Source organism: Suricata suricatta, chromosome 3, assembly GCF_006229205.1.
Source record: "Suricata suricatta isolate VVHF042 chromosome 3, meerkat_22Aug2017_6uvM2_HiC, whole genome shotgun sequence".
NCBI lineage: Eukaryota > Metazoa > Chordata > Mammalia > Carnivora > Herpestidae > Suricata > Suricata suricatta.
Window position 1 is genome coordinate 151290272 of NC_043702.1, and position 70643 is coordinate 151360914.

At 48.7% G+C, this 70643-nt stretch overlaps 2 protein-coding genes across 3 annotated transcripts; both read right to left on the reverse strand.

Annotated features, from left to right (window-relative positions):
- Positions 1-10242: 10242 nt before the first annotated feature.
- Positions 10243-36899, reverse strand: RAB7B (RAB7B, member RAS oncogene family). Of its 2 annotated transcripts, XM_029935594.1 has the most exons (7): positions 36772-36899; positions 33725-33794; positions 25645-25713; positions 24518-24644; positions 23592-23807; positions 17933-18058; positions 10243-12341 (listed from the first exon to the last, which is right to left on the reverse strand). In XM_029935594.1, the coding sequence occupies exons 3-7, from the start codon at positions 25695-25697 to the stop codon at positions 12261-12263; spliced, it is 603 nt and encodes a 200-aa protein (XP_029791454.1). In that variant the 5' UTR covers positions 25698-25713; positions 33725-33794; positions 36772-36899; the 3' UTR covers positions 10243-12260. The 2 variants fall into 2 exon arrangements, with proteins under 2 accessions (XP_029791454.1, XP_029791456.1); XM_029935596.1 differs by lacking the exon at positions 33725-33794.
- Positions 36900-42325: 5426 nt separating this feature from the next.
- On the reverse strand, positions 42326-55561 carry CTSE (cathepsin E). The gene is made up of 9 exons (XM_029935593.1): positions 55402-55561; positions 54643-54799; positions 53927-54044; positions 52837-52955; positions 50199-50398; positions 48090-48212; positions 46706-46847; positions 46514-46612; positions 42326-43111 (listed from the first exon to the last, which is right to left on the reverse strand). The coding sequence occupies exons 1-9, from the start codon at positions 55467-55469 to the stop codon at positions 42947-42949; spliced, it is 1191 nt and encodes a 396-aa protein (XP_029791453.1). The 5' UTR covers positions 55470-55561; the 3' UTR covers positions 42326-42946.
- Positions 55562-70643: the final 15082 nt, after the last annotated feature.

Consider the following 70643-nt stretch of genomic DNA (forward strand, 5'->3'; position numbering starts at 1 on the left):
CCAGGCATCTTCACAACTCAGGATGACTTTGGTCATAATTCTGAGGACTCCAGGTCCAGGCATGGCCCACACCTGCTGAGTTCATTCAACCATTCATTTATTCACCCATGTTTATCAGCCACACTCTAGGAGTTGTGCCACATGTGGGCACTGCGGTGACCTGTCCCGGGAGCTCAGAGGCTGGGGTGCCAGTGGCACGGGGAAGTAGACTCTGAGCAGGCAGTTTTATCACCGGGTTCAAGCACTGAGGAGAGGCTCTGAAATTTGGCAAGCAAAGATGGCTTCCTGGAGGAGGTGATGAGACAGAGTTTAAGCTGAGACCGGAGGAATAAATAAAACTAGCCTCAGGGGCACCTGGGTGGCTCAGTTGGTTAAGCATCCGACTTCGGCTCAGGTCATGATCTCACAGTTCGTGGGTTCGAGCCCCACGTCAGGTTCTGTGCTGACAGCTCAGAGCCTGGAGCCTGCTTCAGATTCTGTCTCCCTCTCTAGCTGACCTTCCCCTGCTCGTGCTGTCTCTCTCTGTCTCTGAAAAATATAAAAAAAGTTAAAAAAAAAAACTAGCCCCAGAAAACTAGGCTGGTGAATGGAAAGGGGGAAGATTCCAGGCACAGGTAACAGCATTTGGGAAGGCCGGAGGGCAAAGGAACACGTGATGCACCTGCTGCTGTGTCTTCCTCTCCACCTGAGGCTCCCTCACCCCAGATCCTTCCATCTCCCAACCGCCTATGACCCACCCTGACCCTTGGTGCCCAGCCCCTACTTCCTCTCTGATGGGCAAGTGGGTGTGGGCACCATCACATCTGCCTGCTCAATGCCTCGGCATAGAGATGTCCGGTGTGAATGTGGATTATTTCCCTCCGGGGGGTAACTGGAGAAGAAGCGGCAGGTGAGGCAGCAGGTACAGTAGCCAGGGACATCCTGGTGCTGGCTCTGTCCTGGGGACCCATGGAAAGCTTTTGTCCCCAAGGCCTGTAATGGGTTTCAGGAGAGAGCTTTAATATTTGCAGCAAACAGAGGCACAATGGATGTGGAGGGCTATTGTGGGCTCTCCAAAGAGGAGCTAATCCTCAGGCAAGCCGCCTTGGCCAGAAAGGGTTCAAGTGCTGGGCGGGCCTCTGGGGGGTGTTGTCATTTATGAGCAATTGTAGGAGATAATAGCACAGAGGGGGACAAGCTCTACACAGGTGGAGGGAGGTAGTGAGACGTAGTAGTCGCCACAGAAGGTGGGGGTGGAGGGAGACAGCACCTGTCCTGCAAGCTCAGAACACAGGGGACACTCCCCCCACCCCTACTCATCCCTGCTCCAGGCCTGGAACTGCAGCTCCCTCCAGGCGGCCAGGACTGCCTTGTGGGCTGTCCTTTGCCCACGGGTCAGTTGAGTCTGGGGGTAGGGTGTCCGCCAGGGCTCTCAGCCTCTCTTTCTTCCCTTTCCCTCTCTCTAGTTTTCTCTCTGGGCCTCTTTTCGGTCCACTGCACAGAGACAAGTCATTTCTTGGCTCCAGGGGACCAAAGAAAGAAAATCAGCTGTATTTGCATATCATTAGCATAAAGAAACTCTATTAGCATGAGCACATTTTCAGCTCCTCCCTCCTCCAAACCTGCCCCAACATCTCTAAGTACTTAAATATCCTGTCCCATCATTAGGACAAAGGAAATTCTTGGGGGGTGGGGTGGGGGAGTGAGGGTCCTGGGGGTGGCAGGGTTTGGGAAAGGGGCCTGTGGCCGGTGAGGAGGGAAATAGCCCAAGTAAGAAATGTGCCATCCTGGGAGTAAGAGGTTGGAAAATTAAACTCTGCAAGCTTTGCATTCTTAGCACAGGAGGCTCTCCCAGAATCCCCTCACCCCCAAACAACGTCAGGGGGATGAAAAGCTGGGGTTGGAAATAATGAGGAGGAAAAGTGACAGTGCACTGATTGACATTACCATTTGCATAATTCTTTGTAATTTGCATGGGTGGGAGTATTCAATTTTCTAGAAAGTTTGAAATACAATCCTTTTGCTTCTTTAAAGTTTCTCTTTCTTGGAGTTTTCTTTCCTTTGCTTCTTGTGAGCTCCCTAAGATGTGGATCGGCTTCCCGTCTAGGAGGGAGAAGACTGGGTAGGAGCCTGGTGAAGGGGATGGGGAGGAGAAACCAGGCAGTTAGACCTCTGAATTGGAGAAGAGAGGCGGTGCAGACATCCTAGGGCTCTGCCAGGACCCAGACACCCAGGGTTCGTGTGTGGGATGCCCTCTCAAAGTCCTCGCTTTGCCATTGTTCTAGATCTTGTTTCTGCTCATAAATTTGTGGATGGTGGAGCTGAGCTGGGGCCGGGTTTGTCTGTACGCTTCCCACAAGCCAGCCAAGGCTACACAATAAGAACTCAGAGAAGGCCTGACTCCCCGGCCACATTCTGGCAGAGACTGAACTGATCTAGAAATCAGGAGCCTTGCTCCTGGGAGGAGGGTCTGATCTTAAAGAAGCATCCTCCAAACTGCTCAATACATACCTCCTTCCAGACAGCAGGCGGTGAGTCCCCTCTCCCCTTAGGTTATAAGTCATCTCTTTCCTTGGGGTGGAAAGAGAAGGCAGAAGAAATCTGATCTCTCTCGTAATGGAACCCTGGACATTGATTTAGTTATTTCCATCTGCAGCCCATTATTATCACGTGTGAGATGAATGAGGCTTAATTCAGCTAAAGCTGAGGCAAAGGGAAACACCTGCAAAAGCCATTTGTTGGTTAAACGACTTTCTCCCAACCTCCCTCCACCTTTCCTGCCCTCTCTTGTTCACTCTCTCTCCTAAGCGCATTAAAAATGTATTGTTATAATTACTATCACCAAGCTCCAATGCTATTTATTTATTTTTTATTTTTATTTTTTTAAGTTTATTTATTTAAGAAATCTCTACACTCAGTGTGGGGCTCGAACTTAACAACCCGGAGACCAGGAGCTGTGCGCTCTTCTGACTGAGCCAGCCAGGTGCCCCTGCAATGCTATTTAAACTGTTAATGATAATATCTCTTCTAAAACACAAACCAGATCACAACACTCTTCTGTCTGAAAACCTTGCATGCTTATTCATTCCGCATGGAAGACAGAAAGAATAAGAGAATAATAAGAAGAGACCGTATCTGCCTCGTCCATTTCCATGTAAAACACCTGGAACGTGGCAATGCTCATGGGCTATTTGTTGCATGAACAAACACGTGTGGATGCCAATACCCAACGACAACCTGGGGCTGGTGACTGGTTGTGGACTTTGGAGTTAGAGAGATGCAAGTTCCTATCATGGTTTTGTCGCTCATGGGTGGATGGCCAGGGCAAGTTACTCGCCTCTCTGAGCCTCTGTTCCTTCTCTGGGGACAGGGATTTTCGTCACTTCTTTGCTGAAGGTTGAATTCAGCATTATTATGAGTGTTTGCCACTAGTATGGGCTCATGAAGTAGTGATTACTAATGTGAGTAATTATACCTCCATTTCATACTTATTCTGTACCAGGATCGGTTCCTGCCTTCAAAAGTTCGGTTTACTGAGAGACATGGAAAGCTGAATGGCCAGCTATGAAACGATGGTGAGCACACTAACTACAGGTACGAACCAAGTGCTATAGGAGCAAAGAGGCAAAGAACAACATACGCTCCAATACCTGCATTGGATTAGCTTCGTGCACCGTGTAGACCTCCTGAGGCAAAGCAGACCTCAGCATCTCCATTTTACAGTAAGAGAACCGCAGTCCAAAGAGATGACAACATTGGCCCCTGGGCACCATCCCCTTGCCCTGCTGTTTGTACCTACCCCCAAATTCATATGTTGATTCTAATTCCGAAGGTGATGATATTAGGATGGTGGGGTGTTTGGAAAGTCATAAGTCGTGACGGTGGAGCCCTCATAAAGCATTAGTGCCCTTATAAACGAGATTCTGGAGAGCTAGCTGGCTTCTTCCACCCTGTGAAGACATGGTAAGAAATTGGCAGGAGAGAGTTCTTACCAGAGCCGGATCATGCTGGCACCCTGATCTTGGACTTCCAGCCTCCAGAGCTGTGACAGTGAAATTTCTGTGGTTTATTATTATTTATACCCAGTCTGTGGTATGTTGTTATAGCAACTTGAAGAGACTAAGAGACCTGCTTTGTTTTTCTTCCACTGCACTTACCCCTCTGGACACCTTATGAGATTCTTTGTGTGTGGCCCATCTCCCACACCGGAATGCAAGCCCCATATCAGTCTGTTTTATTTCTTAGGGCAGCACCGGACACATAGTAAGCATTTACTAACTACATGTGGAATGAATGAATGGAGGATAGAAGAATTAGTAACGGGCAGAGGAGGGCTTCAAAACTCTCAAGCACGAGGTAGAATAACTGGTTATTGGTCCCGCTTCTGGAGCCTGATGGCCTGGGTTTGGATCTCAGCTTTGCAACATACTAGTGTGCAACTTTGGTGAGTTACTTAACATCTCTGTGCCCCAGTTACCCCAGCTGTCTGATGGGGATGGTAATACAACTCCTAATTCATAAGATTGTTGTGGGAACTACAAGAGTTAAATATTCATAAAGTGCTCAGAACAGTGCCTGGTATATAATAAGCCTCAACCAACAACCAACCAGCCAGTCAAAGTATCTTAACCCCAAATGCAGTATTCTTTCTGTTCACCATATTGTATAGAGCTGTATAGTTTCCAAATCACCAATATAGTCATGATTTTCTTTTATCTTCCAATCATCCTTATGAAATAGGCAAGAAATAATTATTGCCCCCATTTTACTGAGGAGAAACTAAGACGATACAAGAAACGATACTGGGTCAAGATGGCACAGAAGGTTAAGACAATCTGACTTCAAGCAAGTAGCTCTGCCCATGATTCCACGGCTAACTCCCTGCCCCAGATGTATAGCCTTAAACGGGGGAAAAAAATCAAATCAGAGACTGGCAGGGATTCTCGGAAGGCCTAAAAATATCAGTCTCTCCTATTTTCGGTTTTGGAAATCCACTTAAATTTCCTCTAATCACGGGCTGTCATTGCATATATGACAAATGTAGCTGAGACTGTAAGTAAGGTCAGGGAAACTCTACAGATTCAAGAGCGATGGCCCAAGGCTGTGAAGGTCTGGGCAGCTCCCTGCAGACCAAAGGCCTCTTTTCCCCCAAACCAGCTTTCTTGGCGAGCGGCTATGTGGGCCCAGAACTGTTACAGGTGCCGCGGGGGCAAGGAGGACGCGGTGGGTCCCTCCTGCAGGGATCTTTGCTTCAGTTTGGGGTGTGGAGGCAGAGACCTTTTGGGGCTAGCTTGCCAGCTGTCTGCTTCTAGAGACTGTGGATGGGCGTGAGAATTGTATTAGAGTGACCACAATGGTAACCAGGCCATTTGGGTCCCAGAGGTTACTCAGGGAGAAGATGTAGAGATAGGGAAGAAGAAATGAGCTCAGTTGTTTGCTCATTCATTCAGTCAGTCAGTCCTCATTTATTTGGCCCTTAGTCTACAATAGGGATGTCAGAGTACTATGCCTTCATTCACAAATAGATTTCAAACAAACACCCTGCAACTCTTCCTGACGCAACACACCGCTGTTTATTGAGTGTTGAGTGCAGTAGTCTCCCCTTATCTAAGGTTTCAGTTACCCGCCATCAAACGGCAGAGCGGAAGCAGAGGATCTTCCTGACAAATCTCAGAAGGTCAATAGCAGACTAACGCTAAGTCAAAGTCCTGCATCTTCCCTGCACTTTGTCTCATCAAGTAGACATTTTTATCATCTCACATCATCACAAGAAGGGTAAGTACAGTACCATAAGAGATTTTGGCAAAGAGAGACCACATTCACATAACCTTTATTACAGTATATTATAGTACAGTGTATTTTATTATTAGTTATATCTGTTAATCTCACTGTACCTAATTTATAAATATGTACATTAAACTTTATCATTGGTAGATATGTCTAGAAAAAAGCATAGCATAATATATAGGGTTCAGCATGATCTGTGGGTTCAGACATCCACTAGGGGTCTTGGAATGTATCCCTTGTGAATAAGGGGGGATGGCTGTATATAACTAGTATCCTTCGAGATAAGCATTATTATGCCCGCTGTACAGGTAAGACAATGGAAGCTCTGAGAAGTCAGGCAATATGGCCAAGGTCACATAGAGTGAGACACATAGAATGTCACATGGAGAAGACCGTCAGGGTTCTAACTCAAGTGTGTTTGACCCCAAAGCTCAGGCTATGGTTGCAATTTTAAAATTTGGATATTTGAGTCATGAAAAGGATAGGTGTGACATACATCTGAGATGCAAAGTATAATAATAAAATTACTGCCCATGGCCCCATGACTCAACTGGAGGGCTGGACTTTCCCAACTCTGTCTAGTTGCCTTGTGTGTCTGGTCCCTACTGCATTTCCCTGCTTCTCCCCAGACCCGATCCCCATCCGAGGTAACTGCTCTCTACATTTTGGGCTCATCATTCCCTTGTTTGTGTGTTTTTTGTTGCTCTATGTTGTTTTACCAGACGCGTTTGTGATAAATATGTGTGAAGATAAACCATCTAGTTTTGCTTGCTTTTGAACTTTACAGAAATGGTAACCATATGTCTCCTTCAGTGGCTTGTTATGTTCCATATGCTTTTGAGATTCTCCCGATTGATGTATGTGGGCTTAGTTTATTCATTTCCACTGCTGTGAAATTCCAATGTTTTAATATCCCATTTTATTTATCCAATTTTCTGTAGAAGGACATCTGGGTCATTTCCAGTTTTGTTTTGTTTTCTTTCTTTCCCTTTATTTTTCCTCCCTATTACAAACAATGCTACCAAGAAAATTCTTAATCGTGTCCATGGTCCCTGGTGCCCAGTAAGGGTTGTCTAAGTGTGGGGCCGGAACTGCAGAGTCAGAGAGCCTGCATCTGGGGCCTTTTATTCAATACATCCCCAACGTGGTTGTGCCGGTTCATTTTGGAGCCCATCCTTGGAGGGGCATCTCTTCTGGGGTCAGCGTTGGGCTTAGGAAAGCGGGCTCCAGAGTGCTGAGGAACTGGTAAGTCTTGATACTAACCCTGGGAATAGCTACGCTTAAGTGTAGTCATTCACATAGTAATTCACAGAGCAGTGCACAGACTTGATAGTTTATCTCCAGTGCTGAGCCTCTGGGGTTGGAAACACCTGTTCAGTTACTGACCAACATCCCAGGCCCCAGGATCCTCCTCTAGGGCACAGAGAACCAAAAGGCCCAGGTGATCTTGTCGCCCCGGGAGCCTCGTGTCTTGGCCAGAGAGCGTGGACTTGGGGATTTCTTAGACACCCATCCAAGCAGGATCCAAGCACGTCAGCCTTGGATTCAAGGCTGTATGTTGTGGCTGACCAAAGGCAGCTGGGTCCTGGTTGGAGTTCCAACCCTCTCCCTGCTTGTTTTTCTGCCCCTCTGCCTTCCACCAATATTCATTATCCTTTAAAAAAATTTCTTGATTATGTAATACATTCAATGAGTTCAAAATTCAAAGTAAGAGATTATATAAGCAGAGTCTTACTCCTACATCTGACTCCCACTTGCCCAGTCCTCTCTCTGAAAGGTAATCACTTTTGTTAATTTCTTATGCATCTTTCTAGAGTTTTCTTTATGTACAAGCAAAAATGAATATAAGATATTCTTTAAGCCTCTTCTTACCAAAAGATTGCATCTTATACATGTGATTCCATCATTGCCTTTTCATGTGACAGTGATTCTTAGATGCTCTATTACAGGCCATCACACAGAACATTCCATCGTTCTTTTATTCATACCGTTGATTTATTTTTGAGAGAAAGAGAGAGAGAGCACGCGTGTGAGTGGGGGAGGGGCAGAGAGAGAGGGAGACACAGAATCTGAAGCAGGCTCCAGGCTCTGAGCTGACAGCACAGAGCCCGATATGGGGCTTGAACTCACGACCCATGAGATCATGACCTGAGCCAAAGTCGGACACTTAACCAACTGAGCCACCCAGGCGCCCCTCCATCATTCTTTTTAATAGCTGGGTGGTATACTGTTGTGCTCCACAATATTTATTGACCATCTCCTATGCAGCAATCTCTGTGCTGAGTGCTGGGGTTGACTTGACCTGTGGGGAGCCCACAGTCTAAGGGCAGACAAGCAATTATAATACAGTATTGCAGGAGCTGATTTTCCAAAACCATTTATTGAATGCCAAACACTTGCCAGGCGCTGCTCTGGGTGCAGGGTAGACGGTAGGGAATGAACCTGAGGACACTCCCCGCCTTGGCACCCCCTTCAGAGTTGATGTTCTGGCATTGAGAGTGGGGAGCTGTGGGGGCCCTTGGAGGGTCCGGGAAACCTTACTAGAGGAAGCGATGTGTTAACATTTCAGGAGGAATGGCCAGGGGAAGGGCCGGAGAGAGGCATCTCTGGGGAACCGAGAGAAGTTGCTGTGTGCGCAGCTGAGGGCGGCTGTGGCCAGAGCTGAGGCCTGAGCAGACAGTGGCCGGCGGTGAGGGCCTTGAGGGCCACAGGAGGATTCTGTCTGCGTGGATGCCGGGGGACGGCTGGCGGTGGAGTGGTAGGTAAGGAAGAAGGGGGCCGGTGGGAGCCCCGTGGGGAGGTGGAGGGTGCCCTGGGCCAGACGCCTGGACCAGGTGATGCAGTGGGGGAGGGGGAAGGGAATGGCTTCCAAGGGGGTGAGGACGGGGTTTGGCCAGGACCCAGTGGGCTGGGAGGGCAGCAGGGAGGGAACCACAGCCGTCCCCTCCGAGAATGAGGCTTACGCTCCTCCGCTCTGGGGCCTCACTGCCACTAGGAAGCCTCTGCATAGTTACTGTTCCACCGGAGCCCAGAGCCCCGTCCCCCAATACTACTTTCCTCCAATCTTATGAACTCGTGCATCATTTTTCTGTATTTCAACAAGGGAACTCTGGGGTCTGACTTTCTATGTATCTACTCCCCTCCCGACGTCCTACATAAACACACACACACACACACACACCCCACATACACACATTGCCCCATGCACACACATACACCATATCCCCACACAGACGTGCACACACACCTGCACCCCCACCTTCCACACCACACAGATGTGCACACACACCTGCACCCCCCACCTACCACACCACACAGACGTGCACACGCGCTGCTCCGTGCACACAGCAGACACACTCCACACACGCCATGCAGTACATCTGCCCACACTCCCCCCACCAGCATGCGTCCTAGAGGGAGGCTCTGTGCACACACAGCAGGCAGGCCCTCGCGTCCTCAGCCCGCTGTCACCACTGGGCCGGCCGCGCACAGTGGTTAGTTAGTGTGGCTGCTGGCGTGGCCATTCTGGGGCCACCGCCGGACTACGTGCTCCTGGGAAGAGGACCACACCGTGGGTGCTGGCCACACGTCTGTCCCTGCTGGGAGGTGCCTGTGGCAGGTGAGAGGACAGCAAGGGAGCCTCTGCTGAGTGTGAGCAAACAGTGGAGAAAAGTCACCTGTTTCACCGAATCCCCTTAGCAGGATAGCCCTCAGCTGGGCCCACCCCTGGCTTATTTGGTGATAAGATTTGGTTTCGTGTATGTTTTCCCAGGTCTGCCTGTGTGCCACCCAGCAGCTGTGGCCTGGTTCCTATTATTCATTAGCAGCCTGGGGCTGCCCCTTGGAGTAGGGATCAGAGTGGCCTGGCTCAGAGCAGGCTTGTTAATTGGGGCCCTCTTTTCCCTGAAGGGATGGAGATGAAGGGGTCCCTGCAGGTGCTGGCCATCCTCCACTCTGGGCTCCGGTGGCTTCTTCACTTAGCCCCGCGTCACCACCCCCGCACCTGCCCCTACTGGGTTAGCACCAAGGGCCAGTCTCAGAATCACGAGCGGGGCACTCTGCCCTCCCACGTGGAAGGTTCTGTCCTACTCCTGACTCTGGAGAAAACTCAAAATGCTCGATGTAGGCCTGTGGCGGGGTTGCCGTGCCGTCCTTGCAAAGACAGCACCTTGTATCTTCTCGCTGGTCGTGTGTGCAGGCCCCCGGGGCTCCATCTTTCCGGACGGCACTGGAAACACAGCTGCTTCCCTGGGGACAGGCTTCGCCGCGTGGCGTACCCGGCTCCCCTGAGGACCCTGGGCCTCTGTCACCGTCTTGAGTTCTCAATCAGTGTTGAACAAGGGCGGGGCATTTCATTTTGCACTGCTATGTAAGCTGCCCTGTTTCACTTTTTGTTGCCTTCCCTTGAATTTGCTCTATGGAAACATGTTGCTGCTTTTATTTTTTTAAAACTAAATAACAAAACACTAAAAAGGATAAAAAGAAAGAAGGACACATTTATTGTTTGTTGCACACATCTTGAAACAGCTCTCGTGTCCCTCGGTGCGGCAGACACAGGACACAAGTGCCCAAATGCCACACATCCCATCCAGGGTCCACGGACTCCCAGGAGAGCCTGTGAGGTGTAGGGTGCCGCTCCCAGGAAGGGCACAGAGACGGCGGCATGCTCCTAGCCCCTGCTCTGTGTCTGATCCACGCTGCTGCCCAGGACGAGCCCGTCCTTTCCCCACAGCTGGGTGGGGAGACGAGGCTCCCCAGACTTTCCTTCTGACCCCTCCCCCCATCTCCCAGGATTCCCTACCTCTGGGGGTATCTTCAGAGTCAGATGACATCAGAGGTCCTAGGCTTACATCCCTGCTTTGCTCAGAACTCAGGGCTGGATACTTCTGTGTAGACAGGAGACCTCCATGGGGGCCATGGATAGGACTTGGGAGCCTCTGAGTGGTCATCCTGTCCATCCCCTTCAGGCTGGGTCCTGCCTATTGAGGTTTCCAGGCCCCTCAATTCTAGTATTTGTCACTTATGTGGATTTCTTGCCTGAATCATTGATGTTACAGTTTTTGCCTATTTCCTACTAGGTGTAAGGAATGAGGATTCTCCTGCCCCATAAATCTCACGGGGCCGAACACGCCCCCAGCCTGAGAACAAGCTTTGAGGATCAGCACAGAGAGAAAAGCCCCTCTTCACCATCATGGAGAAGCCACGGGCCACTCAGTGTAGAAGGGAAGGAGCTCTGCTGCCCTCTGGTGGCCAGTCAGCAAAGCATCAAGGAGCCACTCGGGGCAGGGTCCCCTTTGCGTGCCTCAGGGACAGCAGCTTTGAGTCTTCAGGTGAATAAATGTCTCTTCACTGTTACTAGAACACAGCAAATTTGTCCTCACCTCAGGGCCTTGGCTCCCTATCTGTAGAATGCTCTTTGTCCTGATCTCTAGTGAAAGTCATCTTGGGCCAAATGACACCTCCTCAGGGAAGCCTCCCTGGACCACTTTGTCTGAAACAGCAGCAACCCCAGTCTCTGTCCCTTTCTGTCCCATTACCTTGGTTGTTTTGTCCAAACACTTATCTGCTATTTGAAAATATCTGTTTAAATTCTCCGCCTATCACTTCCCTCCCTTATCAGAATGCCGCGTCCAGGAGAGCAGGGTCCTTGTTTGTTTCATTTGTCACTGGACCTCAGTGCATTGTCTGTTGCAGATATTCAACAGTACTTGTTGAAGAAATAAATAGATGCATATCAACAAGAGCAACTGAAATTTAAGCAGAGCTTCTGGTCCTCACAACCATATACTCTGATGTCAGCAGGACACATAACACCCCCATTTGACAGATGAGCAAGCCGAGGCTCAGAGAGATTTAAAGGAGTTGTCCGAGCATCCAGCAGAGAGGACTGAGCCAGTCATTGGTGCCTTTTCCTGGGCTCCCTCAGTCCCGTACCCTGCAGGGGTGGGGTGCTGTTCCAGGCTTGACGGTGGCCATCGGGGGTTGAGGCAGGCCCTCGCTTTCCAGCGCTGGTAGCTGGGGTGACCCAAGCCACGCTCTGGTCCAAAACTGTGCTGCAGCTTTGCGGGTGCGTGGCGGTGGGGGTGAGGAAGGCCAGGCCACAGGAGGACACAGCAGGACTCCAGACACGGTGGCCCGTCTGTCTGCAGAGGTGTGCATTCTGGACAGGGCGTGTGTTTGGGGGGACAGGTGGCAGGAAGGCCAGAGCCAGCCCAGGAGCTGTGCCTCCTGCAGGCCCAGGATTGGGCTGTGATGTTCTAGGTTCCATCGGGGCCTCCGAGGGCCCCCGAGGGCCCAGCCCTGTCCTCACTGCACTCAGCCCGAGGCAGGGGCTGCACTCTGAGCTGGGCCCAGCACGGATGTGAGGGCATCAAGGGCTCTGGCCACAGAGCCTAGGCTGCCTGGCTGGGCTTGGGCAGAAGGCGGGGGAGGGGAGGAGGATGCCCAGGCCCTGGGCAGGCTTTGTCTGGGCATCAGAGTGGGAGTCTGGAAGGTCAGCAGCATCTGCTCCTGGACTGGTCTTCCGGGGAGAGCTTGATGGAGTCAGTGAGGTAATTCTCTAAGATGCTTCGATACTGGGGAAGGAAGAGAAGGCAGAGTTCACATCCAGAGAGGCAAAGAGACCCACCTGCCTTCTGCTTCTTACTGGTCGATGGTGGTGGGGCTTTTTTTGCCCCTCCCTCCCATCTCCCGCCACTGCATTGTTAGGAAACTAACGGTGGAGGTGGGGGTGGGGCCCTGGCCTTCTCCACCCTCTTCTTTCCTCACCTCCTCCAGCTTCTTCCCAGGAGCCCAGAGCAGTTGGGTGGTCCAACTCTCCTGACCTCCAACAAGGTCCCATAACTTTCCATTCTCCAGAGGAACAACTCAGGTGACATCTGACCTCAGGCAGAGATGATGATGATCTCCTCCTTATTTCTGCTGGAAACCTCTCTGCACCAACACCCCCACACCCAACCCTCTTTTGCCATGTCCACCTCCCAGCCTCCCCCCACGGCCACCCCTGGCTCCTGAGAAGCCCGGTCAATTCTCTGTCCTTCCCACGGCCTCCGTACCCCCCAAACTAGACCCAGGCTTTCCACTGGGCCTATTTGTCTCTATGCTACCTTTCCAAACGCTTGTGTCCCAACGAAGCAGGCCACTTCTCTCCCAGGACCCATACCTCTTGGCTCAGGTGAGGGCAGGGGGCCCATCCTGCAGGAGGTGACTGCTAGGGCTCAAGGGTCTCTTCTTAAAGGGACCCCATCTCTTTATTCTGCCCGGCTCTCACCAATCACTGGGCTGGGCATCCGTGCTCCCCCGTAGCTGGTATTGTGTGCGTGAGTGGCTCTTACCCAGCAGCGCCCATCACCACTGGGGAGTGTCACATCCCTGTCCCAGGAGATGGTATCAGGCCTCAGCCGCTGCACCCTGATGATGGTGGCTCCCGAGGCACAGGGGATGGTCCCCTGATGCCCCACGACTGAGGGATCATCTAGCCTCACGCGCAGAGCTCACGGGGCTGGGCCTGGGACCGAGCCCTTTTCCGTGTAGCTTGTTTCCTGAAAGCCCCTGTTTCTCGGCCCTCCCAGGTCAGGTCTCAGGGCCTTAGTCGGCTGGGTGATGAGCCTTGAGCATCCCTCAGCAAATTATTATTATTATTTTTAATGCTTATTTATTTTTGAGAGAGACAGAGCATAAGCAGGGGAGGGGCAGAGAGAGAGGTGAGACACAGAGTCCTATGCAGGCTCCGGGCTCTGAGCTGTCAGCACAGAGCCCGACTCAGGGCTTGAAATCACAAACCGTGAGATCATGACCTGAGCCGAAGTCGGCCGCTTAACTGACTGAGCCACCCAGGCGCACCCCGTCTGCAGATCGTTTAGAGTTATTGGAATTTATCTATATTTATTTTAACAGGAAGGATTAGTGTGGGGGTTGGGGGGGCCATGTATGCTTTCCAAATGAAGGTGTATCTCTCTGGAGATGTCCGCACACCCCAGATTGATCTCCCCCTCTGCTGGGGGGGGGATCCTAGCCCACTGCTCACAGACCTGACCCAGGGTGCCCCGGGGCTTCCCCGGCTCTCACCCTGACAGAGCGGAGTCCACCCAGGGTGCCTGAGAAGAGAGAATGGGGCCAAGGGGCTCCCTGTCCCCAGCACCTCCCCGGCCTGGTGTGTGGGCTCCAGCCTCTGCAGCCCTGGGCACGTCCCGTCCTCCGCCTGGACCCCGCCGCGGTGTCGGGGCCCTCTCACTCCCCGGAGCTGATGCGGTGAAAATCCCGATATTTCTGCATCTCCCAGGAAGGGACCAGGGAGGGCAGAACATCATGGCCTAAGCCCCTTTTACCCTGGTCCATCTCCCCTCGCAAGGCAGATTTGGGAAGCATTCTCTCACTGTTGGTACTTTGCGGGTCCCTCCGTCACCGTTCAAGCCAGAGGCCATGACCGGGATCAGCAACTGCCTTGCTGCATCTTTGGAACCTGGGGGCAGGGCCCGTTGGTTCATCACCCCTGAGTGTGCCCCTACCCACGTCTACCCGAGTCCCGGGGGCGGGGGGCCGGGAGCCCCTTGTGAATAGAAGCCTGTGCCGTTGTCCACACTGCCAGCTTTAAAGAGAGAGGGTGTGAGCAGGGGAGGAGCAGAGAGAGAGGGCAAGAGAGCATTGGAAGCAGGCTCCCTGCTGTCAGCACAGAGCCCACCGTGGGGCTCTAACCCAGCAACCCTGAAACCGTGACCTGAGCTGAAACCAAGAGTCCTATGCTCTTAACCATCTGAGCCACCGAGGCGACCCCAGCAACCTTTTATCGAACGCTCTCTCTGTCCTGGGAGTTGTTTCACTTGGTCTCTGCAACAACCCCATTAGGAAGAGATTATTCATCCTTTAGAGAGAGGGAAGTTGGTGGTTTAGGGAGGCCGCATGACTTGCTTTAGGACACACAGTGAGTCACAGGGGGAGCTAGGAATTACAGTCAGATCTACCGGGCTTCAGACCCCCAGGTGTCTCACCCCAGCCTGGGGCTTCCCACCCCTGCCACCTCTCACGTCTGCCTCAAACACCCCAGTACCCATGAGTCCGCCACCCCCTGGGGAGGAGGGGAGAGGCCCTTGTCGGAAATGTCTTTGAAAACTCATTTGACCTTACAATACAGGTGTGAAAACCCCAGTTTCACTTTAAAAATGCACCCGAGTTTTACATTCTATGCTCTAGTCATAATGTTTGTTTTGTCTTGACGTGAAACTATTTCTCCTCCAAATTTCCAAGGAAAAGACACACCATGTGAGGCTTCAAGGTGCCAGGTGAGCCCCTGTGTGCCTCGGGCCCAGCAGCTTGGTCTGGACACTACGGGCCTGCTGCCTGAAGGCCAAGCACTTGGTTGGGGGGGCGTCTCTAGACCTTTGTGATCATTTGCAGCTACGTGGATGGAGCTAGAGGGTTGACCTCATGGGCTTCATCGCTCCCCCCCCCCCCTGCCCCGCACACTTGAGTCCCTGAATGACACGTTTCCCCCTCTGACAGATGGACCGCGGTTGAGTCCTCACATGAGCCCTGTGGATTGGCGCCTGGGCCTCTGGCCATGCTCTCCTCTCTGTCCTTCTCCTGTGCTGCCCCTCCCCCATCCTCCCATGGCCACCTGCAAACTGTGCGTTGTCTTTCAATACCCTAGTAACAGGCCACTTCTCTGGGGAGCATCCTTGCCCACCCTCACCACCAGCCACCCCTTAGTCATCTCTATGCCCTGACTTTGCCCCCTCTGTGGCACTTACCTCTACGACAACCTGTTCACGAATGTCTTACTCCTCTACCTGACCTTGGAGCCACTGAGGTCTCTATCCCCAGCCCTAGCCTGACAACTCAGGAAATGTTTACAGGACTGTATTATTTCCATCTTACAGATGAGGAAACGGAGGCTCAAGAGGAGTCATATGTCATGCTCAGGGATCCACTCAAAAACACCAGGGCAGGATTCAAATGCAGGTCAGTTTGAATGTGGATACCATGTTGTGACTCCTAGACTCCTCATCAGTGAATTCCCCCCATCAACACAACGGGCTGACCTAGGGCTGCTCAGCCGTTCTTTTTCCAAGTAGGATATTAAACAACAACAGGGGTGCCTGGGGGGCTCAGTCTGTTGAGCATCTGACACTTGGTTTCAGCTCAGGTCATGATCTCATGGTTCACGAGTTCAAGCCCCGCATTGGGCTCTGCACTGGCGGCCGGCACAGTGCCTGCTCTGTCTCCCTCTCTCTGCCCTTTCCCTGTGCTCTCAAACACTCTCTAAAAATAAATGAATAAATACTAAAAAAAATAAAACAACAACAACAACCAACCAAACAAGTTTCATAAAGTAGATATAGCACAAAAGATGTAACTTTAAGAATAAAGGACAAGCCAATCGGCAGACGAATGGATAAAGAAGATGTGGTACGTATATACGATGGAGTAGTGCTCGGCAATCAAAATGAATAAAATCTTGCCATTGGCAGCTACGTGGATGGAGCTAGAGGGTATCATGCTAAGCAAAATTAGTTGGAGAAAGACAAATATCATATGACTTCACTCATACGAGGACCTTAAGATACAAAACAGATGAACATAAGGGAAGGGAAGCAAAAATATTATAAAAACAAAGAGGGAGACAAAGCATGGAGATTCTTAAATACAGAGAACAAACTGAGGGTTGCTGGAGGGGGGCAGGGGGAGGGGCTAAGTGGGTGATGGGCGTTAAGAAGGACCCTTGTTGGATGGGCACTGGGGGTTACATGTAGGGGAGGAACCACTGAGTTCTACTCCTGAAGTCATTATTCCACTACATGCAAACTAACTTGGATGTAAATTTAAAAAGAACAAATATATTTAAAAAAAAAGAACCAAGGGCACTCCTTCAGAAAGGACAGATGCTGACACACAGACACTGGCTGTGGGCTGATGGAGTCTCCCTGTGACTAAGCATTTGGCAATCACTGTACTGGGTTTGTGGAGGATCCTTTATCGTATTTCAACATACAAGGTCAAACGGCATTCTTCAGCTTTCCAGGGGAATGGCAAGGGCAGGCGCATCTGTGGTTTAAGGGCCGACGTTACAGACTGTATCATAAAGCCATACTTCTTGGTCGTGTGCTACAGACAGACACCCTCTGCTTCCTCTTAACACGAGGCAGGGAGGGCTGGGGGGCTGGGAGGGGAAGCATAAGAGTATAGCTTGTGTCGGGCCCAAGCCTGAGGTCAAGGCTTCTCCCTGGGCAGCCGCTTGGGGAGGCGGGCGACCACAGATGGGGCCACAGAGCACTTCTGTCCAGGGCAGCTGGCAGCACAGGTCCAGGCCGCCCATCACCGGCAATGACAGCAGGCCCGCCCACATAGGGAAAACCCCCGTCCATCCTCCTTTCTTCAATTCAAAATCATTGCTGTGATGAGCTTTCCCCCTCTGCTAAGAAGCCTACCGTGATTAAATATGGCAGAAAGATGAGACAAACTGAATCTTCCCTGTGCTAATCCCTCGGACTCCATATTGGAAGGGGACGAAAACCCTGTTACTGCTTCCAGGCTGTCTTCCCTGATCTTCCCCCACGTCCCCCTCTCCCATCCCTCATAGTTGGGCTGCATGCCCCCCCTTCTGGGGCCCCCTCACCAAATCCTTTGAACCATGCACCTGTACTGTAACCACACGTAGGCCTACCAGACTCCCCTCCAGAGAGCCAGGGGCCCTTAGCCGTGCACACTGCCGGGCACAGAGGACACGCTCCACATGGGCCACAGTGGTCCATCTGTGTGATCGCAGGATGTTGGCAACTCCTGCAGCTGTGATCTTCCATCTGGACAAATGCTTGGCACTGTGGGGCTGTTATCTCGCCAGTTGGGATTGATCTAGACCATCAGTTCCCAGCACCCCCCCCTGCATTATTATGTCTAGGGAGGAGGTACAGAACCGTATATTTTAGAGGCTCCACAGTGATCACCAGCCAGACTGAGGAACCACTAAGTATATAATCTAAGGTAGGTTTTTCCCAGAATTCTGTGTTTCCAGAAGCAGAGGGCTGCGGAATCCTTTTGGCAACTAATCGAGATGACACACCGTCCCGTCCTATCTTCGTCCCTACCTGTGCCCAGTGTTCTTCTCTGGAAGCCCCCGAGTTTCCCATCCTCAGGGGGCAGCCTGGCACATGATGCCACCAGAGCCACTCACCCTGCACAGAGCCCGGCTGGCCAGCATCTCGAAGGCTTGAACCACGTTGATGTCATTCTTGGCACTGACTTCAAAGTAGGGAATATCTTTCTCTTTACACCAGCCCTGGGCTACCTCCTGGGACACCTGGATGAGGGGAAGAAAGGATCGCGGTATCACCATGGCCACCGTGGTCGTGCTGCCCACACTCATTACCCCGTCGTATCTCACCATCCCCACTGCTGCTCCCATTTGTTGAGAATCATCCATGTCTCTGAAATTTCACATGAGTTATTTCTTTTTTTAACTGATTTTTTTACATTTGTTTATTTTTGAGACAGAGAGAAATGGAGCTCAAGTTGGGGAGGGGCAGAGAGACAAAGAGACACAGAATCCGAAGCAGGCTCCAGGCTCTGAGCTGTGAGCACAGAGCTGGATGTGGGGCTCAAACCCACAAACGTGAGATCATGACCTGAGATGAAGTCGGACGTTTAATCGACCCAGGTGCCCGTCACATGCGTTACTTCTTAACATAAATCTATGAGGTGGCTATTTTGAGCTCTGTTTTCCAAATGAGGAAACTGAGGACTGGAGAACATAAATGTGCTCAGCATGGGTGGGGGTGAGCAGGATTTGAACACAGGCTTGGCAGAACTAGTGCCCACTGAACTATATACTGAGTTCCTAAGGCTCCTTCTTCAGTCCCTTTAAAAGACAAACATGACGGACACTAGCTCGGGTGGAGGGCCTCCTTTGCCTGAGCTGGCTGACCCAGGCCCGCACCCAGGAGGTCTGCTGCTGAGCAGACGCAGGTCCTTGCTAACCCTCCTTCCCCAGGGTAGAGTCCTGGGAACAGTTAATAAGCCACGACTATGAGGCAGATACTGTGTTAGATGCATTGTCATACTAACTCATTCAATCCTCCCAGTGACCCTGTGAGATGGGTCTTATTAGCTCATTTTCTAGATCAGAATACAGAGGCTCAGGGAGGTTCAGAGATGTGCCTCGGATCGCACAGCTGGGAAAGACAGAGCTGGAATGCAGTCCAGCTCAGAGGTCCCGTGGCATTGGAACTGCCCTCTGCAGGGCACTGCATGAGAACAGTGCCCTTCCTGCCTCTCCCGCCAGACCATTGGTTCCCGGAGCTCAGGCTCACAGTCACCTCCACTCCTGGCCTGGCAGTGGGGGCCACTCAGTACAGGTAGAACGGGCACATCTCTGCTCGAATGCAGATGGCTGATCAGAGTTTGAGCGTGTTGGTTTGGAAAATGCCGGAGAGCCCTGGGAGTTACTTCCAAAGACAATTGGAACCGTTGAGTTTAATGCCTAATGAAATATTTCAGGGAGGAGGAAAGGGCCGTGTATCGAACATTGGCTGTGCTTGGTGCTTTATAGCCATGATTTCATTTTGCTTAAGGGAGCCAGGGTTTTTACCATGAAGATGAACATTCTGCCCTTCTCCCAGAAGCCAGCACAGCCCGGGGAAATCAGAGAATGCCTCCTTCCGGCAGGCTCTAGAGATGACTATCTCATTGGGATTAAAGGAAGCTTCACTGTCCCCCATTTCCTGGCCTCAGGAGTGGCGGCAGCACCAGGGACTCACGGTGGCCTCCCATTGAACCTCTGCTGACACCAGCATTGCCTGGCATTGGGAGGCTTGCCATGTGAGACCCGAGGGTACAGCCAGAGGTCAACTAAGCAGTCTGCCCTTTGGGGGACTAGCTGACCCCCGTGCCCAGATTCTGGGGAAACCCCAGGCCTTTTGATCTTGGCCTCTGATCTCCAAGACCTTCCTGTCTTTAGGAGGAGGGGCCCAGAATTGGCCAGGACTGCTCCCTTCCATGGACCACAGATGCCCAAGGCCCGGTGAACAGACAAGAAGGCTCACATCTCAGGAACATTCTGAACTCCTTGGAGGAAGGGTCAAGGGTAGCTGGTGATTTGTATGGTCCTCACCAGTAACCCACAAATAAATAAGCACTAGAAATTAACACGTTGTACCTTGAAGGGACCTTAGAAATGCAAAGGGCTTCCTATCTCTTAAAGTCCTTACGTGTGTGGACTGGACTCAGGCTTCTCCCGGTGCCTTCCCCTTGCCCACTCCCCACCCTTACCAGGTGATGGGCATTTTACTGGGCACATCACTGATGTTCAGGGGTTGCAGTAAAAACTGTAGTCAAGTGAAAGAAGGTTAAAGGACTCTGCTTCTCGAGGATGTAAGGAGATCTTTTATACTTGATGGCATGAGAAGCAGAAGCCAGGATTAGTGCCGAAGGTCACCCAGCAACAGACCTGGGGGGACCAGGCTGTGACCAGCCACTGATCTTGGCTCCATTCTCTCCCACCGGACAGTGACCGGGCCTGTCTGGTGCCTGGTTGTGACAGATGTTTTATCTCATTTGCCCCCTGATCTTTCTCTGTTGGGTTTATATGGAGTGATTAAATACGGGCCTCAAAATGTCAGTTGAGATTATGTTGCAAATTAACATTCTTGTTGTATGTCCCTTCTCCCCTCCCGAACTCAACCCCAGTAAGCGGGCCTGGGAAGAAAGCCACCCAGACAGTGCTATTCACTATTTGCTTCCAGTTCTTGTTACAATTTCGTGATTGTTTCAATCATCCTGTCCTTTATTTATTTACAGAATAACAGCTCTTTATAATTTAGGCTCTGACTGTGGAAATAAACTCAGGGTGCAGTACCGGAGGCTTGGGAAATAGGAAATTTTTGAAAGCTTTTCTTCTGTTAATTTTGCTTTGGGCTGACAATATATACTATTAACATTTTACTTCTCCTGTTATCATTTTGTTTGTTCATCAGGGGCCAAATGTTTGACAAAACTAGCTCAATTTGCATACTTTTATTTATGATGCCTTATCATCTCCAATGTTTTTAAACGATCAATTGTATAAATATTAAAATTCATGTGTCAAGTACATATTAAATAAACCACTACCAAAAATAACAGAGAAGGTTGTCAGAAAATATAACCCCGTGTTATGAATCAGTGATCAGTCAGAAACGGCCTACCTGAATATCGAGCAAAGAATTCGCATCCTAGTGAATAAATTCCATGTCACATAGGTGCTTGCAGAACTGTTTTCTCTAGCAAACTAATATTTTTTTCACTATTACCTTCTGTAGAAGGAACAGGGATTTTAAAAAATCGAAGTCAACAATTTCTTTAAAATCCCTCTGGGGAGATATCTCTTTTTTATTGTGGGCCAGTCTATGTAAACATAAGATTTGCCACGTCAACCATGTTTAAGTGCCCAGTTTATTGGCATTAAGGACATTCCCATTGTGTCGCCATCCTCATCCAACTCCAGAACTGTTTCCTCATCCCAAATCTAGCAGTAGACTTTTCAACATTTATTTCCTTTTTATTAAGTGAGAAAAACTCCCGTGTTTTCTCAGCTCATCCCTTGGAGAAAATAAGAGGGAAGATAATAACGGTTTCTGTTTATTAAGTTTGCCGAATGCTTCATAGCCATCCTTCCCTTCAGTCCCCAGGCAACCTCACGGAATCGCGTCTGGTCTGTTTCACAGGTGAGGACGCTGGAGCTGGCCAAGGGCACGCAGCAAGCATGGACGTGAAGGCGCTCCTTCAGGTAGCTCTCTTGTATGCACTCACCCCTGTGCAAGGGAGCGCCCAGAGCACGCCTCCCAGCCGGCCCTCTCTGTGCCCCAAACCCTCTGCTAAGCGGGGGCAAAACAAGGACATTGGAGGGCAGTGGTGTCCCAGCGCCCCCTCCTCTCACTCACGGTTCCTCCTGTCTACTTCCCTGCCCGCATCTCGTTGTTGCTTAGGGCTTCCGCACCTCCGCTGACGCCTACTCTGCAGTGCCCTTCCCGGGGCTGCCCTGTGGAGGGACAAACTGCCCTGGCTCCCCTCCTCCAGGGTCCTCTCTCACCTCCCTGTCCTGGCTGAGCCCTGGCTTTTCCTGGAGTCTCTGGTCCCTCTGTCGCCCTTACCCATGGGAAGTATGTCTATACCCTGCTCACCACAGACCCCAGAGATGGGGATGGCTTGCCTGGGGCCCCACTGCTGCTTTCTGATCTCTCTTCTTCCTCTCTCTCTGCAGAGCAAAGCTCCTCCCCTGAGGCTGGGATGGACCCCTCCAGCCTTCCAGTCGTCACAGGCTCCTTCCGTCCTGCTTGTTTCTGTGCTCACCCTGTCGTCTCCACCTCCCACTGAAGCCTCCCCATTCCTGCCCCTCCGACAGAACGCATCTTCTCTCCACTTCAGCCTCTTCTGCCCAGGGCCTGACCCCAGGACCTCCGTCAAGCAGCAAATCTGGTCTCGCATTCCATGACATAGTTCTCCTCCTTCTCAACCTGCTCCTGCCCGCACTCCTCCAGCCCTGCCCTGCCACCTGGACACTCCAGCGAGCTGCTGCTCCTCCAAACCTTCCCTTGGCTCTCCTCTTCCCTGGTGGCTTGTCGGTGCCCCCACACTGCTCCTCTTCAGCTACTCTAGTCTGGAAAAACCTCAGTCCCAGGCCCCTCGTTCCTGGCTCCCACTCCATACATGGCTGCTGGAGAAAAGCAAGCCAGACACCAGCTCCCACGCCTGGTCTCCTTCTTCAGCGGAGCCCCTAGATCCACCCATCCATCCCTGTCTTTGTCCTTTTTTGCTCTCCAGAGTAATTGGGAGAGCTTCACCATGGTTTTTGAGACTTCTACTTGGTCCCCTTCCTCCTCCTGTTCAATAGAAGATGGTGCCCCTGACTTCACTGAGAAAAAGTCAGAATCTCCTTCGTTCCTCCCTCCCTCCCTCCCTCCCTCCCTCCCTTCCTTGCTTCCTTCCTTCCTTCCTTCCTTTCTTCCTTCCAAATGATGCCTCAGTTCTATCACTTTTATCTATTTGAACCACTGTGAAACCATAGTTCAAATATGATGGCTCAATTCCTCATTTTTTTCTCTATTGGAAACACTAAGACAATCTTGTTCAAATGGTTCTTTTTGAGGTCATTTAAGCTTTGTTTGGCACAAGAGCATCTTTTATGAATTAAGTCCCCCTCGATTGTTTTCTCATTAGTAGGCAATGAGGCAAGAGCTCTAATCAATGCTACTGCATAGAAAACACCTACACGAGTGAGGTGGGTCCCTGTAGCCATGGGCCCCCGCTGCCATTGCTTAGTCAGATAATCCAATGTATGCTTATGGTAAGAAAAACATATATTACTACTTTCCCAGAAAATTTACAGATTCAAGAATTTATAACTGCGATCCTCTACCTGACCCTGGACAGAAATACTGCTCTACAGGTTAATTAAAATTCCACCTGCCTACCTCTGATGCCTTAATTCTTCCACTCCCTGTCTCTAGACAAAATCGCATTCATTGCTCAGCTCACATTATGCTATTTCTTGCCTTAACCCATGCTGTTTCTTCATCCGGGAACCCACCTCCCCTAGGAAGCGCTTTCTCTATTCTAAGTTTTTGTAGATGCCTTTTCCCTGTGGTTGCCAAATATCCAAGGTACATCTCTATCATTTTGTTTACCATAATGTATCATAAGCATCTTTTAAAGTGTCTGTATCTACTATGAGAGCGCCATGTTCTTAAAGTAAGGACTGTGTCTGATTCAGCTCTGTATGTGTGGGACCTACCACAGTGCCTGGCATAGAGTAGGTGCTCACGTCATGTTTGGCGAATGAATGAAAGTAGGAACGGTACCTGGCGGTCTGCGAGATCAATCTTGTTTCCCAGCACCACCATGGGGTAGGACGCCTCCATCGGAATAGTTTTGGCCAGGACATCACCCCGCCAGGTGTCCAGGGCTTCAAAGGACTCTAGGTCAGTGACATCGAAAGCCAGGATGCAGCCATCAGAGCCTTTGTAGAATGTGGACACCATGGAGCGAAACCTCTCCTGTCCACCTGTGTCCCAGATCTGGAGGGGAAGAGCAGCCGCCCCAAAGGGCTGTGATGAGTGCCTGGAGGTAGGTCCCACTGGGTCCCATGATGTCAAAGTTTCCTTTTCTGGGTCAGACAGACAGCCCTGGCGCAGGGCTCGTGGTCCTTTCACATACGGACAGCTCAGCCCTGTTGCCCATGTACACGACAGTACCTTTGCACTGTCATTTAGCGTCCCAAGAACACTTTCACACCTGAGCTCTCACTTTCCCCCTGGGCCATCAGGACAGACACAGTTATTCTCATCTGATAGATTTGGACCCTGGGAGTAATTTGCTCAAGGTCATTTACCAAGTTTTCGAGTGAACCTGAGACTAAGAGTGGGGCTTCCCAACTTCTAGATTAGTCCTTTTTTCCCTCCCCCATCCCAGATCGGGACCAGCATTTTTTTCCCCTTAAAAGACCACATAGTAAGTATTTTAGGCTTTGTCTATTGCAACTACTCAACTCTGACTTTGTAGTGCAAAAACAGTCATAGACCATAAGTAAACAGATGGGCATGGCTGTGTCTAATAAAACTTTATTTACAAAAACAGGTGGTAGACCACATCTGGGCCATGAATTGAAGTTTGCTTATCTCTGCTCTAGACTCCTGAAGCTCCTGGTGTACTGCTGTGTGAGTGACTGTCTAGGGAATGTGGGGTGATTTCAGGGACGCGCGCTGAAGAGGGAGATGGAACAGCTCACCTGTAGCTTCAAAGTTGTGTCATCCAGTATGATAATCTTGGAGAGGATGCTGGCCCCCAGTGTGGTCTGGTAGTCCTCATAAAACGTCTTGTGCACATACTGGTGGAGAAGGGAGGTCTTTCCTACACTGAAGAAAAAACCCCAGACACATGTGAACAACACACACACACACACACACACACACACACACACACACACAAACACATCCATACTGTTCTCAGAGTCTTGCCACGCCCCTCTCGCTGCCATCTCTCTGAGATTCTGAATTTCTAATCTTTGTAGTTAAAGGACCACATGAGTAGCAAGGGAGTAGGGAATGGACTCTAGAAGTAGGGAACAGTCCAGGGTGCCTGGTAGCTCAATTGGTTAAGCATTCGACTTTGGCTGCCTCCATCAACCCTCATGCAGTGACATTAGATCTTTCTTCCTTAAGTGCTGGGCAGTAGGACTGGACTTTCGAAATATTCAGGAACCACTAAAGTAGATAATAAAGGTTTCCACAAATAGGATTTAACTGTGGCTATACATATACCACTCCTTCCTTCCTTCTCATTTTCTTCTCATTACCATTACTATCCAGTGATAGTACTATCCCTTCCTTTGGCAGATCATCAGGTCATGATTTCATGGGTCATGGGTTTGAGTCCCATGTTGGGCTCTGTGCTGACAGCTCAGAGCCTGGAGCCTGCTTCACATTCTGTGTCTCCCTCTCTCTCTACCCTTCCCCCACTCATGCTCTGCTTCTTTCTCTCTCGTGTCTCTCTCTGTCTCTCTATCAAAAATAAATAAGCATTAGAAGTAGGGGAACAGTCCAAATGAGTAGAGGGGTTTGCAGATAGCTGAGTGTCCCATGGGTCAGGTCTTTCCTGTATTTGACAGAGGTGCAAGGCTGGATGAATGTTAAGTGGCTTGTCTAATTCACACAGCTAGTTGCTGTGGAGTTATGGCATATTTAGGACCAGAGACCAGGTAGCCTGGCTCCCAGCCCCATTTGCCCATCTCCCTCCCTGGAGCAACTCTGAATCAGAGAGAGATCCATGGCTGGTGGGAAATATTCAGGAGGTCTCACTGCCCTTGAGTAGGAGGCTGCTTCCCAACCCCCATACTCTGAGCTGATCTTGGCTTACCCCAGGGCTCCGATGATGATGAGCTTCAGGTCCACCTTCTTCCGGGGATTCATGGAGGGGCTTCAGAGCCTGTAGGGAAACAGAAGTCATCTGCATGCCTACTAGAGTCCCATGTGGCCATTGTCCCTGAGGCTGGCCTCTACTTTCCCTTCCTTGATGCACAGATCACTGCTCTGGGCCCAGGACTCAGGTGGGGCTGTTCTCCAAGATAGATGGGTGATCAGCAATCCTTACACCCTCCTTCAACTTCCCCTGGGGGTCTCTCCAAGGCTGGAGGTGTGGTGGCCCCACAGGACAGATGCATGTCTCACCCTTTAGCATTACCAACCGTGTTCTTGGAGGCAGCCTGGAGCACCAAGAAGCCGGGATGGGGTTGAGCAGAGGCCTTGAGGATAGTCAAACCGGCAGCCAGGGGTGGAAGGCAGTGCGGGAAGAGGAGATGGGGGCAGGACAAGGGGCCCATTGTCTGGACTGCCCGAGAGGCTTCTGATGGGAGAGCGCCCCTCCCCCAGCCCGAGGTGTGGCTGCAATCACAGAATCAAAAGGCTCTTCTCTAATGCAGCTGGTGGGGGTATAATTGGTACATGTTTCTGGAAAGCTGCTTGGCAGCAAGTATTGAGAGCCTTAAAAACGTCCCTGCCCTCCACTTCTAGGAATTTGTCCTAGGGAAATCATTTGAAATGCGGGCAAAGATTCTTGTTCAAGAATGTTCTTCACAGGATTGTTTATAAACATCCCATAACAAAGAAGTGGTTAAATAAATCATGGCACACAATGAACTATTAACATGGAGTTTTTGAGAATATTCTACTAGTGTGGGAAAATGCTTATGCCATACGGTCTAAAATAAGACAGAAGACGCTAAACTGTATATATAATACCACCCCAAATATGAAAATGAGTCCCTACTTGCATAGAAAAAGGCCTAGAAAGAAATATACAACAAATTGAAGGGGCTAATTCTGCGTGGTAGGGAAATTATACAATTTAACATTGTATAAGCACTCTGTGCTTTTTAGTATGCTCCATTTTTTTTTTTGCTGTGTAAAAGCACTCTGTGCTTTTTAGTATATTCCTTTTTTTTTAATAACAAACATACCAAACAGGTATTATTCCTATAAGAAACAATGCATGTTTCTTTCCTAAAGAAAAAAACACATATATGTGCATGTGTGCATTTTACATATCCATGTATATATTTATTATTAAAAATTTTTTGATGTTTATTTATTCACTTTTGATGAGAGAGAGGGAGAGAGAGAGAACAAGTGCAGGAGGAGGAAAGAGAGGGAGAGACACAGAATCCAAAGAAGGCTCCAGGCTCTGAGCTGTCAGCACAGTGCCCGACGTGGGGCTCGAACCCACAAACTGTAAGATCGTGACCTGGACCAAAATTGAATGCTTAATAGACTGAGCCACCCATGCGCCCCAAATTATTATTATTTTTAACAAGCTAAGGCAAAACTGTTGCAAGGGATTGTGCCTAACTGGCTCTTTGGATCCACCCTTTCATGCACACATATGTGTTTACAATTCCCAACTCCTGGGTGCTCCAGACTTGGATGCAGCAGGTAGGCATACTGAGCAAACCTTGATCTGACTGCCTGGCTGAGGTGTCAAAAGTCTGAGGTGTCAGCATGAGTTTCCTTAGGGACCTGGAAAAAGCTCAAAACCAGAGTTCTGAGGCCTTGGTTCTAATTCTTTCACTTTGCCACTGTGTGATGTTGGGCCATTTACTTCCCCTCTCTGAGTCTTGGTTTCCTAATTAGAGGATGAGCAAGTTGGGCCCCAAAGACTCAAGGTCCCTTCTGTCTGAAAAATACTTTGTCGACTGGAGCTGGAACCCACTGGCCACAAGAGCCTTGCCCAGGGGTCCCTAGCCCCCGGGGGGACATAGGACTGCTGGTGCCCCTCTGCGAGCCACGTCGTGGCCCCAGGGTGACTTGAGGCTCTGCTCAGAGCTGCCTGTCCCAGGAGCCAGCGTTAGTATCACTGGGCCTTCTGCATAGCCCAGGAGGGTGGGTTGGCATGATGGGCAACATGGGTCATCCATGACGGTCCTTCAAAACATACCGATATGGCCACTGCATTGCAAAGCCCTGCACTAGACACAAGGAGGAGCACGGAGATGGAGTGAAAAGGAAATCACACTAAGGAGTCATCATGGGAGAAATCACAGGGCTGAGTGATTACACCAGGGAGAAAGTGTAAAGCATCTCAACGGAGGCACAGAAAAAGTGCTGGGGGAATTCAGGGTGGGGAGAGAAGCCAGCAGTCCAACTGGGCCCTGAAGAGATGAGATGTGGTTGTCAGAGGCGCGGGGCATGGTGCTATTTCAAAGGGAGTGGATGAAGGAATCAAAACCCTGAGAACTGGTGAATGGAGAAGGTGGATGGTTTGGAAGGGTGAGGCAAAGGGTATAGAGATAAGAAAGCAGGGAGAAGAAGTAAGGTTTAAGATGGGTCATGGAGGTCAGACCAACGACTCATTCATTAAGCAACCATTCTCTATGCTCCAGACAGGCAGAGGAAGATAATTCAAAGTATTAGCCAGGGCCGGCATCTTGTCATGGGTGTTACTGCCCAGAGGGAAACCAGCCAATGGAGAAGTGGCTCAGAAGCATCAGTTACTGCTCAGAAGGGGAGTGGGAGCCATGGTGAGCTCTTCCCTAACGGCTTTGGCACAAGATTCCAACTTAGCTTCAAAAGCCAATGCAGTGCCTTAGAAAGGGAGTCAGGACCCAATGGAGGCAGGGACCAGTGGGGAAGGAACTAGCACTGGTAGAGCACCTGCAGGGGCTGCTCTGTGTCTCCTGAGAGCTTAGGGACCCCTCCCAGTAGCCCTGTGAGATGAGTACTTGAGACTCAGAGACGCCAAGTCATTCATATCTCATCCAAGGCCAGGCAGGGAGTACGAGCATGAGTCAGCATTTGCACTGAAGGCCAGAGAAGGCTCCTCTGTGCCATGTTGCCTCCTGACCTCTTGAGTTTGAATCCACAGAATCGGTGTGCATAGGATCTGGGGTGCTGGGCTCTGGTTTGGTGACCCCCAACAAAACTCTAGCAGAGTTGGAGGAGATGGAGAGAAAGGCAGCCAGAGTGGTAAGAGGTACACAGGAGCGGAGGGAACAGGTCTGTGGAACAAGAGCTGTTTTGTGAGGATTGACCACGAGGGTCCAGACTTGGCGAGCTTAGTTGGAGGGGAATGTGCTCACGCACTGGGCACAAGCCACCATTCTGGAATCATATCTATGCTCACGCTATAATCTAACATGTTTTCTGCCTGGCACGGTCTAGAGGACTTGGTGATTATGCAAACAGAAATATGCAGATCACTGTGAGGTTAAATGAATGAATATATTATTATAAGATGTTTAACACATATAGTACATTATTATATTTACTGGCCAAAATTAAAGGCTCAAGAGATATTAGCTCTTTTGGGGGCACTTGGGTGGTTCAGTTGGTTGGGTATCCGACTTTGGTTCAGATCATGGTCTTGCAGTTTGTGAGTTCGAGTCCCACATCGAGCTCACTGCCGTCAGCCCAGAGCCAGCTTCAAATTCTCTGTCCCTTTCTCTCTGCCCCTCCCCAATTTGCACTCTCTCAAAAATAAATAAAACATCAAAAAAGAAATGTTATCTCTTTTATGACTATTATTAGCACAAAAACAAGCCTGCTGGACAATCAGTCTCTATTTTACCACTGAAGAATCTGGTGTCTACAGGCGTTAAATAGTTACTCTCCAAAAACACAGCCTCCAAGTGGGAGGACCTGGATTAGGAGCTGGGATTGGAATCCAGGCCTAATTCCAGAGGCCACCCTCTTACCTGCTCATTCTACTGTCTCTGCCATAAAACTAGGATGAAGATCACACACCTGCCACTTGGTGCCCCTGTCAGAGAGGCTCAGGGGCTGGGTGGTGTGGGCATGACATGGACAGCGCAGCCAACATGCTTATGAAGGAGAACTAGGGGTGAGGGCAGGGGAGGTAGAGAGTGTGTGCATACAACAGAGGATCAATATCCCCTACCTGGGAAGCTCTCTGCAGATAATCAAAGGTAATAGACAACATAAAAGTGGGCAAGGAATATGAATAAGTAACCAAGAAGTCTTAGGAATGAAAACTCATAAGGTTTGAAAAGATACTCAACCTTGCTAATTTTTAGAGACATAGAAAATTTAAAAATCCCATTTCCTTTTACCTGCCAGAGAGCGGCAAAAATTAAAAAGACTGATGGTGAAATTTAGTGTTGGCAAATGTATAGGGGAAACACTATTGTATATTGTTGAGAGGCTATGAATAGCACAGCCTTTTGCAGAAGGAAAGTTGACACGCATGTACCACAGATTCTAATTTTAGGAACCTTTCCTGCAGAACGCATCTCTGCTCAGACATACGTTTGTACAAAGACGATTGTTGGAGAACATTGCTGTGACCCAAATGTCCATTAATAAGAGAATCTTTATGTAAATGATGATCCATTCAGATTCTGGAATACTAGGCGGGTTTAAAGAGTGTAATGAGAGCCTGGAAGGCTCAGTTGGTTAAGTATCCAACTTTTGATATCAGCTCAAGTCATGATCTCACGGTTTGTGAGCTCAAACCTTGCATCAGGCTCCGTGCTGACTGTGTGGAGCCTGCTCCGGATTCTCTCTCCCTCCCTCTCTCTCTTAGCCCCTCCTCCACTTGCTCTCCTTCTCTCCCAAACTAAATAAATAAACATGAAAAAATTAAGAAAAATAAGAGTGAAGTAATGAAGTAGAATAAAATGATAATAATTTAAATAAATAAAAAAGAACATCCCCAAACATTTTTGTATAGTATGATCTCAAGTGTGTAAAAACAAACAACAACCTTGCCTTTGTGACTGTATATTTAATATTCTGTTTGTGCTTGTCCTGCATACACAAAAAGTTGTGGAAAGATGTACGCTAAATGATTAATAGGAGGTAGGGAAAGGTAGAAATAGGAGCTATTGTTTTACTTTATATATGTCTTGTGTTAAAAATTTGTTACACAAGGCTTAGTTGTTATTGTAATTAAACAATATCAAATGTATTTAAAGAAACTTAGTTCCTTTATTTTTTAATGTTTTTTTATTTTTGAGAGAGAGAGAGAGCAAGTTTAGGGGGGGTGGGAGGCAGAGAGAGAGGGAGACACAGAATCTGAAGCAGGTTCCAGGCTCTGAGCTGCCAGCACAGAGACTGATGCGGGGCTTGAACTTGTTAACCACGAGATCATGATCTGAGCCAAATTTGGACACTTAATCAACTGAGTCACCCAGGCACCCCAGAGTTTCTTTAAAAAGAGCACATGGGCAGATGGCAGCCCAAAGTCATGTGAGTGTGACTTCCTGACAAATTACATTTGTGTCTGGGGCAGGAGGGGGAGGTCATCTGGTCTGAGGGAGTGATCATGACTTTTGGAGTCACCGTTCTACCTCCATACATTTGTGACCTTGGGTGAGTTGCTTCATCTTGGTGAGTCTGATCCTCGTGGATAAAGGGGACATCGCTCGCGGCTGTGGCCTATTCTGCAGGGCGGCATGTGTCATTTCTTATAACACAATATAGACTCCCCGAATCGGGGAAGACCCAGATAAATGGTTACTAATTGCATGGGGGCGGGCAGAGATCTGATGTGTAGCACCTGCCACTTTCTGTGGGGTGCATACTCGCATGATCCTAAGCTACCAGTGTGGGCCGTCCAGCATGCCATAGGAGGGACCTCAAGATCATCTCCTCCAATCCCCACCCAGTGCCTGAGCCATCTCAACCAAACTCATGGAAAGATCAGCCAGGTCTGCTCCCATAAAGCCTCTTCCCTACACTAGGGGTGGATTTCTCCTGCGTCCACAGAGAAGAGGCAATATTCCTCTGCCGCACACCAGCCCTTCTGAGGTTAAAGTCTTCTCTTTGGGTTTTTCTTGAATCTTTCTTCTCCAGATCGTTGTGACTCACCTTGGCCTTGACTCTGAGCTCTGTTTACCCCATGCCACCCTACTCCCCTTTCCCTGGATGTGCCCTTCAAGCACGTTGCTGCTGCAGATCCCCTACCCCATTCTCAGAAGGGGAAGGATTTGCTGAGGCTGCTACTTAAAATAGCCTGGTCCTTGGGTCCCAGGGTAACTTGCCGCCACAAGGGAGTGACCAGAACTGGGTCACTGGCGAGGGGAGGCAGCTTGCGGTAGTCACTGGGTGGGCTCACCAAGGAGGCATGTGTAGGTTTCAGATGGTGGCTGAAGTCCCCTCTCATGTCCTCTGGGCTCTGCCTGTGGCTGGACTTTGGCCATAGCTGTCACTTTAAGCTTCTCTCCGCCCACTTAGCTACCTCGATGCTTACACCAGGGAATCCTCTTAGAGGCCAGGCTGAGTCATCACCCTCTACTGTTAAATAACAGTGAAAAGCAGGCTTGGAACACAGGGCCCTGCCTTCAGCCAGCCCAGGTCCACCCAGACCAGGATCTGCAGGCGATTCAGTTCCCACTGCATGTGACTAACTTTTCTCCCTTGTTGCCTGGCGGTCCTTCGAAGCCTGGAACCCTGGTCCTGCCCACCTGCCAGAGGTACAGTGCAGCTCAGTCCCTGGGAGAGGAAACCCAGGCTGATGCCCCCTGGCGCACACATGTGCGCATGGACACACACGCTCACACCGCCCTAGGGCTTGGGGACCAGTCTTACACGAACTCTTGGACTTGCTCCGCTCTCACCATCCTACTTCCCTTCTCTCCCTACCCCACTGGCCCCAGGGACCACCTTCTGCCTTGCTGGTGAGGTGAGGTGTCAGTTCTGCTGACAAGCAAGAAGGACAAGGGAGACCAGGGAGGGGAAGATGCAAATTCTGAGGCAGGCAGTCTCCCCACTTCTCTCCTACGACCCCACTTTCAGTTCCTCTCCTCCCTGCCACCACGTCTTGGAAAACGACAAATGCATCCATCTTAAAATAATGGGATTTACAGTCGTGGGAATAGTTTGTCTTTGAAAATAAAGTATCTACTGAGCACAAAGCTTTATTGCCCTCTGGGAAAGCTCACGACTCTGCCTTGCTCTCTTAAATCCTAGCAGGTCTAGACCTGCTCCCCTCCAGGCCGTGTGTCCAAGGCTCTGGTTTCAGGAGGCTCAGCGTATTCTTTAAGTTCTTTGGAAGCATTAGTCTTGTCTCCCCATGTAGACTATCAGTGCCCAGAGGACAAGAAACTACCTCCCGCCTCTCTATCTCTCCATAAAGCCTGACCCATGCTGGGAATGTTGAATTTTCAATAAACATTCATTCATTCATCTTCCTCTATCCATCCACCTATCCATTCATCCACCTGTCTATCCATCCATGTACCCATCCATCCATCTGTCCATCTGTCCATCCACCCAGCACGTGTGCTATATGCCTACATCCGCACTGCGTAGGTCTTAAGATACAGATGAGTTACTATTTCCATGGGACTTGTGTGGTGGGGCATTGATCGACAAGCTTGAAGAAATTATTTTTATAAATGCATACTGCCTAGCAATTCTAGGACCCACTGCAGTTTACAAAATGCCATCATAGTCCGATGGATCCCTGAGTCAAGAACAACCAGTTAGTGGCAAGCTGAGACTAGACCCCAGATCTGTCCAACTCTGCTGATTGGCTTGCCTCGCCTTGCAGAGCTGTGCCAGGAGACATATTTATGATTTAAGACAAAAGGATCCTTTCCTACTCTAGGAGTTCCTCCTTCCCCAGTGATACCCTTCGGCCAATGGGCTCAACCCAAGGAGGTGCCCTGTCGATGTGGCAAGGCAACCTCGGGTGCTAGCTGGCCCTCCTCTGCTGAGCCAGGACCCTGGGCCCCAGCGGCCCTGGCTGGGCCTGACGGGGAAGTCCCTTCCACCTGGCTCGCTGCCCTGCCCTGGGAGTTTCCCTAGTGGGCAGTGGGAGGTGGGGGTTGTGGGGGTTTGGGTTGGATCTAAGCCCGGCAGCTGCCAGATCTAAGCCTCACCCCTGCATTCCTTGCCTCCATTCCCCACCGCCCTCCCCAAACCCGAGTGCCTCTAGGGCTTGCTGGGACAGAAGAACTGAGAAAAATTTCCAAGGCACTTACTTAGAGCTGTGGCTTAGCACCCAGGCTCCGCAGGCAGGTGGGGGGTTCTCTCTCCAAGTCTGGGGGTCTCCTTAGAGCAAAGATGTCAGCCGGTTTAGAGAAAAAAGGCTCTGGGGCAGAAGAGCGTGTTGAGACCAAACTCCTTCCGTCTGTGTCTGTTTTCCTCCTCTCCTTCTCATGCACAGACTTGGGAAAGTTGCAAAAGAGGCAGGGCCAGGGTGAGCTCAGCAGTGTGGGTGGAGGGGGTGGGGTTGAATGGGAAGCTTGGCTTCAGAGCTCCCTGGGTTAGGCATCCCCATGAGAGCTGGGTCCACTGGGGAGCTGGTGCCGGGGAGAATGAGGAATGAAGGCTTGAGGTGTGGAAGTGTGTGGGTCAGAAGCTGCAAGGCGACACGCAGGTTTGGGGGCACCACTCAGAGCCTCTGGCTGGTTTTGGGGACTTCTGCTTGGGCATCCAGAGGCCACCCAGTATAGGGAAGCTGTTGTTTGTTGAAGCATTAGACTCACATGTGCATTAGGTTCCGTCCCACCACCAGCCCGGAGGGGAGACGGTCTGGTTCTCATGCCTTGTTCTGACTCTAATACCATTTACACACCTGCATCATAGCACATTGCCACCACTACCACCACCACTACCACCACCACCACCACCACCACACACACACACACACACACACACACACATACACACACACACACACACACACAACCAGTCTTGTGAGATGGGAGACAAGCCCTGGCATCTCCCTGTCCTCTCGGATGAAAGCATGTGGCTCGGTCTGAAGTTCTTAAGAGAGGACGGTGATTTTCGGTATTGTTAGCACGAGGCTAAGTTTCATAGTCCTTTGAGGTGCCTGGACCCGTGCCCTGACTCAACAATGGTTGGCAGGTAAAAGGGGAATAAAGTGAGTTCTTTTTCTTTTTTGGAAATAAAGTGAGTTCAGATGAACCCAAATGAAACGGGCTACCAGATCCCAAGGGCTCCCCTTCCGGCTTGTGATTCATCCGATGCAGCGCTCACCCCCACATTCCATCTGAGATGGGCCTTTTTCTCCGTGGTGGGCCACTCGCTTAACGATCTTCACGGTCAGCAAGTGCTTCCTCGTGCTTGAATCTCTGGTGCTGCCTCATTGCTACTGTCCATGTCTGGTCAGTGGGACTATACATCCCTCAAAGGCAAAGCGAGTAACCTTGAACCCCACCCTTGGTCACACGCAGTGCCTGGTAAGGTGTCAGTAATGAGCGGGCAGTGAGACCAAAGCCCCAGCTGCAGCCCCTCCCCCTTCCCCTGCTCTGGTTTGCGCAGCCGCACGAGGGGGCGGTGTGTCTGCTAGGTGCGCCCTTGGCCTGGATGTGCCAAGCTGGGCTGTTTTCCCACAATATCGACTTCTCTTACTTGGGAAAGGGTGCATCAACCCCCTCAGATAGTCATGGCTTAGGACCCCAATTTGTTTTTCAGTTGTTGCCCTTTAGAATCTGATCCCCTTCCATATTCTTCTACTTTTCTGAGACCAGGTTTTATTTTATTATTTTTTTTAAATGTTCATTTATTTATTTTGAGGGAGGGAGAGAGAGAGAGAGAGAAGAAGAATACCAAGCAGGCTCTGTGCTGTCAGTGAGATCATGAGATCATTACCTGAGCTGAAATCAAGAGTTAGATGCTTAACTGAATGAGCCACCCAGGTGCCCCTGAGACCAGGTTTTAAATGAAAGTGTGTGTGTGTGTGTGTGTGTGTGTGTGTGTGTGTGTGAGAGAGAGAGAGAGAGAGAGAGAAAGAGAGAGAGAGAGAGAGAGAGAGAGAGAAGGAGAGAGGGATGGAGAGGAAGGAAGAGAGAAGGAGGGAGAGGGAAGGAGCGGGGAACGGAATGACAAAGCCCTGCAGAGCTGTGGAGCTGACTTGAGCCCCCTGCAGAGAACATGTTGGCCACCAGCCAGGGGTCTGGCCCTGAGGGCACTCTTGGGGAAGGGAAGGGAACTCCCCTCACCCAGTCCTCACAGCCTCTGTACGCGGAGCTGAGACTTAAAGTTTTAGGGGATGTTTGCGGAACTATCCTTAACACCTTTGAAAGCCACCTTCAGCCTTTAGTTTCCATTTCCTCTGTCCAAATGGATCAAAGGTCAGCAACTTCCCTTCTCTTCCTCTGACACATGCTTCAGTGGAAAATGGCAGCCAGCCTCTCCCTTGCGGGGGAGGCCGTGATTCTGCATTCGCTGAATTTCCTTCCCTTTTCCCTCTTGCATGCATTCGTCCAATAATCTGAGTATGTCCCACCCTTTGGGGGACACAAGATGACACACACATTGATCAGTGAAATAAGACAGCGTGCAAATAACGAGTAAGAAATGCAGCTACAGGGCTGTGGGGATTTAGAAGATTTGAGGGAGGAAAAGGAGGGATTGGAAAGGAGGGAATTTGAATTGGAGCCTGAAGGATGCGCAGGAGACAAACGTGCAGATTGTGATAAGCAGAGGAGGGGTCAAGTTCAATATGAGAAGTGGTCTGGGCACCTGAGCTGACCTAGATGGGGGAAGAGGTCCTGACTCCCTGCTGGGCAGAAGAAAGAGTGATCAAAAGAGGCTCCAAGCCAGGGCTGACCATCCACGGGGCTGAGATTTCAATCTGGTTTTTCATGGTTCTGTGTCCACCATCTCTTCACTGCAAACTCTACTGGTCTTGTCCATGCTTCCATCCCCAGACAATGGCAGTAGTGCCTGGCACACGCTCGGTGCTTGGCCCTGGCCCCCATCACTCCACTCAGCCCAGCCCCTCATCATGAGCAATCCTGGTGACGGCTCAGGCCGTTTTCCTGGTCTCAAATCCAGGAGCGCTACCACCAGCGGCCAGGGTGCCTGCAAGCAGGGCATAGGCGGAGAAGCAGCCAGCACCAGGACTGGTGGAGGGGCTGGTGGATTCGCAGAGGCCCTGGCCCAGCAGCCTCCTGGAGAGGCCAGGAGCACACATGGGAAGTGCAGGGACTCTGCCCACGGGCAAGACTCCGACAGACAGACAGGAGAAAGAAGAAGGCGGCAGACAGTTCCCACTCACCTGCTGCCCACCACCTTGTCATGGGGCCATTCTGAGCTGTCCCTGGCGCACACACGGCCTTGCCGGAGAGGTCCTGGGGAGCCTGGCAGCAGCTGTGCTGGCTGCAAACCTGTAGTCAGCTCGGGAAGTCACCTCCTTGAATTTATTTCCCTTCTCTCTCTTCCTCACTTCCCTTTTCTCTCTCTTGCTTCCTTTGAACTGAACTTAACATGTTAAGCTTCAAACTCAGGAATTTTTAAAAAATCTCCCCTTAGGGAAGGGAACCTTGGCCAAGATAGGGCTCCATAAATATTTGCTGGGTGCGTGGATGCTTTGTCAGGCTACAGCTCCAGTGGACAGTGAGGGGTGACAGACAAAGTTAGAAAGAAGTGTTAATTGAAAGGGGTGGAGATTTGCAAACTCCTACCTGACAAGGTCCACATGGGGGTTGTCTCCATACCATGCGGAGGCTCCTCACCTCCTAGGTGAAGGGGATAGAGAGAGGAGAGAGAAGGCTGAGGCAGAACTTGAAACGGGCTCACATTTAAGAAGCCGGAGGAAGAAGAAGATCCCAGGCGGAGGCCTGGTGAGACAGAGATGACTTAGTGTTCATGGAAGCCCTCTAACGCCTCCAGGCCACCGCTATGAGCATTTCCAGCCCCTGCAGATAGGTGTCGCCGTGGAGTACGGTTTAACCAATGGATAGAATGGTGAACCAGACAGACAGTTCCAGCCCCCATGGAGCTCAAGTTGAATAGATGAAGAGGAAATGTCTGCTGGTACCTTGGCCTCTTTCAGGTCTGGCATGTTGAGGCGTCTTGAAGGACATGCCACTCTCCCTGCCTGGGGACAGAAAGAATGACCCCGCGGTCCTACAGGCTGTGGGAACCCCATGTTCTTGAATTGTGCCACCTCTTCACCTGGACCCTTCATGTGAGAAATAAACGTTGATTTAAGACACTGCGATTCAGGGGCTTATCCGTTATGGTAGTTGGTGTTACGTCATAACCTGACTGAGTGGTGAAAAAGCAAGAGACAACTGTTGGAGCAGAGGGAAAGCAGGTTCTGGTCCTGAGGCCTGGGTCTGTGTGCCTTTTCCACACCCAAGGTCCGTGGTCCTGGTGTGAGCTCTCACTTGTCTCCTTACCCTTACTCCTCCTGAGCACACGTTCTTCTGGATGAGCGCTCCAGCCAAGGTTGCAGAGCCAGGCTCTTGGACTTCACTTAGAGAAGGCATCAGCTATCACAGCCCCAAGACCTCTGACTCCCACGGCAGGGAGGACGGTCATCTGGTGGCCCTCCTGCAGGGAGACGCGTGTGCCAGGTGCACATGTCCTCAGCAGCAGGAAGAGATGAAAACTGGACATCAGGAAGCGCAGCAGCAGATAGCCATGACCTCCTTGAGGACCGAGGACGTGGGGGGGCTCTCTCTTTGTGAGCCTGCCATGTTCCCAATGGCTGTCATCCCTGTGAGGCCCTCTCAACACTCAGATCCCCAGGAGAGACAGTCTGATGGGTGTGACTGAGGCCTGTGTGCTCCCCTGGGCTGTCGGTGGTGATGACAGGAACTCAGATATGCCAGCCCACTGGGCTCCTGTGAACAGGAGGGGGACAGCTCTGCAGGGGAGGTGATGCCCAGCACAAGAATAGCGGGTTCCCTGGAATCCTCTTAGCAAGGCCTTAGATCCATAGAGAGCAGACAGGAGGAAGCTGTTTCCACCCCCTTGGAATCAGCAACCATTGACTTTTCAGCAGCAAATGTGTTTCAATTTAAAAAAAGTTTTTTTTAATGCTTATTTATTTTTGAGAGAGAGAGACAGAGCATGAGTAGGAGAGGGGCAGGGAGAGACGGAGACACAGAATCTGGGCCCCAGGCCTGAGCTGTCAGCACAGAGCCCGATGCAGGGCTTGAACTCATGAACCTTGAGATCATGACCTGAGCTGAAGTCAGATACTTTACCAACTGAGCCAAACAGGCGCCCCGATGTGTTTTAAGTAAGATAAATATTACTGGGGGGACTGAGGGGAATCTGCCTGCTATCCTCCCCCTTGTGACATCCTGAAGTGACAAACACCTGCACTTGGGGGAGAGGCATCACTTAGAAGCCGCGGATGAGAAGCGGGAGACCTGGATTCCGCTTTCACTACTACTTTCGATAAATCGTTTCATTATTTTATACTCCAATTTCCCCATTTAGAAAACAAGGTAATACAACGTGCTCTGTCTCATTTACAGATTTTTCATGAGGGGGGAAAACGTGAGAAGAAGGGGAAGAAAGACAAAATACCAAGGTCTGCCTCGAAGGACTTTCATAAGCCCCAAATCAAACATAAGAGCAGAAGAGCAGTTAGCAAAGCATCTGTTACAGGTTGAACTGTGTTCCCCCCAAATATACGGTGAAGTCCTAACAGTCCTGACCTGATTTGGAAATGGAGTTGTGGGAGACGCTGTTGGGTCCCCTAAAATGAGCGCATGGTGGAGCAGGTCGCCGGTGTGCGGCACACCTGGTGTCCTTAGAAGAGGCACAGAGACAGCCAGGAAGAACGCCGGAGGGTGACAGGGCAGAGACTGAAGTGTCACCGCTGTAAGACCAGGAACCCCATGGATTGCCAGCCCTCACCTGAAGCTAGGAAAAGATAAGAAAGATTCGGAGGGAGATCGGCCTTACTGACACCTCGATCTTGGGTTTCTAGCATCCAGAACTGTGAGACCATAAATGTCTGTGTGTGAAGCCCCCCAGTTCGTGGCACTTGCTTATGGCAGCTGCATGCAACTGGGTACTCACCCTTTGACCATTCCCAGGGCACGGCAAGGCTTGCCCGGAGCCCTTGGCCCGTCGCTGAGAGGTTTGTGACCTCGTATCAGACATGGAGCATGGGACGAGGACCTGAGTGTCAGGGGTGACACCGCCGACGTGCAGGCCACAAAGAGCAGGGGTCAGTTTTGGGAAATCCCCTGCAGCTAACAGGCTCATGGCCAGTAGAGTTCAGTCCACATGGAAAGAAAGTGTCACTTCTGCCTTGAGAGACAGAACTGTCCCTCTGAGACAGAGCAGAACCAGCTTGGCAGTTCCCGTAGGCATGGATTATGCACAGCAGTCACACCCCGGCCTCCAGCACTCGGGTTCCTGGACCCACAGGTACCCGGCTGGCATGGGCACATGCAATATTTCAGGTAGGGGCACTGCACACAGATTCCCCTCAAGGAGAAAGCTCGCAGGAATGCCGTCTGCTACTTGGTCCTCACATGGCTCCTGGGCGCTTTGTTTTAGAGGAGAAGTCATAAAGCCTTTTTATTCTAGGCCTTTCTGCCCTGCAACAGATTTGCCTCTGCCAAGTGTGGGTCTGGTCCCTGTGTGATGAGCACAGGCACAGGAGCTAGTTAAGTGTTTCCGCATGAGCATTATGCCATTGGATCCTCACCACGAACCCGTGAGATAATGTTAGCATGTCCATTTTATAGATGAAGAAACTGAGGTGCAGAGGTCCCACAACTGGAGTCAAGAATCAAGTCCAGGTCTGTGTGACTCTAAGCCTGTGATGTTAACTGTTCTATTATTCTGCTTTAAAAGTTTATTTGGATCAGGCTGTTCTGAATTAATTCTGAAAGCAATAATTTAGGAAAGAAAGAAAGAGAGAGAAAGAAAAGAAGGAAGGAAAGAGAGAAGGAATGGAGAAAGGAAGAAAGAAAAGGAAAAAAGAAGGGTGCCTGGGTGGTTTAGTTGGTTGGGCATCCAGCTTCGGCTCAGGTCATGATCTCATGGTTTGTGGGTTCGAGTCCCGCATCGAGCTCTGTGCTAACAGCTAGCTCAGAGCCTCGAACCTGCTTCAGATTCTCTGTCTCCCGCTCTCTCTGACCCTCTCCTGCTCACGCTGTCTCTCTCTGTCTCTCAAAAATAAATAAAAAACATTTAAAAAAGGAAAAAAGAAAAAACCAGAAAGTGTGTGTGTGTGTGTGTGTGTGTGTGTGTGTGTGTGTGTGTGTAACTGTGACTTACTTTGACCTCGTACTTACAGGGGAAGGAAGGAGAGCTAACATTAGGAGCTAAGCGCTTCCATCCAGGAGCTCATGGGCTCTCCCCGTAGCACAGAGAGGCGGCATCTCAGAGATACAAAGTAACCGGCCAAGGTCACCAAACTGATCCAGGGCAGGGTACGAATGTGAATCAGTATTATCTGACTATAAGCCTGGTGTGTTTCCCATGACCTCTGTGCCAAAAGTGACAGCCGGGATTTGTCCCACTTGTGTTGAGGACCTTAGAGTGCCTCACTTAGCGCCTGGCACAAATAAATATTTATGCGATTGGACTGAATTAACCCAAAGGAACCTAATGTTCGTCAAGAGAGGATTTGATCATTAAGTGGACACCATGCAGATGTTACAGGGAAAGAGCTGACTGAACCGACGTAGAATCTATTACATGAACAGTTTAGAGACAAATATATTTGGAGTGATACCTCTTCTGTGGGGGAGAAAAATCCTTCCCTGTGACTCTCTCTGTTGTAAACACAAAGGAAAATTCTGCATAAAACAGCTTCAAATAAAAAATAATACTTATCTTTGAGGGGAAGGGTCTTGGAGGACTTTCCCATCTTTTATAATAAAGAAAACCCTGAGGATACTTGCATTTTGAAAAAAAAAAACAAAAAGAACAAAAGGAAGGAAAAGAAAGACGAGTTGGTGGTGATGAAAACAGTTCCCGCTGGGACCGAGATGCAGCCAGGATTCGCCAAGTCGGCTCCTCCCTCCTCCGCCTGGGCCCTGGGGGAAGTAAATGAAGAGGGTTCGTGCAGAGCCCCCCTCCCCCCATATCTCCTTCTACACCGAAATACTATCTTTTACAACAAACTTATGAGCACATGACCAGGGACCAGGACTCCTTGGGAAAAGAGGCCTGGAACATTGCTTTGTATTGCGGTCAAGGGAAAAGTTCACAGAAACTTACTTGAAGGGGCACCTGCTGGTCAAAGGTGGCATGCTTGGAATACTAAAAAAAAAAACTGCAATAAGTTGAAACACATTCCTTATTCCGAAAGCCGATAAACAAAGGAAAAAAAGCCGAGTAAGCTTGCTTTTCCTGTATGGGCTGTACCTAATGGTGAGCAAATGGTTGATGAAAGGTTTTTTTGGTAAATTTTTGTTTTTTAAATAGAAGAATTCTAGCTAACAAACACAGGAGGAAAAATAGAATTAGGAAAAATCTCTGTTTTGCAGCCCGGATGATAGCGGGGATCTGGGCAATGATAATCAGTGGTTGTCAAAGGCTTTAGGTAAAATCCTGGAGGAAATTGGCTGTGGACAGATGAGGCCGAAGCCCCCAGCCAACTCATCCCTCCTAACACTGTGACTAGAGAGGCCCCAGGCATTATCTGCCTCCTGACGGGTGACAGTGGGATGTCCCCAGCACCATCCATGAACTACTCTTGCCACCAAACAAGGCCTCTAGAGTGAACTGCCATTTTATAGGAAAGATGGGCTCAGAGAACCACGTGGCATGACTCTCTGTATTACAACCCGCAAAATTCAGAATGTGGTCAACTCTACACATGAAAAGAGACATAGACACTGTTCAAATAAATGCAGTTTGTAAACTTTATTTGCATCCCGATGAGAACAAGTCAACTGTGAAAATGACCCAACATTTCCTAGACAATAAACATTTGAACACTGATTGCATAGGTAAGGACAGTAGAAGGATTTATGGATAAATCTTTGATGTGATGATTTATGCTGTGATGCTAAGAATTTGCTTCAGAATGATGCAGGTACGTGGGCTGGAGGGAAGAAGACAGGCTCAGATTAAACAGGCCTGGCCGCGTGCTGGTGGGTTATGCAAGGTGGCTGGTGCCCACAGGAATTTATTTCACTGTCATCTCTGCTTGGGTACATGTTTGGAGATTTCCGAAAGAAAGTGTTAGCAAAAAGCGATCAAAAGTTTGGGCCTATAACTTAATTCTTCCCTCAAGATGGTGGTGGGGGAGGTGGGTATGTGGGAGTGTGTGAAATGCATGATGCGTGTGAGCGGGTGTGTATGTTCTCATGCTCTATTTGGCCCTAATTCAAGTTGTGGCTCTGGAACAGTTGCATCCTACCAAAAATGACTTTCTCACCGCCGTGAAGAATGCCCGCACCCCCCAGGTACCGCTGACTTTCTAAGGGGCGTCAGGCAGACAGGCACATGGACAAGGCGACTGCTTAGGGGACGGCAGGGGCCAGCCCTACACGGTTATTCCCACGATCAAACACTGAATAAAACTGTCTAATGAAGACATCACCCAGAATCCAGAGGGGCCCAGATGGAGGCTGGATGTCAAGACCTTGAAAGCCACTGCTGCAAAACTCCATTCCATCCACCAAGTCCTGGGGTTGGAGAGAAGATATAAGTAACAGGGAGAAAGGGAAGTAGTGCAGCCTGGAGGCTGTACTGTGTGGGAGTGGTGGTGGCGACTAGCCTGGGACCGTTTCATGTAGTCATCTCTGTGGCTGGTTGGTTCCTCTTCCCGCTTCACTCACCTCTACTTGTTTACTCGGCAAAGTGCTTACGTCCTTTCATGTACGGGGGCCTGGGCCTAAAGTGCTACAATTTTGTGAATTGTTCATCTGTTATACGTGCCTCCACCCCCATTTTACAATTGGAAAAAGAGAAACTCTGTTGCATGATTGGAAGAGTGAAAGGTTTGGCTTTAGAAGACGTTGGCTGAAATTCTGGTTTCTTTGTGAAGCTCCACTTAACGATTTAAGGGAGAGATACTACACTGCTATTTTCTTTATGTTCGGGGAAGAATCATTTTTTAGATATAAGGCGAGTAGGTGTTCACTTTTCCATAAGAAAAGTGTAACTTTCCCCAACCTTAGTTTTTAGTTTGGCAAGGACTTGGGGTCTACCAAGCAGGTGTGGTCTTTCCAACAACCATTTGAGGTTTGAGGTTGCTAATGAGGGTATGGGAAATTCACAGCGGCCTTAAAGCACCTTCTTGAGAAGATCGGGTGCTGGAGCCCCAAAGGGTGTGTAGGCTGATGAACTTGGCACAGTTAAAGTGTCTAGCTTATCCCCAGTTTGGTGTTCACATTAGGGGCTTGACATGAAGCTGTGTGTTTTTTTTTTTTTAATGTTTTTTTTTTTTTACTTATTTTTGAGAGACAGAGAGAGTGTGAGCAGGGGAGGGTCAGAGAGAGAGGGAGACACAGAATCTGAAGACAGGCTTTAGGCTCTGAGCTAGCTGTCAGCACAGAGCCCAATGCGAGGGTCGAACCCACAAACCATGAGATCATGACCTGAGCTGAAGCTGGACGCTTAACCGACTGAGCCACCCAGGTGCCCCTGAAGCTGTGTTCTAAAGCGAAACATTTGCTCTTTTTAGAAGTGCACTTCCTGGATTGTAAGGTAGTTCTATTTTTAATTTTTTGAGGAAGGTCCATACTCTTTTCCAGAGTGGCTGTACCAGTTTGCATTCCTACTAACAATGCAGAAGGGTTCCCCTTTCTCCGAATCCTCCCCAACACTGTTTTTTCTTGTGTTGTTAATTTTAGCCGTTCTGATGGGCATGAGGTGATATCTCATTGTGGTTTTGATTTGTATTTCCCTGATGATCAGTGATGTTGAGCATCTCTTCATGTGTCTGTGGGCCATCTGGATTTCTTTGGAGAAATGTCTATTCATGTCTTCTGCCCATTTTTTAATTGTTTTGAATTTGTTTTTTGGGTGTTGAGTTTTAGAAGTTCTTTGTATATTTTGGATACTAACCCTTTATCAGATAAGGATAATCTGCAAATATCTCCCCCCTTTCAATAGGTTGCCTTTCAGTTTTTTTTGATTGTTTCCTTCACAAACTTTTTATTTTGATGAATTCCCAATAGTTTATTTTTGCTTTTCTCTCCCTGGCCTTAGAAGACATATCTAGAAATAAGTTGGTAAGGCCAGTGTCAAAGAGGTTCCTGCCTGTGTTCTCCTCTAGAATTTTTATGCAATTACACTGCTAAGTATTTATCCAAAGAACGCAAAAATACTAATTCAAAGGGATATATGCACCCCAATGTTTATAGCAGCATTATCTACAATAGCCAAACTATGGAAACAGCCCAAGAGTCCACTGACTGATGAATGGATAAAGAAAATGTGGTATATGTATGCAATGGAATATTACTCAGCCATAAAAAGAATAAAATCTTCCCATTTGCAGTGACATGGATGGAGCTAGGGAGTATTATGCTAAGTGAAATAAGTAAGTCAGAGAAAGATAAATACCATATGATTTCACTCATATGTGGAATTTGAGAAACAAAACAACTGATCAATGGGGAAGCAAAACAGAGAGAGAGGCAAACTAAGAAACAGATTACTATACAGAACAAACTGATGGTTACCAGAAGAGAGGTGGGGTAGGGGGACATGAGAGAAATAGGCGATGGGGATTAAGGAGGGCACTTGTGAAGACCCCAGCGAGTTGTCTGGAAGTGTTGGATCACTATACTTCATACCCGAAACTAATATTGCACTGTATGTTAACTAACTAGAATTTATTTATTTCTTTATTTTTTTTAATTTATTTTAGGGAGCCTTCGTGGCTCAGTCAGTTAAGCGTCTGACTTCGGCTCAGGTCATGATCTCATGGTTCATGGGTTTGAGCCCCACACTGGGCTCTGTGCTGACAGCTAGCTCAGAGCCTGGAGCCTGTCTTCAGATCCTGTGACTCCTTCTCTCTCTGACTTTCCCCTGCTCACGCTGTCTCTCGAAAATAAGGAAAAACCTTAAAAAAATTAAAAAAATTATTTTGAGAGAGAGAAGGGGGTGGGGAGAGGCAGAGAGAGGGAGAGAGAGACTCCCAAGCTGGCTCTACACTGTTAGCACAGAGCCCAATGTAGGGCTCATACTCACAAAATGTGAGATCATGACCTGAGCTGAAATCAAGACTTGGATGCTTAACTGACTGAGCCACTCCAGTGCCCCACTAATTGGAATTTAAATAAAAACTGAAAAAAAAAGCGCCCACATTTGTTTTCATTTGCATTGTCTGTTTATATTTGAAGGCTTGGGAAAGCAGTTAATGGAGATCAAGATGTGGGGGGTAGGTAAGTCCCCAAAGTCTTCTACACCTTAAGACCTCTATTCTGATGCATTCACCCTGGTGCTGTGGGTGACTCTTGGGTAAAGTTAGCATGCTGAGTGTCACCAAAGAACTCCATGCGATATTGAAAATCTGGGCCAACGGTGGTGTGAAACGATCATAGATTTCCCCCAGGAATTCCCTTTCTACCCTGCCCTACTAACTTAGTAATCTACTGCGTCAAAATACACGTTCTTGTTTGAGAAGAATGTTCATCTGAATATTAGAAGATAAAACCTCATTCTGTACTCCCTCCCCATGCAGCTTGAATCGGGCCACATGACCTTCCAAGTCTCAATATCCTCATCTATGGGATGGGATAATAATCTCCAGTCTTACTGGATGCGTGAGGGGATTAAACATTGTCAGTTGAAAAGTCCTATGTGACAATGTCCAAAAATGTCACCACATGGCTCATGCGAGGCTTCCTTCTGCTTCTCAGCAGGACAGGACATCAGAGAGAACCAGCCGGTGGCCTGTCCCCCACAGACAGCTTCATCCTTTCTAGAGGGGGCACTGCTGCTTCCATGCAGGGGCAGATGGGAGGGGACTGGGGGCAAATGCAGCCCAAGTGCAAGCTACTGAAAAGAGGAAGTGGCAGGCTTCTGGTGGGGAAGGGACAGCCCAGTGACTTGCAGAATAAGGAAACAGTTCTTACCAGCAGGGTGTAGGCAGTTGGCTGGAGGGTGTAGGAGACTCCGTTGATGGTGAAGGTGACATCCGGCATGACGTTGAGGTTGGCGCACTCCACAGCATACTAAAACACGGCACAGAGGATCCACTTAGAGGCCTCTCACATCCCAAGAGAGGGACTAGCTCCCTGCTCCTCCCAACCCTGGCAGGCACTGACTTCTCCATCCACGGGCTCTGCCCCAATGGCCTTCTGCAGCTGCTTGATCTTGGCTGAGGGGCCCGTGATGAGGGAAGTCCCTGTGTCCACAATGGCCTGGCAGCCCTCAGAGCAGAACATCACTGCACCTCCCACCTGGATTCTGAGGGCAAGGAAAATGTCGTGAGCCACCACCTCCTCCCTGTCCTCCTCCCGCCCCGCCTGGATTCCTCCTCCCGCCCCGCCACAAGGCCCTGTAGTCTCCCCAACTGTTCTCATCCTCTACGGGGCTCTCAAATACGCATTAATGATTTCCACTTTGACCGTCTCACACATGAGTGTTTCTCAATTGTTCTGCAACTGATATCCATAGCAGGAAATATATTTACTTTTGGACCCGGTACACACACACACACACACACACACACACAAGCTCGTGCGCACACACATGTGATCTAAAAATGTCAAGAAACAGTGCTCAACCTTAACATGTGAAGTGCACCCTGATATTTTCTATTTTATTCCAGCTCATTAAAAATGCACATCATGAGCTCTTAAAATGAGGTCATGACCCATAAGTGGGTAAGTCCCTACGGTCTGAAAACCCCTCAGTAGACAGTGAGCACTGACGCTTTTTGCGGTTTACCCCCTTGTGCCCAGCCCATGCCCTCACCTCCTTTTGCAGATGCTTATTCTTGGCTGAACTGAAACTTGAATTGCATGTCTGAACCCCTGCATTGTCTAGGGCAGCGTTGGGTGGGTGTGTGACCGGCAACTGGCCGTGCTTCCCTGATTGCTCCATGCCCAGACGCGCGTGTGCACGCACACGTATGTAGGCATGCATGTATGTCAAACCCCAGTCGATGTCCCCTCCTTCATGAAACCCTTGCTTGGGGAGTCCTTCAGATAGCAGCTGTCTTGAGCCCTGTCTGCCAAGTCCACTTTGGAGGCACGTCTCATGGGGCACGGCCCACCTCTGCTTCACCGGGTGGGGCTTTGTGTGCGTGTCTCATCTTCTGTATATGCTTTGTGGAGGCAGAATCTGAGTCCAGTTCACTCTTGTACCCCTGTGTCACTCGCCCTTTGCCCTATGTATTAATTAATGTTAAATGAGCCCCAAGGAGTTGGCTGAGTGCGTTTATTGTCTGTTGACTTGAGGGAGCACCACCCGTACAAGGAGGGAAGCTGAGACTCGGTACCGTGTGCCTGCTGCCCTGGGGACCGAGGCCCCTCCCTGCGCCTCTGTTCAGCTCCCCCCCCACCCCCATGCTTCCAGCCCCACACGACCAGACCCCCACATCCTCTCCCCGGGAGCAGCACTTTGATTCAGGTTAATTTGATTAACCCACGTTGAGTGGTGCCCATCCTGAGTTCTGTGTCATACCGTAACGAGGAGAATACTCACGCATCCAGTGAGATCTGCCAGTAGCCTTGCTTGGTGACAGGGACCCAGTTCAGATTCCCAGAGAAATGGGAATGGTCATAGCCTCCGAAAATCAGCTCACTCCCCCCACCACTTTCTGAGTCACTACATGGAAAGAAAGGTAGAATGTCAGGGAAGGGCCACTGGAAAACCCCGGGAACAAGTGTCAGCCAGTGCCGTGTTTCTTGGTCTGACCACTCACACCAAGTACCTACAGAGGCAGAAATATCAGCCTGGGCTTTGAGACCAGAGTGCCTGACTACTGCAAGTTGATTAGTCTGGGCCTTTTCCGGGAAAAGGATAGAAACAGCTCTGCTTAATGACTTGTGAAAGTCTGCTTGCTTCTTGGATAGAAAGGCTAGGGGAGGTGGGCAATGGGGACATGGCTCTGGTTGTGCAGAACTCATGCGGAACCAAGGCTAAGACCAGCTGGGGCGTGCACACACCGTGTGACTTGAGGCACCCCCAAAAGCCTTCCCCCCAAGTGTCTTTCTCACTTTTGCTTTGGTGGTGCCTGGAGCCTTTGTGTTACTCTCTCCAGTGTGTTAAGGTGAAGAAGCTAATGTGAATGCAACGTGACTTGCTAGAGCTCGACAGTGTATTCATCTTCATCGATGTTGATTTTTCAGATTATGTTCTGGCACCTAATGGGATTCTGGGGAAATAGGACATGAAACGGATTCATTTTGGGGAGGAAAATGATCAGAAAAACATGAAACTCAGGGCGGTAAAGGGGAGGGGAACTGGGTATCTGTGGGCATCAAAGAAGAGTGGCTTTAGGGGGCGTTGGGGGAAGAACTCCTGTTTGTTGACAACCTTTGTGCAGGGCAGTGGGCAAAGAATTTTATCTCCTTCATCCTATTTATCTCTTAAATCGCTCTTGTGTCCATTTGAGGAAACTGAAGCTCAGGGCTTAAGTCCAGGTCTGTCAGATTGCAAAGCCTTTGCTATTTCCCATCCTCACCCTTGTCTTTCCCGGTTGGTGGGGAGCTTGGCAGGAAGCTCTGTAAGGGGGTATCAGACATGTCTGGGCAACATGCCATCTCGCTCATAGCTCTGCCCAGGCTGGTCCCAACGGCAGCCATGCAGTTTAATAGAGGAAGTTCAAGACTCTCCGTGGAGGAGTGGAGATCAAGGGAAATGGGCTTACGCTAAAGCTGGGTCAGCTCAGACCAGATCTCACTGGGAGGGAGTCAGAAAGGTAAGAAATCTCCTTCCTATATAGGGACGAAGGTTAGAAGAGCCTTCCTGGATCCCAGGCATGCGAGCCTCATGACCATTTCCAACTACAACAAGCAATTTTAAAAAACTGTATAAATGGACCATTAAAAAAATGTTCAGTTCAGTAGTGTTCAAGATATTCATCTTGCGGTGAGCCAGTCTCCAGGACCTTTTCATCCTGTGCCTGGAAACTCCATACCCCTTAAACAATAACTTTCAGTTCCCCCCTCCCCTGCACCTGGCAGTCTCCATACTGGTGTCTGGGTCTCTGAATCTGACCACTTGAGGGACTTTCGTGTAAGAGGAATCATACAGTGCTTGGTTTTTGGTTTTGTTTTGTTTTGTTTTTGTGACTGGCTTGTCTCACTTTAGCATAAGGTTCATCCACTTGCAGCAAGCATTAGAATATCCTTCCTTTTTCAGGCTGAGTAATACTCTACTGTATTTTATGAGCCCCTTAACATTCTGTTATTTTATTGTCAGCCTATTTTTGAGTTTATTTTCCTGCATCCCCCCACTGGAATCAAGCTTCCTGAAGGCAGGGAGTGTCTTCCTTGTTTTATTGTGCTCCCAGTGTCTGGTTACACGGTCTGCACAGGAATGGAGCTTGATAAATATTCATTCACTGCATAAATGAAGACTCGGCCCCAGAGAGTCCTCATATTAGTTCAGCGTGGTACAGTTTACAAGGTGAGGCCAACCCATTTCCTCAGTATCCAGAGAGGGTAAGCCCAAGGTCACATGGCTGGTAATAGGTCAAGTGATCAAAGCCAGGTCCTTGACTACCAGGTCTAATGCGCTTTTGACTGGACCATGTTGGCTCCCTGTAATCGTAACTGACCTTAACCTTGGTGGGCTGGCCGGGCCTACCTGCTCATGTACACAGAAAACATGGGTATATCCACCAGGTTCTGGGCCATCATGTTGTCGAACACCGGGGTCACCCCTCCCACAGCCAAGGAGGGGTATCCCAGGCCCAGAATTCCATCAAACTCTGCATTCACGAAGGTCTGGCCAGGCTCCGTGACGCTCTCTCCAAATTGCTGGCCGACCACAAGCAGCCCTTCCACCTGACGGGAGAAAGCCCGAAAGAAAACTGCATGAGAGATCTTTGGCGATGAGTCTCAGATTCCTGGATTCTCCCTCAAGCCTAAACAGGATTTTTCCCCCACTCAAGCTTTTTTGATTCAATGGGCACAGTGATTTCACCACATTCCCACAACCTTAATTTTTTAATGTAAACTTTAAAACGTTGAAGTATAATACAGAAATCGTAAGTATACAGTTTGGAGAATTTTCACCCACGTCAGCAAGCTCCCAAACCGGAAGCCCCTGCATGCACCCTCAAGAGTAACCCATCTCCTGGTTTCCCCACATATACCGCCTCTGCTTCTTCTTGATTTTATATCAATGGAATCATATGGGATGAATTCTTTTTTATATGGCTTCTGTCACTCAACATACTAGTGCGCCCTGTTGTAACTATGTTCACTAATATTCCATAGTGTGAATGCATCATCATTATCCATTCTACCATGATGGGTATTTGGGTCGTTTCTGGTTATTGACTATCGCTAACAGTACTGCTTGTACGTCTTTTGGCGAACATGTTGGATATATGCCTAGGAGCGAGACTGCTAGATAATAGGGTGTGTGTGTTTTTGCTTGAGCAAATACTGACAATGAGTTTTCCAAAGCGACTGTATCAACTGATGTTTCTAATACCAACGCGTGAGGGTCACAGATGCTTTGGATCCTCACTGATACTGGATATTATTTATCTTTTTCATTTTAGTCTTTTTGTGGATATGCAGTGGGTTACGTCGTAGTTTTACTTTGTATTTCCTAATGACAAATGAAACTGAGTATTTGGCTATCCTCTTGTGTGAGGTGCGTTGTCTGCAGTTTTCTTATTGATTGGTAGGAGTTCTTTGTTCTGGAATCAAGTCCTTTTTTGGATAGATGTACTATAAATACCTTCTTCCAGACTTGCCTAGTGTTTTATGGTGAGCAGATGATATGAATTAACAGTGTAGTCAAATTTACCATTTTCCTCCCTCTTTAATTAGCAGTTTTTGTAAGGTGTTTCAAAATTTTTACCTAAGGTCATAGACATTTTCCTATGTTTTCTTTTAAAAGCTTTCTTATTTCACTTCTGACATCCATGTCTACAATGTATTGAAAGGTTTGATGATGTGTGAGGTAGAAGCCAAGATTCGTTTGTTTGTTTGTTATATGGATATTCAAATAAGCTAGTACTATTTCATAAATACACTGTCATTTCCTCCACTGCACTGCAGTTTCATGTTCAACATAACTCAGTGTAGTTTCTTAATTTTCTATTTTGTTCCATTTGTCTGTTTACTTATCTTGTGCCAAGGCCACATTATCTCAATTACTAGAGCTTTATAATAGGTCTTAATATTCATAGTGTGTTTTTTAAATCTAGATTGTCTTGGTGTATTATATATCCATATAAATTTTAGATTAGCTTATCAATTTCTAATAAAAATTGCCATTGTTTATGATTAACAAATCTATAGATCAATTTGAAAAAACTTTGACTTATCTATAATACTGGGTCATGAAATACCGAGTCATTTCAATCTCTGTAGATCTGCCTTAATTTCACTCAATAATGTTTTGTAGTGTTTAGAGTAGAGATCTTGTAACATTTTATGTTAAATTTATGTGTAGGTATGTGGTGTTTCTGATGTTATTATAATAATGTCATTAAATATCTATTTTCCAGGGGTGCCTGGTGGCTTAGGCAGTTAAGCATGACTTTGGCTCAGGTCATGATTTTGTGATTTGTGAGTTTGAGCCCCTTGTTGGGCTCTGCGCTGACAGCTCAGAGCCTGAAGCCTGCTTTGGATTCTGTGTCTCCCTCTGTCTTTGCCCCTTTCCCACTCATGTTCTGTCTCAATCTATCTCTCAAAAATAAATATTTTAAAAAATCTACTTTCTATCTTTTCCTGATATATAGAAATGCAAACAATTTTGTTTGTTAATCTAGTATTCAATAACTTTGCTAATTAATTACTAACTCCAATTGTCTGTAGGTACTTTTGGATTTTTTACATACAGAATTTTGTCATGTGTAAATAATGACAGTGTAATTTCTTCCTTATAATCCTAATACCCTTAGTTTCTTTTTTCTTTCTTATTGTACTGAGAGTGAGCATCTTTGACTCATTTTTTTTTTCTTTCCCTTAACTCGTTCCTGGAAGCCTGCCCCCGGGCTCTCTGCCCTGAGCACTGTTTCCGTGTGGGAGTCCTCCTGGCTGCCTTCCTAGAACTCGGCCCACTGAGCAGACTGGCCCACTGCCATTGTCTCAAGCAGGAGTGCTGCTCCCTCCTGGCCAGGCAACCCCTTTCCCTGAAAGCCAACTCCTTGTTTCCACCTCTTCCCAAGGCAGATCTGAAAGTGTCCCCATAACAGCTCTGAAAAATATTTCATCCCCCAAGTTTCTGCCCAAAAGAGAGAAGATGAAAGAATTGTACTCACAGAGACTTGGTCGGTTCCGATGACTCCAGACAAGCTCCCAGTCCCGTACTGAATGGTGAAATGACTCCCAACTGCGGTGTATGTGCTGGACCGGGAAGGGTAGAACCTGGAGTGTGTCTCTGGAAAAGCAAGGGTGCTGCTCTTTCCTGGGACATCAGCTCGCCGCCTCCACCCCTGCCCTGATACCTCAGAGACGCAGGGTCTCTTCCCTCAACTCCCAGGATTGAGTGGGGGCCTCTAGAAAGATTGACCATGGCCTTCCTCAGTTAGCTACTACATTCTCCTCTAGCCACATGTGGTGGCCTACATGGGGACCAAATAATTGTCCCTGGGCGAACGTGACTGCTCACAGTGGCCTCATGAGGCACACCAAGATAAGGGTCATGGAACAGGCGCCAGCAGAAGTCTCTACCAACTCGTGTGGCTCAGAGCCTGGGATTCACAAGAAACTCAGGGATTAATAAATACCATTCCAGGCAGTCACTCTCAATTCCTTGCCTGTAGACACCTAATTCTGGGGTTTTCTGAGACATCATGCCTTTAGAATTTATCCAGCATAGACTAAGACATTTTTCCTTAGCTCCTCCCTTTCCAACACTAACAAGGACGTCTGAGTTATCTCTGGTCACATAGACCCACCCCTACATTGTGCCACCAGCCCCACCTCTGATATCCTGGGAGGTAGGCCACCAAGCCCTTTTGAAGCAGGTGAATAATTAGGACTAGAACCCAACCCACCTACCTGCCCAGAAACAGCCATTGAATGAAACTTTCCCCCACATTATTTTGGGTGTTCCAAAAGGAGTGAGTCATCGTTGTGTTCACAAAGATTTGTATCGACTTTGTGTTTTCTGTGGCTGAGTTTTCCCCCTATTAATTCTGGTCAGTATGAAAAACTGTATCCTGATAGCAGTCGGATTTTAGCTCTGTCCCTGGCTCAGCCTTCTTTTCACCATTCGTGAAAGTCCCAGGGTGGACTCAGAGGTGGAGAGGGGAAGCTGGTGAAGCGTGGATGGCCTGTTTCTGGAAATCAAACTCCCTTCTTCCAGAGGGCCGGGCCCTGGCTGCCATTGACCCTGGCCCTACTTACTGCAGGCGGGACTCGTGCAGTACACGGAAGGGACCCAGAGGTTGGAGGAGCCGGTGTCAAAGATGACGGTGAAGTTCTGTGGTGGAGAGCCAATGGAGATGGTGCCAAAGTATTCTGTCTACAGGGAAAGGAGGGGAGGGGGGAAAGTGTAGGTGGTGGGAAGGGACAAGGTGCTCACCAGGAGGCCTAGGGAGAGCTCTGTGGGGGGGGGGGCAGCAGAGCCTGGGCTAGCACAGACGGACAAGCTTACAGAGCCTGGGGAGTGGCAACAAAAGGGAAAAGGAGCAGAGAAAGGGCTACAAGGGAGATCAAATCAAGCCTCCCGACCCCTGCCATATCTTTAGCTTTTGTTCGTATTATTCCTCATAAGCACTTTGCCAGCAAGGCAGAAGAGTCAGTACGGCCTGTGCTCTCCAGTCAAGGAAGGGAAGCTGGTGAAGGTTAAGTCTTGTGTCCAAGGACACACAGCAGGACCCTTCTGATTGGGATGCTTGCCCTGCTCAGCCCTTCTCTTTCGCAGAGAGCTCCATGCACTTGTGCACATTGGGGCTTGCTCGGTCAAACTCACAGGTATCCAGGGGATCAGTCACCATGGGATAGCCTAGAGGAGAAATCCCCACTGACCTTCAGTGTTGCTGGCCGACACTGGCCATGCCCAAAGGCTGAGCCATCCTCCCACCTCCCCCACCCCCAGCCCCTGCCCCAGGACGCCTCACATCCATGTAGTTGATGAGGGGCTCGTCGGCAGCCTGGGTCACTGTGCAGGCCTCGGTGTACTGGATCATGTCCAAATTCTGGGATTTCCAAAACTCAGAGAGCTGGCCCCCTGCCCGCAGCTTCTTCCGGAGGGACGGCTGCCTCCTGAGGGGCACCCTGAGGACAAAGCCCCGTGTGAGGAGGAGATGCATTTCTGCCTCTCTCAGACCCTGCCCTCTCCCCACCCCATTTTTCCAGAGGTAAATTGGGAAATGACACAGGAGAAGAGCTGCAAGGCAGCAGGCCAGAGTTGGGCCAGAATTAGTCCCCTCTCTGCCGCCGGCCTCTAAGTTTGGTCACTGCTTCCTGAAGATTCTTAGAATCTTAGACTTGAAGTGGCCCTCTTGCTCACAGACAAGCTCTTTGAGATCTTCTAAGAAAATGCTCTGCAATTTTACATGAACCTCATAAAGGGCTGATATAAAGGGACAGAAGAACTCTTGGGGGCAGCCACAGTCAGTCTCTTGAGCAAGGCCTCAGTCCTGTGACTCCGCACCAAAGCTGTGGGTTCCTGCTCTCTGCTAATGTGAGAAGGTCCCGGGGGCTTGGTGGTGGAGAGGTGGAGGCAGAGAGGTGGCTTGTCGTGGGCTGGGGCTTTAGGCCAACACAAGATGGCCCTGTTTCTTCAATTCTCCATCATCTTTCCTCTCCCAGGGCAGCCTAAGCTTGAGGGCAGGGAGCTGCCCCAGCTGGACCCAGGGCTGGGGACGTGGTCTCACCTGTGGAGGGTTTTTTGAGCCAGTCCCAAGTCCAGGAGCACCAGCAGCAAAAGAACGAGTGTTTTCATCGTGAACCCAACCAGCAGCTTCTTTCTTGCTCTGAGGCAGCCTTCCTGGCCCCTTCTCCTTGCTTCTGTCCCAGAGGCCAGTGGGGACTGAATCTCCCTAACTCTCAGATCTGCCCAGCCCAGCCCAGTCTGAGGACCCAATGATAAGGCCTCTTGCGTCAATAGCCAGGCCCCGGAACAAACACAGTGCATTTAAAAGGACATTTTTCTTCCTCTCCTCTGCCCCTTTGCCTCCTGCAGGGACGGGGAGGGTCTGGGATGGGACTTGGGGGTCTGTGCACCCTCGAAGAGTAAGGAGGCTATGCAGGTTCAGCTTCTCCCTGAGTTTTGGTGTCCTACCCTGCTCCCTAGAACTCTGCATTCATCACATGAGAGAGCAATATGGCCCTGGACAGTGGGACCCTTCTCCTCACCCCCCTACTGGTGGTCTGGCTGAGGACTCCGGGGGTGTGTGTGTGGAATCTCAGTCATCACATGTGGGGCAACCCGAAATATCAATCAGGTTGTTTTCTCTGTATTTCCTAGTCTCTCCTGTCTCCTCCGGGAGCCTCAAGGGGCAGCTGACCTGCCCTCAGTCCACTTTGAGGCAGAACTTCGTACTCCTCAGAGCCCCTGAAGTGGGAGATTGGGCTTGTGGGGCTAGTCTTTCAGACCCCAAGGAATTGATGAATCTGGGGCTCTGGGGAGGAGGGGGGGTTTGGAGAGGAATACAGAGGCAGCCCCAGAGGGGGCTGGGAGGTACTGGACGCAGTGGGAATGGGGGCCATGATTTTGCAGCAGTGTCTGTATTACTTTGCTGTGGCCTCCATAACAGCTTAGCACAGCTTGGTGGCTTAACAGAAATTTATTTTCTGATGATTCTGGAAGCTGGACGTCCAAGATTAAGGTAGAGGCAAGGTTGGTTTTTCCGGAGTCCTCTTTCCTTGACTTGTAGAGATGGCTGTCTTCCTCTTCTCATGGGCTTCCCTCTGTGTGTGTCTGATTTCCTCTTCTTATCAGTTATATTGGATTAAGGCCCATCCTAAAGACCCCATTTTAACGTAGTTATCTCTTTAAAGGCCCTATCTCCAAACGCAGTTGCATTCTGAAGTCCTGGAGGTTAAGACGTCAACATAAGAATTTGGGGGGATACAATTCAGCCCATAACAGTGTTCAAAGAAAGAAGGACCCTCAGTCTGTTATGTGGAGTCAGGGGTGGTGGGGTTCAGTTACCTTAGCATACCTAACTATTGCTATGAACCCATCTGTATGGCCATCCCACCTCCTAAACAGAAGGTGGGCTTTATCTCCTTGAGTGAGAATGGAGGGTGGTGAGAAGGAACACCTTCCCCTGACCATGACCCTGATCTAGGTTTATGGGACGCTCTGAGCCGAGGCAGTAGAGGCCAGACCACTGTCACACTTACCAACACGTCCTAGCCCTGGAGTAAAGGCAGAGGGCCCAGAACTTAGGTCAGCTGTGAAGCCACAGCCAGCAATCTGGCAGTGTCCTAACTGCTGCTGTGGGTTCTGCTTTCCATCTCTGAAGCCCAAGAAGCAGATAAACTTGGAGTTTGGAGCTAAGTTGAGTCCTGCCTTGAGCTCCAAAAGTGTAAAAGGATATCAAAAGGACTTAGGGAACAGCCTGGACCCTTGAAACCCTGATCCCAAGGGAACTAAGCCTCTTGAGCATTTGCTCAGGTCACAGTTCTCATCACTGGGGAGGGATGTTTATCCCCTAGAGGAGCGGCGGGAACCAGAAGTGGCTAGATGTTGAGATAATTCGTCTTAGCATAATGCTCCATCATGGTTGGCCCATAACTGCCCATCCACTGGGGACCTTAGTCTTGTTATCTGCCTACTACCACTCCCTACACTGTTGAGTTTTCAGGAGGATTCAAGACACAAAATAAGGTATGCGGAAGTACTTGAAAAACAGTAATGTGTGATCAGACTGAAGATCTTCACTGCAAAAACCTTGCACTGGAAGGCGGGTTCTTGCTGCCAGGGCAGCCCACTTCCACAGCACATGGGGACACTGAGGTGCAGAGGGGCAGAGTGACAAGCTTGAGAGCACGCAGGTCCTTTAGTGGCAGAGTTTTGTCTTGTTTCCAGAGCATCTGAAAGCTTGTGGTGTGACCCTACCCAGTCAGCTCCTCGTTTCGGGAGCTTTAGCTTCAGAAGATACATTAATAATGAGGATGGTCGCTCAGGGTTCTGTGGAATCAGCATTAGGAGGGCTCCAGAGACAGGGGGTCCATGTAAGACACAAAGAGCTGCTTCCCCTTCATGCTCCTCTGGCCCCTGCTCGGAGAGGAGCCCGTGATCTGGGAGGCTCTCGGCCCCGAATCTGGCCAGCTCTGTGTGAATGTGACTGACTGGAAAATGTCCCAGCTTCCTTTCTGCTTGAAGCTGATGAATGAAGGAAAACCTACTGTGCTTTTCATGGTTGACTAGAAGGAGGGCAGGGCTAGGATGCTGGATCTGGTTTTGGCTTTGCCACTAAGTGGCCACATGACCTTGCATAAATCACTTTTCTCTGAATCTAGTTTCCTGTCCGTACAATGAAAAGGATGGATTGGGTAATATAATAACAACAAGAAACATTTGAGAGCATAGACTATGTGCCAGGCTCTGAGCTAAGGACCTTAGAAGCATTAGCTCATTCTACCCTTACACCAATCCTAACAGGCAGGTATTACTTTAAAGCCCATTTTACAGATGAGACAATTGGGGCACAGAGAGTTTAAGCAACTTGCACAAGGTGCTGTGACCAGGATTCAAACCCAGGTTTGACTTTAAAGTTAATGATCTGTATTGGGTGATCTTGAGGGTCTGGCATTTGAGAATTTCCTCCTGGAAGAGAAAGATCAACAGAGAGGGTAGGAGGGAGGAGGAGTGGGGAAGAGGGGGAGAGAGAATAATTTCCTGCGTGACGGAAAATTTGAGGGCTTTTACTTGTAAGAAGAGAGCAGGGTGTGTGCAGGGTGGAGGGTGGAGGGTGGAGGGTGGGGGTAAGCTGCCTGTGATGAGAACTCTCATCATTGCTTCTTCTTTGCAAATATTTTCTTACTTTGCCTTCAAGAAGCCTCTCAGCAAGGATCATTACAGGTGCAAAAACCCACCCCCCACCCATGGACCCCCCTGCTGGTTCCCCACCACCCAGACACTGAACTCTGAAAACTTAAAGTGATAGATCCATTTGCTAATTACTGGGGGGAAAAAAAAGCTCCTGGCACAAAGGTTTGCTTTTCCCAGTGGCCCGATCCGCTCTGGGTTGGTAAAGCCCCCTGTTTTCAGGCAGCTGGAAAACAGAAGGATGGAATGCGTCCAGCATCTCGCCACGTCAGGAATTCAGTGTGAGTCATTTCCAAAACCGCTGTCAACCCTATTCTGGGAAAGTGCCTTTCAGACCAGAAAGCATTACAGCTCAGCCAGCAGAGAACACAGGCATCGGGAAGCTTTCTTACCTGAATCCCGCCTGTGTGCGCGTGTGCCCTTGTGCCTGGGCGTCCGGGGAGCAGGCCTGCGCCCTGACAGGGCCAGTTTCTGCGCTTGCTCCTCAGCACAGGGGTTGAAAGCAGACAAACAGGGTCTGGAGTCCAACCCCACCACTTAGGTGGATGTGTTGTGTCAGGGTCGTTTTGGAGCATCAGCTTCCTCTACTGTAGAAAAGGGACCATGATGTCCTGTGACGACTCCATGAGACCATCCTCGGGAGGATGTCCTCCCCAGCCCAGCACCCGACACCCAGTTAGCACTTAGCACAGGTGCCCTGGCTAAACCACATAGATTGGGGAAAGTGCCGGACACTGACTAGGGCCCGCTCTGTGCTATATGCCACTGTACTGCTCTCAGGAAATTCTCTCGACAACCTCACGAGGTAAATGGCCCCAGCGAGGCAAAAGAATTTATCCAAGGTCACACAGCTGGTAATGATGGAACTGGGCTTGAACCCAGAGTCTCTCTAGGAGTCTGTGACCTTTTACAGCTGTTGCCACCATCTGTAGCCTGCACATACATATTCACTGGCTGAAATACATCGTGGGGACCATCCACCCTTCTGCATCTTTTAAAGGGCCAGGAAAGGCTCTCAAGGCTTCTGCCTGTCCTCAGCTCTTTCTGTGTGATCCGGGACTTGACCATTCAAAGGCTAGGAAATGAATATGCCCTCTGACCCTCTGTTTCTTTATCTGTAAAATGAGTTTGTTAGGAAGATCAATAAAAGCACATGTGAAAATGCAAGATGCACTGTGAGTGTGCAATAAATACCCGATTCAGGTTCCATTATGAGGGGAGAGAGACTTTACTTAAGCAACTGTGACAGAAATCTGACGCCGTCCCTTCAGCACCTCTGTGGGTTTTCATTTTCAGGCTTTTAGTGACAGGGTTCTCCCCTGAGAAGTGCTGTTCTCTTTCATCTTTCCCTCCCCCACCCCCCGACATGAACCAAGTCCGTCCTGGAACTTCTGGGCGCATCCTGAGGGTAGGAGCTAGGCTGTGGCTGAATAGGGAAAAGGCGTAATTTTAATCTCAGAATCTTTTTTCTAAAAATATTTATTTATTTACTTATTTATTTATTTATTTATTTTTGAGAGAGAGAGAGAGAGAGAGAGAGAGAGAGAATCTGAAGCAGGCTCCAGGCTCCAAGCTGACCCCAATGTGGGGCTCAAACTCACAAACTGTGACCTGAACCGAAATCAGATGCTTAATTGACTGAGCCACCCAGGCGCCCTTTGGAATCTTTTTTTAGAAATTTTTAAATTTTTTAAATTTATTTTTTAGAGAGACAGAGAGAGACAGCGAAGCTGGGGGAGGGTCAGAGAGAGAGGGAGATACAGAATCTGAAGCAGGCTCTAGGCTCTGGCTAGCTGGCAGCACACAGCCCGAAGTGACTGGAACCCACAAACATGAGACCATGACCTGAGCCGAAGTCAGAGGCTTAGCTGACTGAGCCACCCAGGCACCCCTGGAATCTTTTTAAAGTAAGTTTGTCTCCATTTCTAAAATGTGTTGTCCTGTTCCTCGTCCATTAAATGCCTTGGAAACCCACAGGAGGAAAGCACGTACTAAAGGTGTAATTAAGATTATGTCTGTTGCAGGACTGAGATACTGTTTGAGCGTCCTTTCCAGCTTAACAAACGTTCCTGATCTGAGAGCCCCCAGAGGCTCACAACAATCAGGACACTCAGTCTCCATGAATTTTTTCAGAGACGAAAAATCCAAGGCTTCAGGAGAGCTTTCTCCCCAACAGGCAAGAAGCAAATATAGGAAACCAAGGGACTTCCGCACCAAACTGTCACATGGATGCATTCACTGGGGTGGTTGTGGCAAGAGGTGACAGTGGTTGGAATGTAGCAGAGACGGGACACCAGGAAATCAGCAGTGAGCTTAGACTTGTTCCGGAGATACAACCCGCAGGCCATGATACTGTACTGGATGTGGACAAAAAAGGACGGATCAAGAATGACTCCTGGAATTTAGACACACTTAGTCTTGTGCAAGATGGTGTTGGGTCCATGTTATTTTTTCCTTAAGCGTTGTCTGTGACGAGGAAGCTTGAAGATAGGTGTCAGGAAAACTAGCTAAATAATTACAGTATCTCTACAGACCAAATGCTGTGGAACCATAACAAAATAACAAGAAAGCTCCAAAAAGGAACCTTGAGGATAGATAGATAGTTGGCTTAAAAAGTCTGTGACATCACATATAGTATGCTACCTTTTGTCTAAAATAAAGGGGGGAGAATATTTATAGTCCCATCTGCTTACACATGCAGAAAATCTCGCTGGTGGGATATACCAAGAAACTGGTGTTTTTTGACACTTCAAGTCCCCTTGCTTGAAATTCCACCTCTGTTCACTTATCCCCGAGAGTGAGGCATTACCCGCTTAGCGTAGTGCCTTGCTCCTAGTAAGCTCTCAATACATCTTAATAAGCTATTCTTTGTATTTGGGCTTTTAAAAATCAAATATCCCTGGGAAAGATGGCCCCCGGAGTCATGAACTCCTTAGTAGTATGAATTGTTTCTCAGTGGGAATAGTTAAAGAAAGACCTTAGGGTGTGGGTGGAGGGGGAGAAAGTGTTTCAAGAAAAAAATGCTAGGGAATCTAAAGCAAGTCTCAGTCTGTGGTTTTGCCGAGGCCCACACCTGCACGCCTGATGGGTGCTCCGCAAGCCGCAGCAGCCATTGGCATCTCATTTCGGGGGCTGTGAGGCTCCCACGGAGCCCGGCCAGGCAGTGGAGGAAATGAAGAGGCTTTCAAGGGAGGGGCAAGGAGAGAGGCTGGGGTAGGGTGGAGAGGCGCCTCCGTGAGAGCCGCTGCCTCGCAAGATGGAGGGCTCCTTCCGCTGCTGATGCTGCTCCTCCGGGAAGCAGGTAAGTGGTTCTGGGGAAGCTGAGAGTTCGCTCTAGGTTCCTTTCCTATTTGTCTGGCATCCGGGCGCCCCTGTTACACAGTGGGCACCCTGTGGCTTAGAGGGATTAGAGCGAGGCACCCCCACGTCTCCTTAAACTGTACATACACCTTTAGTCCCCAAGTCGGATGCACAAGCCGACAGCCATGTGTGCAGATAATGGAGAGGAGTGTTGTCCTTGTGGCTGGGGTCTGTCTAAAGGCTTATCGGGAAAGGACTGAGCTGCAGGTTTAGTGCTTTATGATGAGCCATTTGGGAGCCTGCAGGCAAATGCTTACTGGGGGACCGACGTATATATCCACCTGTCCTAGATTCCAAACTAGGCAGTGAGGACATGAGGACAGGAGCCATGCTCTAGTCTAGACTTCTTGGTCCCTAAGCCCAGCACAGTGCTTGGTACATGGGGATTTGTCTGCACCTGCCTGGTCCAATACAGTGAATCCTCGAAATGTGGCTAGTCCAGGTGAAGATGTGTCATGCCTGTAAAATGCATACTGAGCTTGAGGACTTGATAGGAAAGGAGAACAAAAAAATCTCAATAATTTTTACACCAGTGTAGGTTGAAATAATCATTTTTTGGGTGTATCTGGTTAAATAAGAATATATATATATATATAATGTTCATTTATTTGAGAGACAGAGAGGCAGAGAGAGAGCGAGACACAGAATCTGAAGCAGGCTCCAGGCTCGGAGCTGTCAGCACAGCGCCAACACAGGGCTCAAACTCATGAACTCACGAGATCATGACCTGAGCCGAAATCAGATGCTTAACCAAATGAGCCACCCAGAAGGCCCAAATAAAATATATGATTAAGATTAATGTCATCTGTTTCTTTTTGCTGCTTTAAAATGTGGTTACTACAACATTTTGATTTACACGTGCCATTTGTGTTACATTTCTCTTGGACATGTCTGGTCTGTACTGCCCTGACATTTGTTCTACCCTTTCCCTCTCTCTTCAGCTCTCTGATTAGACTAGAGACGCCCTTCACCCTGGCCAGATAAATAAAGGCCTCAGAATCTTTTATTGGCCAGAGTAAGATCTCCTGTGTATGTTAAGTTTGCTGAATCACTGTTTGCACCTTAACAAGTGTGTTGCTCGTACAATGTAATCTATAACCATACCTTTGTTCTAAGATAAAGGAATTCAGATGACAGCGAGTAGGAGGGGGACTGACTGTTATTAAGCACCAGCCTCACAAATGTTTTCTCCTTTAAATTTATTTTCATGCCAGCTCTGCAGGGTAGGCATTATTTACTTTTTTCAGATAAAGAAACTGAGGCTCAGAGGGCTCCGATAACTTGCCCAAGATCACCCACCTAGTGAGGGGCATGGGGTCAGGACTTGAAAATTGATGTGCCTGGCTCAGAACTCAAGTTTCCCCCCCATGACTGGCCTGTGGCTTCATTTTTGCGTATTTGAAATAGAGCCCAAGGGGTTCCCCACGTATCTGTTGGCTCCTATTTTGTCTGCGCAGGAAAGGAGTGCCTTAGGGAGACCCTGGATGATTTATTCTTTATCGCTGATTTCTAAATAGTGCAAGGAACAAGTCCGGGGCTGGTTCTCAGAACACCTGGGAACATTCTCGTACTCGCATGGCTGCCCACGTAACTAACTGGCCTGGGATACATAGCTTCCACCTCTGGAAACAAAGAGGACCTTTACTGGTTGAGATTCCAAACCTGCTGGCTGGGGAAACAAAACGAGGCTGCTTTTGTTGCTTAATCCCTAATGGGTTACACATGGAGTTGAGGAATTCTTTTTCTAAACCAAGATTTTTTTTTTTTTAACACGCTGTGAACCTGTTATTTCCTTATGTCAAGATTTCTGTTGAGTGTGATGAAAACAAAATTCCAGATCAGGGAGTCCACGTTGTGTGGGTGGGCAGGAAACCTCAAGTTCATTTTCAAGGATTAAGGGGACTTTTGATGACTGCCCATGCGCTTAGTATTTTACAGAGCTGTTTCATACATACTGCTGCACGTCTTGGAAATTTCGATCTGGTATCATTGCTCTAATGACTAGAAATCCTCATTATCTATTTAGCAGATGGGAGAGGAATGCCAAGTCTCTCCATAAGCCTGCTTATTAATCCTCCCTGAAAAGCCAGTTTATAAGAGTGACATCAAAGCTGGGACGCCCCAGGCGCGCCCTTTTTAGGACTCTGACAGCCGTCCCCTCGCTGCATCTGAATGGAAAGAGCGAGCTGCAGCTCTGATTATTGTACAGGCCGTTAAGCATCCCGGTCCCCAGCTCCAGCCCAGCTCAGACCCTTTATCCAGTGCGCACTGATGGCTGCAGACAAGGCCTGTGAAGATGAATTTTCCGGATGAGTTGCCATTTCTTGTTCCCAGTCTGTGGAGGGTAGATCTCAGTGGCCTGGAGTAGTTAGTTCTTGTAAATGGATCGCAGGGTGAATAGTGATTTTTATCCATCCAACTTGGCAGAGCTTTCAATTAATTCACTGTCAGAGTGTGAGGCTTGATGTTAAAAGGAATGGGTCAGGGAATGTACCCCTGATCTAAATCCCTTTGAAACTTTGTTCTGGGCTCAGACTTTGTTCTGGGCTTTGCGGTGGGCAAGAGGGACAGACAGAACCCTTAGTAAGGTTTTGGAAACCTGCTTCTCCTTTGTTGTTATTAATTCCTTCATGAATTGAATTTTCTGAGATCATGGTCTGCATGATACTGAGCATCTGGCATTATTTTAAAGTTGTGTGTCTATTTACACGCACAGTTCGTAACCTGCTTGGTGGGTCCTTTTTATTGAATTCTACCCTGTCTCATTTCCCTGACATTTCTGGCAATGAGTTCAGTCAACTTGTATTTATCTGAAAATACATTTATTTTATTTTCCTATTTGAGGAATATTATCAACAGATATAGAATGTTTTTTATTGAAGGGGCACCTGGGTGGCTCAGTGGGTTAAGTATCTGACTTTGGCTCAGGTCACGATCTCATAGTTCTTGGGTTTGAGCCCCGCATCAGGCTCTGAGCTGTCAACACAGAGCCTGGAGACTGCTTTGGATTCTTTCCCTTTCTCTCTCTCCTCTCCTGCTCACGCTCTGTTTCTGTCTCAAAAATAAATAAACAATTTTTTAAATTAATTAATTTATTTTTGAGTGAGTGAGCAGAGGAGGAACAGAGTGAGATGATCCCAAGCTGACTTCACACTGTCAGTGCAGAGCCCAGTGGGGGGGGACTTGAACCCATGAACCATGAGATCATGACCTGAGCCAAAGTTGGACCCTTAACTGAGTGTCCCACTTGACTGAGCCACCCAGGTGCCCCATACTATTTCCTGCTCTTTATCCTTCCCCATAAGCCAAGTTTTTGCCTGTGTCTTTGCAGTTTTTCTCAAAAGAGCAGTAAAATCTACCCTCAATACTGATGTCGGACTTGCTTTGAACCTAATATGGGTAGGAGTCACAATGTGTCCTTGTTGACACTGTCTCATTTGTACCCATGGGATTTTGATTTACGAAGGTGACTGTGTGACACAGAGACGCCAACGCCATTGAAAGAAGATCGCGTCACTTACATTTGCCAGGAGAAGGGGGCCTGTTGTGCCACTTAGGGCCACAGAGAAAAGCACCAGTTTTGGTCAGGAGATGTAGGAGTAAGGGGAAGGCATAAACCGTAGCCTTTATTGGGGTTTCCCTCAATAAACATTTTTACAAAATTAAAAAAGAAAGTTTTTTATTGCAGTGTAGTTGACATACAGTTATGTTAGTTTCAAGCGTACAACGCAATGATTTAACAATTCCACAAATTGCTCAGTGCTCACCACGATGCTCACGGAGTCAGCCTCTGTCAGCAAACAGCACTATTACAATCGCATGGGCTGTATTTCCTTTGCTTGACTCCTAATCTCTGTGATTTACTTATTTTGTAATTGGGAGTTTGTGTCTCTTAAACTCCTTCATCTATTTCACTCATCCCCCTACCTTTCCCCACGTTGGCAACCACCAGTTTGTTCTCTGTATTTAAGAGTCTGCTCTGGGTGGGGTTTGTTTGGTCTCTTTTTCCTTTGTTCATTTGTTTTGTTTCTTAAATTCCACATATGAATGACATCATATGGTGTTTGTCTTTTTCTGACTTATTTCACTTACCATTACACGCTCTGAGTCCATTCATGTTGCAAATGGCAGATCTCATTTTTTATGGTTGAGTAATATTCCATTGCGTGTATATACCACATCTTTATCCATTCATCTGTAGATGGATACTTGGGTTGTTTCCATAACTTTGCTATTGTAAATGCTGCAATAAACATAGGGGTGCATATATCTTTTTGATATACTGTTTTCATTTTCTTTGGACAAATACCCAGTAATGGAATTACTGAATCATATGATATTTCTGTTCTTAACTTTTTTGAGAAAGCTCCACACGGTCTTCCACAGTGGCTGCATCACTTTGCACTCCTGTTAACAGTGCCGGAGTGTTCCTTTTCCTCTACATCCTCACCAATGCTTGTTTTTTTCTTGTCTTTCTGATTCTCCCATTCTGACAGGTTCAAGGTGATTTCTCATTGTGTTTTGACGTGCATTTCCCTCACGATTAGGGATGTTAAACATCTTTCCATGTGCCTGTTGGCAACCTGTGTGTTTTCCTTGGGAAAATGTCTGTACAGGTTCTCTGCCCATTTTCAATCAGATTCTTTTCTTTCTTTCTGCTGTTGTTGAGTTGTAGAAGTTCTTTATATATTCTGGATATTAACCTCTTATCAGATATGTCATTTGGAAATACCTTCTCCTATTCAGTAGATTGTCTTTTTGTTCTGTTGATAGTTTCCTTTGGTGTGCAAAAGCTTTTTATTTAATTTATTTTTGCCTTTGTTTCCCTTGCCTAAAGAGACATATCTAGAAAGATGTTTGTACAGCTGATGTCAAAGAAATTATTGTCTGACTTCTCCTCTAGGAGTTTCATGGTTTGGAGTCTTACATTTAGGTACTTAATACATTTTGAGTTTATCTTTGTGTATGGTGTAAGAAAGTGGTCCAGTTTCATTCTTAAAAAAACTTTTTTTTAATGTTTATTAATTTTTGAGGGACAGAGAGTGACAGAGCACGAGCAGGGGAGGGACAGAGAGAGAGGGAGTCACAGATTCTGAAGCAGACTCAGGCTCTGAGTTGTCAGCAGAGAGCCCGACGTGGGGCTCGAACCCATGAACCCTGAGATCATGACCTGAGGCAAAGTTGGATGCTTAACCAACTGAGCCACCCAGGCAGCCCAAGGTCCAGTTTCATTCTTTTGCATTCTTTTGCATATTGCTGTCCAGTTTTCCCAACACCATTTGTTGAAGAGACTCCCCATTGTAGTCTTGCCTCCTTTGTCTGAATCAATTGACCACCCAAGGTTGGTTTATTTTTGAACCCTGCATTCTCTTCCACTGTCTGTCTTTGTGCGCACTGTTTTGATTACTACAGTTTTGTAGTACATCTTGATGTTTGGGACTGCGATGTTTGCAGCTTCATTCTTCTTTCTTAAGATGGCTTTGGCTATTCGGGGTTTTGAAAAACTGTTTCTTAAGTGTGCTTATTAGCAGCAAGTTCCTGTTGTTCAATGCATTCCATGACCACTAACTAATCAAGGACCCTTGCTCAGAACTGAGCAGCTTTAAGTAAAAGGAGGGAAACATTGCATATGTACAAAAGCCATAGTAAGTTACTTCTGGAAAACAAGCTCGTTTGAAGATAGTTCAATATGTCAACAATGGAAATCGTCAGGATATATGCTACTTTCAAATTAGTTTTTTTCTGTGAAAATCCATGAGAAAAGAAACTGTAGGGTAGCCTAAACTTGCAGGCTGCAGCTTTGATGGGAAGCAAAAGATAATGATGTTCCGTTTCACTAAAGCTTGTTATCTATATCCCTCTAAAAGACCACAACCTTCAGAAACAGGGGGGCTACATCTGAAAAACAGCAACAAAAAAAGCCTTACTATTAATAGTATTAATACTCTGTAAGGACATGCCATTATTCCAGGGAACAGCGTGGCACTTTCAGAAACTGCTAAGGGAAATTTCTGTGTCCTTTTAACTGAGTTGAGGACAGTCTTTCAAGACAGGGAGCACACAGTAGGCACTCAACAGACGGAATAAACAGGATGTGGTGAGGAGCCCTTTGCTGCCTTGCCATTCTCGGGCCCCTCGCTGACTCCTAAAGCTGTTGGAGGGGTTCTGCATTCTCTAAAATCCAGAAGGGAGTGTGGCGCACTCAAGATCATTCGGTGGTAAAGGGCGAAGTGACATCCCTGTTTAGATGCAAGTCTTGAAATCCTGGTGGAGCAGGCTTGGCAGCGCGGCCCCTGGGGTACCCTGCGGGGCAGCGGAGACGGAGATGAGAGAGGGAAGGGGGAGGAATGGATGCAGGGAGTGAGCGCAGTCCTGGTGTGGGCAGTGCTCAGTGCTTTCCCTGCAGCTGACCGTGCTCTGGGAGTGCGCTTGGAAGGCTTCAGGGGGACAGGGCTGGGTGCTCCTCTTCCCTCGGGGAAATGCAGCCAGTCCTTCCTACTGGTGGCACAGATAGAAGAAGACCAAGAGAAACTGGCTGGGCCTCTGGTGGGTGACGGAGGCCGCAGGTCAGATGGGGGAGGCGGGTGGGGGGAGTGGGATGAGTATAGGAGGACCTCAAAGTTGTTGCTCCAGGATGCAAAATCTTCCTGAGCCACCGGCCTTGCTCTCCAGGCTCTCTCCTTCACCAGGTCCTTCTTACTTTACAACAAATATTTAACATCTACCCTGCAGGGTGGCTTTGACTTTCAAATGAACTAAATATAAAGTGGCTCCAAGGAAGCCCCTGGCGGGAGCTGGGCAAGCCAAATTACGGTGACGTTTACTCAAGTGTGTTTTAAAATAGAATCCCAGGAACGTGGAGATAGTCTAACCCTTGCTCATCACATATCAAAATAGGTTCATGGCAAAACAAAATAGAATGAAAACCAACGCAGGTTCATTGCCAAGCTGCTTCCCTGACCTACATTGGAAGTAGACGTTACTAGAAAGAGGTCAGAGCAGCAAGATAGGTTCTGGGCTTTTTCAGAGGCAAGAAGGGGAGATGCTCTGTGAACAGAAGGGAAAACTCAGGGGTTGTAAACGAAGTTTTCTCGTCATGAAAACTTTTTTTTCCCCTTCCAGGTTCACAGGCAGCTTCATCCATGCCCAGTCTGCTTTTGGCAAACCCATTAGCCTCTGACCACTTTTCTTTTTTAAGTTTATTTATTTACTTTGAAAGAGAGAGAGAGAAGATGAATATGAGCAGGGGAGGGACAGAGAGAGAGGGAGAGAGAGAGAATCCCAAGTAGGCTCTGGGGCTTGAACTCACAAACCCCGAGACCATGACCTGAGCTGAAACCAAGAGTCAGTCACTTAACCACCTGAGGTCCTCAGGTGCTCCTCTGAACATTTCTTTTTAAAAATTATCTCCACTTTCCAACCCTTCTGTGGTGTCAGAACTGGCTTCTTAGAGCTCGTCACTCAGGCCCCTCAGCTGGCTCTTCTTAATCCTATCCCCTCCTTTCTTTGAGAACCACTTCCCTGTCCTGTCATCTTTTGCCTGACTCAGGGGAGGCTAGCTGTCTCTCCACCCTGCCCTCCATTCTCATCTCTCTTCTCCTCCCCTCTCCTCTCCTCTCTCTTTCTCTTTCTATGCTCCCTGCAGAAAACTTGGGAAACATGGAGAAGTAAGAAAGAAGAATATGAAACTCACCAGGAATTTCACCACTGAGATAATTATCACTAGCGTTTGGGTATTTCCTTTTCTATGGCGTGGTTGTGGAAAGATGGGCACGATGTATTGCTAAGTGGGGAAAAAAGAACACACAATGTGCACATGTACGGGCACACACGTGTCCTGTGTGTTTATTTCAGTGGAATATATTGGATAGTCTGCTGTGTAATCTGCCTTTTATTGACTTGACAATATAGCGTAAACATCTTCCCCCATCAATAAATTTGTTTCTGTACATCACTTAGTGGTTAAAACTCATTCCACTTTATGAATGTCCCACAATCTATGCAACGATCCACCATTTCTCTGTATTAAAGGTGTTTCTCATCTGCTGCTCTTGTCATTGTCCTACACCCAAATGCTTGCATACTGTTAAAAAACAAAAGTCAGGGGCACCTGGGTGCCTCAGTCCACTGAGCACCCGACTCTTCATTTCAGCTCAGGTCATGATCCAAGGATCCTGGGATGGAGCCCCAAGCCAGCCTCTCCACCCCATGCTGAGCACGGAGACTGCTTAAGAGTCTCTCTCTCTCTCTCTCTCTCTCTCTCTCTCTCTCTCTGTCTCTCTCCCACTGCCTCTCCCCAGTTCATACACACAAGTGTGTGCACACGTTCTCTCTCTCTCTCTCTCTGTCTCTCTCTCTTTCTCTCAAATAAATAAATAAATACAACTGGGTAAATTTGAAGATCTAATTAGCTTTATTAAATGAGTCATAAATTCGGCAAGTAGAGGGAAGCTCCAAAGACCTACAGAAAGGGAAAGGTTTTTCAAATGCAGGAAAAGGAAGTCATATATAGGAAAAAAAATTATTTTAAGAGACATCACTTTCATTCAGGGACAAAAGGGTAGAATTTTATTTTAATAGGTAGATCGGTTCATCTTTCTTTGGGAGATAGAGAGATCTGAGGTGACAAATTACCTTATTGGAGCTGACCAGAACATTCTTGACTAACCAGTTAAGATTAGATTTGGGAAGGGGCGCCTGGGCGGCTTAGTTGGTTAAGTGTCCAACTTCGGCTCAGGTCATGATCTCACAGTTTGT

Bases quoted from the DNA above. Each gene is read 5' to 3' on its own strand.
- RAB7B (XM_029935596.1), bottom strand. From the start codon at position 25,697: ATGAATCCCCGGAAGAAGGTGGACCTGAAGCTCATCATCATCGGAGCC. The intron at 18,059-23,591 runs GTACCGTTCCTA...CCCCTCATCCAG, and splicing joins TTGATCTCGCAGACCGCCAG to GTGTCCCAGGAGGTAGCCCA. The intron at 12,342-17,932 runs GTGAGTGGCTCT...TTCCTTCCCCAG, and splicing joins CCAGCCGGGCTCTGTGCAGG to TATCGAAGCATCTTAGAGAA.
- CTSE (XM_029935593.1), bottom strand. From the start codon at position 55,469: ATGAAAACACTCGTTCTTTTGCTGCTGGTGCTCCTGGACTTGGGACTG. The intron at 52,956-53,926 runs GTAAGTAGGGCC...TTGCTTTTCCAG, and splicing joins CTGCACGAGTCCCGCCTGCA to AGACACACTCCAGGTTCTAC. The intron at 43,112-46,513 runs GTAAGAACTGTT...CTCCAACCCCAG, and splicing joins CAACTGCCTACACCCTGCTG to GACTTGGTGGATGGAATGGA.